At 35.5% G+C, this 72,089-nt stretch overlaps 1 protein-coding gene across 1 annotated transcript; it reads left to right on the top strand.

The window, feature by feature from the left end:
* The first annotated feature begins 23,679 nt into the window (after positions 1 to 23,679).
* On the top strand, positions 23,680 to 67,501 carry Txlnb (taxilin beta). Its single transcript, XM_015501791.2, has 10 exons — positions 23,680 to 23,837; positions 26,003 to 26,452; positions 34,819 to 34,910; positions 38,941 to 39,111; positions 46,786 to 46,980; positions 49,095 to 49,214; positions 51,228 to 51,302; positions 58,461 to 58,553; positions 63,190 to 63,285; positions 64,525 to 67,501. The coding sequence occupies exons 2-10, from the start codon at positions 26,017 to 26,019 to the stop codon at positions 65,311 to 65,313; spliced, it is 2,067 nt and encodes a 688-aa protein (XP_015357277.1). The 5' UTR covers positions 23,680 to 23,837; positions 26,003 to 26,016; the 3' UTR covers positions 65,314 to 67,501.
* The last annotated feature ends 4,588 nt before the right edge of the window (positions 67,502 to 72,089 follow it).

Here is a 72,089-nt window from a genome sequence, read left to right as displayed (position 1 = left end):
ATTCAGCATCTGGTAAGAGCCTATTTCCTGATTCACACATCATCCTTCTGGCTTACCTTCACCTGGTAGATGGTGCTAGGCTGCTTTCTGGGCTTCTTTTATATGGGCACTAATCTCATTCATGAGGATGCTACCCCTCAACACCCAATCACTTCTCAAAAGGCACCAGCTAATACCATCACTTTGGGAATGAGGATTTCAGTATGAATTTGTTTTAGGAGAAAGGGTTCACAAACATGCAGATTATAGCATGAGCCAATGACTAAACCCTAAGACATTCCCACACTGAAAGGCTGTGTGTTCTTTAGGATAGAATCCATTGAATATGGTAGAAAATCCCAGTTTCAGTGTCTGAGATCACATAAGTCTGGAGGTAGCAGGCAGGTCCATGATGTCAACAAGGAACTAGTTTCCTTTTACTTTTCATCTCTGCCATTCCAGGCCTACAACTCCCATCTTTACAATTACCTCAGAGATATAATATGACAGCTTTCACTCTAAATAATGTGTCTGTTTCAGGAAAGAAGAAAAAGTAGAAGAGTTTTCTTGTGACTCTGCTTATACAGCATGGAGGGAAGAAGAGATAGAGGTTATGAACCAAGTTACTGGGGGAGGAGCATGCCTCTATCAGTTCAGAGAGGCAAGATTGTAAGCAAGATGATGAACCTGTCTCTGCCACAGACTTGTCTTCTGAAAATGACAACATTACCACTTACTTCTAGGTTGGTTTGAAAAATAAAAAATATAATATACTTAGAATATTTGCAGCCCATAGTAAATGTTTCAAAATTGGAGAGTAATAGTTACATAAACAATAATCTGAATAAACAGGAACCCATTTGATTACCAATGTGTCTTCTCCAAACCAGCCCCAAGAATTTTGAATTTTAGGAAATGGCAACATTTTAGGGAAGGAAACTAACTATGACTATGACTATGACTATGATTGTCTTTCTTCAGGACTGAAGCTGGCAGTCACAACCAGCAAGCAATGAAGGCTCATTGCATAACCATTCCTGGTGGTTTCAGAAAGTATGTAAAAGTAGAAACCTAAAAGTATAAAGGGAAGGACAAGTTAGTACTTAAAACTGATAATATTGACAAGGATATGATCTAATTTTATACTCCTAAATTGATGAATTACTCCCAAATTGATGTGTGAATTATAGAGTATTTTAGAAAACATACAAGCTTAATTGCCAGAAAAAGATGTTACTTAGGTAACTTTTATCTAAGGGGGAGAGAAGGAAGTTAGCAACCAGGCACTAATATTTATTTAATAACACAGATTTCAAAAAGTTTAATTTAAACAAGAGATTTAAAACACTACATTCAGTAAATACTACAAATTATAAAATCTCCTATATTGTGGTCATAAATAAAATATTTATAAAAGTAGTGGAAATATATTTTTGAGGAAAAATTTTTTTAAATTTTTACCCATTTAAATTTTTTGCATACTGCTAAGCCTTTCTAAATTTGTTCCATTGTTTCCTGTTATAATTGCTAGTTAAAGCTGCAATTAAACTTATTATTCACAAATTAAGGTGAAGTACTAATTTATAAAGATTTGTTTGTTCTCATGTTGCCTCTTTTGAAAAGGGAGAAAGACATCTTAATAAATTCTAGACAAAATTTTACTTTCTAAAGGTAATTTTTAAAAAATTAACTATTGCTTGTGAATTCATCATTTTAGTCTATCTATTTATGTAAATTCATATTTTGGGGCTCATCTACATCAATCAATTGTAATGTGGTTTTACTGGCAACATTTTGTCTGTCTGGGAAAAAAATGTCTTTATTTTCATTTTGAAGGATATCTTTGCAGCTTATAGAATTCTGTATTGGCATCATACTAAAAATCTCATTCCACTGTCATCCAGTTTTCATCATTTTATTTCTCTTGAGAAATTAACATTTTTTTGATTTTAAGCAATTGTATTATGATGTGTTTAGGTGTGTTGGGTTTTGTAAAGATTCCTGAATCTTTGGTTTAACATTTTATATTAGTTTTGAAAACTTCTCTGCCACTATCCTTCCAATTATTGCTTACTCCTATTCTTTCCCTCTTTTCCTTTTGGGGCTCCAGTCACACATATGCAATAACTTCTTACTATTTGTCATACATCTCCAGTTCTCTTGCATTTTTTCATTTTTCTTATGTCATATGGCCCACTTAGTAGTTCCTCTATTGTCTAATGTGCTGTTAATCTCATCAGATGAGATTTTAATTTTGATTATTTGTGTTCATCAATTATAATTTCCAATGGACTGTTTTAAAAGGTTCTGGTTCTCTGGGAAAAAAACTATATATTTAAAATTGATTTTCTTAACTCTTTTCATCACTATTATTTTAAAGCCTTAGTCTGATAACTCTAATATATAGATTATTTACCATTTTTGCATTTTAAAAATGACTTATTTATTATTATTGTTCATCTTTTCTGTCTCCTAGGATATCTGGTAGGTTTTGTTGTTGTTGTTGTTGTTGTTGTTGTTTTGTTTTGTTTTGTTTTTAATGCCAGCATTATGAATGGTCAGTTATAAGGGCTTTGGATTATATGTTTTCTCTAGAAGAATTTTTTTCCCTGAAAGAGAGAAGTTATACATTATCTTGATTCAACGAGAAACTGAGATGATTAAAAGATGTTCTTAGAAATGTATGAATTCTGTTTTTTAATCCCTCAAACATTGTGACAGTGTCTCAAGTTCTTTTTTAGCATTTTAGCCTCTTAGACTCTACTTTCTGCTTTATTGCTTAAATTTATTGCTTATATTCTCACACTGTGCTGTATAGAAATCATCCAACGCCTCTAGGGTCAAAGAGTAACAGAAGTTCAATTCCACTTCTCTACAACTCCTTCTTCTAAAGTCCTAGCTGCCCCACATCACTGAACCCCAGTTCCCTTTTCCTGCTGCTTTTCCTCTTACTTATATACCTGGTGTATTGGGAAATGGTATGAGAAGACCACCAACAAAGAATGTCAGTTTTATATCAATGCATTTGTCTTGCCTCTGAAAAACCAGCCTCTACCTCAGAGCAAAGCCTGTCCAAGGAAGGGACATCACCTTTGTCCTTGGGAAAACCCACAGAGCACTCCTAGGCACATTCCCACCCTGCTAAGTTGTTTATCTACAAATAACAGGAGAGATCTGCTGCACCAGGTGTCCCTGACTCAGTCAGGCTAGGTGGGGATCCATAGCAGCCCCCTAGCAGCCACCAATCATCATGAGACAGGGAAATACCTGGGATGCCAGATGACCCTCCCAGTAGTTTATGGTGGTTGATAACATGTTGGGAAACCATGTAGTTCAGCACGTACTCTTGGCTTAAACCAATCAGTTCAAATGAATACCCCTTTTGTACCGACCAATCACCCCTACCCAACATGTTCCCGCCAGTGAATGTGCTAATCATGTTTTAGAGTTGTTATTTGATTTTCCCGCGGCGTGTGATGATTTGCTAAGAGATGCTATGATGTATGTGAAGTCCCTGCCTTCTCCAAAGAATGTATAAAACTGCTGCAAACCCTGGGCTCGGGGCCTCTCAGCATCACCAGTTGCTGTGTGTGCATGCGGAGGACCGAGCTAGCTCGCAATAAACACCTCTTTGCTGCTTACATCCATCTTGGGTCTCTGGGGGTCTTTTGGGGGTCCTGAATTCGAGCATAACACCTCCAGGATTTTTCTCTAATTGTAAGACCCTGAGTTCTCTGATTCCTTAAAAGCTATTCTTTTAAAAATATATTTGGCTAGCTTTTTTGTTGTTGTTTTGTGTTAAAGAAAAAATGTATTCAATGATATTTGTCACAACACTATATATCAGAGCATTCAATGCCATTATGATAAGTACAGGAACACAACATCAGGTTTTGTAAAGTGCGAGATTGGGCTTAACTTCAAAGGCAGCATGGGCAAGTGGAAATTTATGGTCAAGAAACAAGGTGGTGGGGTAGGTAGAAAATTACTTGAAACATTGGGTTAGGAAATTCTGGCTAAACTCACCTAACAGGATTTTTGCTGAAGAAAGCACAAGGTGATCACACATCACCTGGGGAGGGGGTGAGGTTAAGAAACCTCATCAGCCATCCAGGGAGGTCAGATATTGGGGGTGAGGGGTTTTTGTCAAACTGACTTAGTGGGGTTCTTTACTAAAGCTAGGTTCTACAAGGAAGTATACAGATGGACCTTACTGGTAGATTAGAAGCTTAACTAAGGTTTGGTGAAGCTTAACTAAAGTTTGTCAGTGGAAGGGAGTTAGTCTGATACAAGCTACTGTGCACTAGGTAGAAATGAAAACATTCTAATAAGCCTTTGGGACCTAATTAGGCCACAGGGTGCAGTCTTCATGATGAGATTAGTTCCTTTGTAAGAATAGAGGGACTACAGCTGTCTCCCCTATGAAAATTCAGCAAGATAGCCATCTATAAATAAGGAAGAGGGCCAGTCAAGAAACTGGTAATCCTGTTCTCCTGACCCCAAACTTTCAGTCTTCAGAACTGAGAAATAAAGTTTCCTTGCTTAAGCTACTCAGTCTGATACTGAGATGGGGCAAAGGAAAAGGAAATGGGTAGATAGCATTCCCCATCACCTGGTTGCTGACAACCTCTGGGGAGGGGAAGAATCACATTTTCCAACACAAGCAATCACCCCCTGAATGATTGTCTTCCTGTCCTTTTGGTCACACAGGCAAGGTAAGAGGAGGAGGGGATATGAGAAGAAAAAAACCCTAAAATCTAGAAAAGGGCAGGTTCTCACTCCCTTGAGCCCCTCCTCTATGGAGGAGTACCTCTCTCTCACTCTCTTGTTTGCTCTCATTCTTGCTCTCCCCTATCCTATGAATAAAACTCCTTATCTGTACTTGCTTTGGTGTTTCTCCAGTATTCAGTCTTTAACACCAGAGGAACAGGAACAGATCCTGGTTTTCAAGACTGGTTTCAATAGTTTGTTACTTCATCCCAACTCAAGACAGGATACAAACAGTTCAGTCTAAATAGAGCTGAAGGGAAAAAAAAAAAAACCTGTCCCATTTTCTTGACAGTTTTTTCCTTCACGTGAGCATAGGAGCTAAAGATTCTTTCTGGATATCTGTCCTTCAGTTTTCTCCAGCTTATTAAAGCTTAGTGAACAAACTACTTAGGGCAGAACATATGAGCTTCACAAAGCCAAACATGAGGCTTCTGAGCAGTAGACTCTAAATTCATAATTTTAGACATGTGCGTGTGAATGTGCGCGCGTGAGCACACACACACACACACACACACACGAAAACAATCACACCCCAGTCTTCTTACTCAGGATTGAACCCAGGGACACTTAACCACTGAGTCACATCCATAGCCCTTCTTTTAGAGACAGGGTCTCACTGAGTTATTTAGGGCCTCACTAAATTGCTGAGGCTGGTTTGAAACTCTCAATCCTCTTGCCTCAGCCTCCCAAACTGCTGGGATCAGAGGCATGGGCCACCTCCATGGGTCCCACACCCCTGTCTTCAGGGCATGGCTTGAGTTTAAGGAAATGTTACAATTTGTATCTCCAAAAAGAACACCCTGCAACAATGTTTCACATGCAGATCTACCCACAGGGTCTTGATTTACATTTTTATAACTACATTATTCATTCAAGAAATTTTATGCAAAATAAAAGAACAGTATGGCTCAGAGATAAGCGATGTCTATTTTAGCAAGTGGAATTGCTTGCCACTTTTTGAACAATTTCTTCAGCTTCTACTGATCAAGATTTCAAATGCATTAGGATCTACTGATCAAGATTCAAACTGATCAAGATTCATCATCAACCAGCATTCCTAGTGACACAGATGCAGCATAGAGAGAGAGTAGAGGCCGGAAAACTTATGTGTTTGCCTCAGATCTCAATTAATGGATATTTAAATCATTTCACCAATTATTATATATTAGTATTTATATACCAATACAATAGAAGTTAACAACTATATGGTATTAAAATAAAGTGACATTTTAGTTTCCAGTGTAATATTGAACTTTATCCAAAGAGATACATATAGGTCCCTTTTAATAATGAAAAATCTTCTTCATCAGATAGCAGGGTACTCTGGGATTAATCTGAGGTGCCATAATTAGAAAGACAGAATGTCTATGCTTAAGCTGCTATAAATTTACTACTGATGAATTGACTCACAGGAATAGGGATTTCTATTTAAGATAGATAGTTCTTTGGAAGAGGTACCACTTTAGGGAGAACATCAAAGTCAAGAATCTAACCACTGCCCTTTAGACAGTGCTGGGCATGGCTGAAGCAATCTGGATGCAAAGTTTCAGTCTGAGAGGGTAAATGTTCTGTTTAACAATGTTAAAGATTGCTCCATACAAAGTAGTGCTTTAAAAAAAAAAAAAAAACCGAGGTGCTTAACATTGGCAACATCCCCATCCCTTTTTATTTATTTATTTTATATTTTGAGAAAGGGTCTTGCTAAGTTGCCTAGGGCCTTGCTAAATTACTGAGGCTGGCTTTGAACTTTGATCCTCTTGGCTTAGCCTGCCAAGCTGCTAGGATTATAGGCATGTGCCACCACGCCAGGCTCAAAGTGGTCCTCCTTTAATAAAGCATATCTTTAAGGAAAAATCAGTTTTTCCCATTTGACAAGCAAAAAGACAGGCCACAGAATCTGGGTAGGACAGGAAACATGTAAGGCTCTGAGCCAAGGACCAGAATGTCAGGGACACACCTGCTCACCCTCTGCTTGGATCACCCTGTCCTAACACTTCTTATGACCAATTCTAGAAAACTATTTAGGTGTTAATTCAAATGTCCCCTCCATAAGGAAAACTTACTGCATATGTTCTGCCCTGTGAATGGCAGCCTCTCAGATACCTTCTAACAGTTAAAATTTCCAAGGAATGAAAGAAACAATTTTTAAAGGCATTACTAGAGGGGTTGGGGGGTGAGGGATGGTTCATGGTTAAAAGTTTTCTCTCCTCCTTTGTGAATAGAAGTACCATTTTTTTTCATTATAGTTATTCTTAGAAATTTATGGCTTTAAGAAAAATTTAATGAAGGAATTTACAAACAGTTTATTAGATAAAAATAAACTTAATTTAATTCTTCCTACTACCTAAGCATGTAAATTTTTTAAACCAAAGAACTATATCACCAATTCTGTTTTCAGTTTGCTTGCTAGGGCCTTTTTGTATTTTTGTAAGGTGTAGAAACTTTGAGGAACTAGTGATGAATTCCATTTTACTAATTGTATAGTTTGGACAAGAGGCAATATTGATGGCTTGTTTGCATAAGGTAGCATACTAAGTATTGTTTTGGAGGGTGTGAAGAGAAATCAGTCTCTAAAAGATGTCTAATACAACTAGGAAAGAGAAGAAAAGAAGAAGAAAATCTTTGGTGTGGATCCCTGTGGTATATACTTTATATGGTGTAGTATTCAACAATCTTGCTACAGACAATATAACTTGATTTGGGCATATTTTTTAAGGGGGAATTCATAACCAGCCTACTGAATTCAAGAATCTAGAGAACTAGGTTTGGAAAATGGTGGGAAGTCAAGGACATTTAAACAGAAGAGGTTTGGCCCAAAAATATTCCAATTAACATTATGCTGTTTAAATTTTTTCTCATAGTTCTAAGGTTACTGAAAAGTCTCTCACTGTCATTCACCACCAGGAAATAATCTTGATTGGACAAGATGAGGTTATGTGGTAACTCCAATCTGTCAAAGAGGAGCTAGAATATATTCTCCCTTTATCTTTCTTAGTGGTAAGCAGAACCCTGCCCTCACGAAGACTTACCCATTATTTGAGGTTTAAATCGAAGGAAGATATGGATGCTGTGCAGCCAACCATATGGCACACAATCGCTGTTGCACAAGATCTTGACTTCCTAATGCCTATGTTCACCACCATATTGTACAATGGGACATCAGCAAACACGATGCAAGCAGAGGCTTGACATGTTAAAAATAAACATCTACATGTTAAAAATCTGCGTTCCTACTAACAAAGTGATTCATTACAAGGTGGAAATTTTACTTATCTCCCCTAAGGGATACGATGTGAAGTTTCAAGAGTTTCCACATTTCAACTCTAAGATCTCTGGGTGGAGTCATTCTTCCTCCAGTGTGAGGATACAATCCCATATTTACATATTGTAACTAAAGACCAAATTGTAAACTAAACTATTAATAATACAATCCATAATTTTGTTAGAAAGACAGCAAAAGTTTGTTGTTGTTGTTGTTTGTTTGTTTTAATGGGATTAATAAAAACTTGCAAAACAAAGAAGCACATATAGGTAGAGCCTACAGTAATCACATCTACAACTTTTCACAAGGTACTTAATACTTTCTTCAGCCACTATTTCCTTTGTCTTCAGACAGCACCTTGGTAGATCAGGGTTTGGTTTTGTAAGTAATATAAAAATGAAGAGGGACAATAAACTAATGGAAAATAGTCTTTAAATATTAGTAGATCTATTAAAATTCTACTTATGATAAAATTTTAATTTTCAGTTTTTTGTACTATCCAATAGTCAGTTTTTCTTTCAAAAAATCCTCCCATATTACATGTTAAGTAACTTTTTCAATATTTATTTTTTAGTTGTAGTTGGACACAATACCTTTATTTATTTATTTATTTATTTTTATGTGGTGCTGAGGATCCAACCCAGGTTCTCCCAAAATGCTCTACCGCTGAGCTATAACCCCAGCCCTGTTAAGTAACATTTTATAGCAGTAAAGATTCTCTATAAGCTTTAGAGCTAATTATAAGGAAATATAAATTATAAAGCGTGTTACACTAAGTCCTAAATTTGTGTTTGCTGTTAATCATTACATGAATTTCCCCCAATAAATCTCCCTTCCTGGTATCCATTCTTGGGTTGTCCTCCCCATCATTGATTCTGGATATGGCCATGTGACTGGTTTTGACCAATGGTATATTAGCAAACCTGATCAACCAGGAGCTTGAAATGAGCTTGCAGATCTTTCTCCTAACGATATTTAGCTACTGCCATGTGAAGTTCTAACTGCTCACCTTAAAGACAAAACCACATAAAAGAAGAAAACCAGCCATTCCATTTGTCTCAACTGAGCCCAGTGCCCAGACACTCCATTAATAACATGTAACCCCATGAGTAAACCCAGGTAACTCCAGGTGAACTGACTATTTTCATAAATAAATAGTCATTGTTTTAAGACTCATAAGTTTTGAATGATCACTTACACTACAAATGTTATTAATATTGAACATTGTGTTGTAGAAGAATGAATGGAAGAGAAAAAAGAAATGAATGGAAATAATAAGGTTGTACCAGAAATATCTAGAAAGGAGTAACAACTAACCCTTGGAAAAGAATATTACACCATCTTATAACATTAACCAATAGAGCACAAGCTCTCCTAAATATGGTACTATAGACAAACATGTCTATTATAGGTTCTCCTTTCAATCTGTCTTGGTTGGTATTTTTTTCAGTGATTTGGATGAAAATGTGGCAGTAGGTTTATCAAAAGTACAGAGGGCAAGTGGAATAATGAATTAAATCTATTCATCAGGTCCTTAGATTAAAATAGCAACTATACAAGTGCAGAACTGGAGAATCATATTTTCTAAACTGCATATTAAAAAACAACAACGTGAAACAAAACATAGGGGCTTAAGTTGCCTGCAAGTATGGTAAGAGTCAAGGACATGAGAAGGTTGCCTAGCAGGTGTCAGCAACTTGGCTGCAGTGGAAATGCCCAGCCCCGAAGAAGGGCATCAATGCTCTCTGCCCTGGTCAAACTATATCTACATACTATGCTCACTTCTGAGTCTTCACAATAATGCTTAGGAGAAACGGGGACAAACTAGGGGAGGAAATCCAGGGGAAGACAGGTTTGAACATTGTGCCATTTGACGAACATTGGAAGAGAACAGGAAAACTTGGATTAAAGGCTGCCTTGGATAAAAGACAACCATTGTATGGGATGACATGAAGAAGAGGTTTGAAATTTATTATCTGTGGCTCCTAATAAATGCTTAGCTAAGGTCTGAAAGGAAAATTGTCTTCGTGCTTCAGCCATGTGCTGTTCAAGCCCAGTTACTGACAGGCACATTTTGTATGGCACTTCCTTTCACAGAGAATTTCAAGAGATGTCTCTGGAGCATCCCAGATATTTGACCCTTTCCATCTGTAAGCATGCCCTGGACCCAGACATCAATAGCATCAGAGGAATCCTTCCTCTCTTTCTACCACATCCTGAAATGGCTGTAGGAGGAAGCCTTCAAAATGGAAGCATCTCAGTAGTACTGGAAAAAGATAGAATTTTCTTTGATCTCTTTGGAAGGAGATACTGATGAGAACTAATCTCACTACAACTTTAAGGATCTCATTTATTCATTCATAAATATTCACTGAAATCTGACTCTGGGCCAGGCACTATGTTGAGAATGCTGAGATAAAAGACACCATTCTTGTTCACAAGGAACTCACAGTCTCAGAGGGACATAGGCAAATAGATCACTGTAATGGAACTTGACAAAATGCTTAAATCAAGGGTATTTTCTTAGATAGAGCTTATAGTTTCCCTACTTAACACAAATAACAATAAATTGCTTGTGATTCTTGTAAATTTTTCTGTACTTAATTTCAAATCTTCTGGGGATGAAAAGATGAATATTTATTAAGGAAGATGCATGCCTTCCTAATAAATTAGGATTATTTACTACCAGAGACAGATGGAAGATCTGGATCCTTTCCCAAGACTGATAATACATGGGAAACTTTACTTATAGTTATTATGTTAACAATCTACAATTCTGATAGAAGTTATTGCTCATTCTACTTCCTTGGATTTATATTATACACAATACCTAATTATTCCATCTTCTGCAAAAATCTACTGCTCCTATCCAGGATGATTTGTTCAATGTGTTTGGGATTTTTATGACATGACTCAAATGACTTATAAACATATAACATTATAAAATATTTAGATGTCTTTGCATTTAATTGTTTTTCAAAATTGAAACTTTGTTCCATGTTCAGTTTACAGATGATATTCAGCTCTTTATAAACAATTTTTAATATAAATACCAGAAATTTAAAAATGCATGTAGAAATAATCCCTCATAATTTTTCCAATGATTTTCTTAAATTTGTGAGCAAATTGTTCTTAATAGATTATTGTAAATACAAACATTTTAAAATATTGATAAACTGTTAGATCCCATTTGTCATATATACATATCACATGCTCATAATTTTTCAATCTTGTATAACACATTAATAACATAATTTAAAAAAAACCCAAAACTGGAATTCCACTACCAAAGTTATCACCATTGTAATGGGAGATCTAGGAACAAGGGGCAGACTTTGGGGGACAACCATTCTACTTAAAACTGAGTGAAAAGGACAAGTAATTTAAAATACTTAAGTCATATTGAATACAGGATTATGACTTCAAATTGCTACTTCAAATTGCAGGCTACTAAAACTGCCCTTCTGTAGCTGGTGGGATGTTGAGTTACCATACAAGACAGTCATTTCACTTCTTTAAAAAATAAAATAATTAATTAATTAAAAAATATATATATATAGCATTTCCACACAAGAAAAGCATCTGCTTAAGCTTTTTGTTTGTTTTTTTAATAAAATTAAGTACAACCTTTCTTCTTTAATCTTTTCTCCTAGAGCTACCAAAAACTTGCCTTTATTAAAGAGTAAATACAAATATCTCTGGATTAACAAGAGGAGACATATGAGGACCACTGATGAGACTTGTTATATGAAACTAATTGGACTTGGCTTCTTTCCCACTTGCTTCATCAGAGGCTGAACTCCCTGCATTATTAGTTTCTCTGGTTACTGCAGAGTCCTCTTCTTAGTTTCTTGGTTAGTCATCCTCCCTGGTTTTCTTTTGTTTTCCTTTTCTCTTTTGTCTGCATGTTTTTTTGTTTTTTGTTTTTGTCTCAGATTTGTCCTGTCCTGCTGCCTTTTGTGGCTTTGTTTCCATTTTCAGGAGCATGCTCGGCTGACAACCTCACTCAGCACCCCTTGAACTCTTCTTGCTCTTTCAGTTGAACTGACCTTCTTCTGTGTATCCTGGTAGTATCTGCCTTTTCCACTTACCTTTAAAGGTATCTGGACATAATACATTCTTTCCCATTCTTTGCATCATTTAAAAACTGATACAATTGAATTTTCCATGCTTCCCATGGCTTTTGTCTGACTTGTAGTCACAAGCTTTTCTACTGAAGTTCCCACCTGATTTTAGAAAATGTCTTCTGTTATTTAGCACTAGCTATTTATGTATTATTTATAGGTATATTAAATGAGCCAATAATGTCAAATAAATGACAAGGTTCAGTAGTAATAAATCCTTAGTTCCTTCAACTTGCCTCCAAATACTTTATTTTTTTTTCTTTTTGTTCATCCTTAGGAAATCACAACCTTGTAATAGGTTGGTTTCAGCTGAAGAGAATTTATTATAAATTTTAATGTCACAACTTTGTCTAGTGATAGCTTCTTTTAGGTAGGTTCCTATGTCTTTTAGGATTTTGTAAATCTCTGAAAGCTTTCTTGCTTTCTGACACAAGATGATTTATGCTATCCTGCACATTTCTGAGCTAGGCATTGACTGTGATATTTCTCCATGGATATTTAGCTTCTTTTAGTGAAAAAAAGAGAGACCAGGAACAGAGTAATAATAGTGTGGCATGGGAAAACATTGTCAAAACCACAAAATTTTAAAGTTTATACTGATACTCTAATGCTGTTCACAATGTCCCTACTTAACTTGAGGAATTCTGTAATTGTAGACTTTTTTTTTTCTTATTTAAGTAAGAACATTTACGTATTTCCTTTTTTTGACTAAGTGTTTCAAGATTCCAACACCAATAAACTGAAACAAAACTACAATAAACAGTAAAGTATGGAATGAAGTTCAGCGTGTCATGCATAGACATTCTTGTTTTTAGATCCTAGAAAGGATATTCATTCCAACCACCTGGTTCTAGTTTCATTCTTCAACCTTCATTCTCCAAGTCTATGGAAGTGCTAATATGGTTTGTTTCACTTATTTCCATTTGTTGTGACTTTGAGGTCATTGTCATCCTCCCTGCCACAAGTTTTTCCGATCTCATTAAGTGGCAATGTTGGGCTGCTACTACTCCTTCCTAGTGTTAATGGAAGAGAGTCTAAGGGTTTGGCTATTATACTTCCAGAAAATAGAAAGTTTGTTTGTAGCCCACAAAGACTAACTGCACAATTTAAACTATAAATTCACTGAGATACATTGATGCTAGGCAAATTGATTTCTCCTATTCCTTTTTAATTTCTAGTAATTTCTGCTTCACATATTCAATTATATTTTAGCTCTTCTAAATTTTGCTCTTATGTTAAAAATTTTTAATGTGTCTTGCAGTGTTTCCTGAGCCAAACAACATTTCCTCATTCCATTAGCAACCTAATATATCATGGAATGTTTTACTTGTATATTTATATTTATAAACTTAAGTAATTCACACAGTATTATATCTATCCCTATTCAAAATGTCTAATTTTCTTTAGGAAGATCAAATAAAGATTTAGAATGCAAATAACATATAAAAACAAGCTTTTGAGCTTTAGATAGAAAGTCTTTCTTTTGACCCATGATCCAAATTCACATATTTTGAATACATCATCTGATTCATTTTTATTTACCTGAAACACATTGTTAATTTAATTACAGAACTTCAATTTCTCAGAGGTCTTTGGATAAATAAAAATATCCATTATTTTAATAATTTCTGAATTTAAATTTCCAAAAACTACTTTAAAATATCTGAAAATAAATGCTAATATACAAAGATAATACAGTTTAAGAGAAATATTATCCATATTTACATAATGTAATTGTGTATTTCCATATCAGTTTTTATGCAGAAATCTAAATTCATTCATTTTTCTAGAAAAATGCAGTCACATTAAATTTTGTAGTTTTATTATCCAAAATAGATGTGGCTACCTTTTGAAATTTAATAGGGTTTTAATATTAAATCACCCAATTTTGGTATAAATATTGTAGAAAATCCATTAGTTTTTTTTTTTTTTTTTTTTTTTTTTTTTGCTATTGTGCAACCCCTGTCTTACCAGAACTGGGGCTTTTGCTAGAACAGATATAAAATAGCCACTTTTTTACCCCTCTCAGACCTTTACTTGGGCCCAAGATTCTTATCTCTTACCCTTATTTTTTTCTTCTCACTAACACAAAGGTAAGTTTCTTCTTTTGACCTTAAAGTTCTGACATTTAAAAAAAAATTAGTTTAAAACAGCTTAATTCATATAATTTTTAACTTTGCATATACACATGTATATTACACATGTTTGTCCCTCAAAAGCTCATATGCAAGAAGCTTAAACCCCAATGTGACAATGTTGAGAAGTGTGTGCCCTTTAAGAGTTGGGACCTAGTGTGAGATGATAAGTTCTTTAAGGAGGATTAATGATTTCCTTAGGGGAGTTGTTTCTCATCCTCCTGGAGGTCACCCAAGAGCAGGTTGTTATAAGATAACTTGGTACTTCAGGGGAAGGTAAATTTGGAGCTCAGAGCAACAATGGATGTTGCAGAGGCTTACTCAGGTACTCATGTCCCCAGAAGCAGATATCATTAACTTTTAATAATAGCTGTATTACCCACTCCCAACAGGGGCCTCTGAGGCCTTGTCTTTTATACTAGGTAGCTCTGTACAGACACCTGAGAGGATTCCCCTACTATTCATCCTTTATATTTTTAATGATTTCTCTCTTTGGTGTCTGTGAGGAAGGCAATTAGGAATTTGTCTTTCTCACAGATACCATGATTCTATCTGCCCACAGTTCCTGGTATCAAGGTCCCAGGTTGAATCTAGGACTACCATGTTGCACAAACCCACAACTATTTTCTTTAAATGGTTACCCATAGAGTTAGGTATTAAGACAGCTCAGCCAGGATCCAATTATAGTTTGGGTTCATAACTGGTACAATTCCAAATTTACATAGAGTGGATAACATAGAATGGTTTAAAGGTGAATAGACGTGGTGCTTTCTAGTACTTGAGATTGAATTCAGTCCCATCTAGCCTAGGGATGAACCAGTCACATATGAGATTTTTAGAGAAGGAAAGGCTCTCCAAGTTTGGACAAGCAGATAGACAGGCTCACTAATGGTCTGTTTCTAAAACAACAGAGCCTATCAATGGGCAGAGTTAGCCTAGGCATTCTTTCACATGGAGAAAAAAGGTAAAGAAGATTTACAATGAGGAAGATAAAGAGGTATGGTATTCATCTATAAGCACTCACTCAGTTCCCATCCTACTGACCACCTATGTCATTCTCAGGGTCTGTGTTATTCTAGCTCCTATCAAAACCATACCAAATTATTATAGAGTAAAAAGCAGTTGGGGATTTTTAAATAAATTCACATTCTTTGATAAGACTGCATTGCAATAAGGAAGGAGAAGAGTACTCACCAGTTCATAACCAGGTGACAATCATACCCATGTTTTTTAACAATCAAATGATAGACTTTTCTTTACACACCAATTTTACTTTAGACCCCTTCTAAGAATTATTTTGTGACCAGCAGTAGAGGAAGGGTCTCATGACACTCAAGTAGAAGAGAAAAGAACTTATGACCCTCAGGAAGGAAATTAAAAGAAGTTACGATTCTAAACAGAGAAAGAAAGATAAACTTAGTAGTCATTAGTTAGAAATCTCAAATAGGTTACTTGAAAGGGAACCCTTTATCAAACCTTTGAAAGGAGTGAAAGTTCCTGAATGTCAAAACATCATGGATCTATCATTTAAGGAGACTTTTATTGCTGTATTTAACTATTGCAAGCAGTGCTGCCTTATTAAGGAAGGATGATCATTTTCATCAAATATTATCTACCTAAAGTTGAATCATGGTGACTTTGGACAAGACCCTGTGGTTATGTTAAGAGTATTCAAACACCAGCAGATCTTTCCTTCCCATCTGCAGTAACAGGCACATCTCCTCCCAAAAGAGCAAGCTAGAACATTCCTGGGCAAGCCACTGATGACATATATTTTCAGGACCAAGAGGAGAAATGTCTTCATACTTCAGTCATATGGTCTTTGAGCCTTCTTGCTGGCATTCAGGAGTTGGAATAGTGGAGTCTCTTCTAGGGGAATGTCATTGCTATAGTACATAGCAGCCATTAAAATCCAGCTTTACTCTCTGGATGGTAAATTCACACACAGTCTCATGCCCTTGAATCTTTATCACATCCAGCAATGGTTTGAGGAGTATTCCTCAAAAATGGAGAGGTCCAATATTACTGCAGTATGACAGACTTTATTATTCTAATCCTTCCTGGGAGAAAATACTAATATGAGCCAACCCTCCATTGTAGAATGCATGCAGCAGAATCTTAATTCAGATTAAATACAGAATCAATATAAAGCTTAGCCTAAAATTTACTTGCATTATTTATAAGATGTCCATGTTAAATTGTCACCATGAAAAATTTAAGCATAGTTTAATAAGGTTATTTAAGAAGTGGAGTTTCTAAATACATAAAAGTATAGTACAAAATATTTATGCAAATTTTAAACTATTTATTTTATTCATGAAAGCGAATCTATTTTACCTTTTACTAGAAACAATCTTTGCTTAATTCTAGCTTTGGAGTAACAAGAACAAATTTTTTTCATGGGATATGAATCATGCTTTTCACATCTGGAGATCAAATGCACACAACTAAAAGTTGTCACCATAGGAATTGAATATTAGAACTCAATGCATGATTTTGTATTTAACTAACAAAAATAATCTCAGCTTAGCCACAAGGCCACATTTCCCTCCACTTTAGAAAAACAGACATGATGCCTGCCAACAGAGTTTTCAAAGTTTCTATTCCAAGCCATCTAACTCAGGTCAATAAATAAATAAATAAATAAACACACACACACACACACACACACACACACACACCAAAAGACATGACACAATAGATTCTCAGACTTCAGTTTGGTTCCAAGCGATAACAGTTTAAAAATATCATTAGTATAGAAATATTAATTTCCATCCACAGGCTTAATGTGTTTTATTTTTATGATTCATAACATTTGTACATCTCTATGGATACATTATGGTAATTCAATACATGGATAAAATATTTAATAATCAAGTAATAAGCATATCCATTCTTTCCAACATTAATCCTTTTTATATGTCAGGAATTTCATACTCTTCTATTCATTTAGAAATATATCATAATTTTTTTAACCAATAGTTACCCTAACTGTGCTAAAGAAGAATCAGAAGTAATTCCTTTACTCTGTTTTGGTGCCCCTTATTGAACTTTTTTCCAATCCACCCCTATCCCAGCTCCTTCCCTTCTCAGGCTCTTAACTACTGTTCCATTCTGTTTTTCTATGAGAACGACTTATTGGTTTCTACAAATGAGTAAGAACATGTGGTATTTATCTTTCTGTGTCTGGATTATTTCACTCAACATAATGACCTTCAGTCCCATCCATGTTGCTGCAAATGATAGCATTTTATTCTTTTTTATGGATAAATAATATTCTATTGTGGATATATGCCTCATTTTCTTTATCCAAACATCCACTGAAAAACATCTGGGTTGATTCCATATTATTATTGATTCCATATTATTATTATTGTAAATAATAATAAAATATGGAATCAATAATTTACATATATTATTTATTTACAATTTAGCAATTGTAAATAGTGTTGCAATAAACATGGGAGTGTAAGATTCTTTTTGATATAATGATTTTACCTCCTTTGAATATATACTCAGTAGTGGAATTGCTGGATCATAAGATAGTTCTAGTTTTAGTATTTTGAGGAATCTCCAAATTATTCTCCATAATGGCTGTTCCATTCCCACCAACATATATACAAGTTCCACTTTTTCCACATCCTCACCAGCATTTATCTATTGATTCACTGTCTTTTTGTTGAAAGTCATTCTAACATTGTGAATTTTATCTGCATTTCCCTGATGATCAGTAAAACTGAAAACCATTCACATACTTAATGGTTTTATGTCTTCTTTTGAGAAGTGTCTATTTAGTTACTTCCTTAGCCCATTTTTAAATTGAGTTATTTATTTTTGTGGGTTTTTTTGTTTTTGTTGGTTGATTGGTTGGTGTTCCTTTTGAACTTGTTGGCTCCTTGTACAATCTGGATATCAACCCCTTGTTGGATGAATAGTTTGCAAATATTTGCTCCTGTTTTGTAAGCTGCCACTTAATTCTGTTGATTACTTCTTTTGTTGTATAGAAACTTCTTAGTTTGATATAATCCCATTTGTATATTTTTACTTTTGTTGCCTCACAAGCTTAAACACATAATTATTAAATTAGTTAACATAGATAATATATTCATATTAGATCACATTTTCTGTGTTAGTCTTAAGCATATAAAATAGGTGGTCCCCACTTTGTTGCATAAAATTAAAGCTGAAGAAACTATAATACAGTTCAAGTACAGATATGAAATTCACATGAAGGCAATTATTTTATAATTTATAACCCATTAATATATGATTTCTACTTACATTCAGCATGTAGTAGAAAAGTACAGAACTCATAAACTTGTATTTGAAAGAGATATTAGGTGAGTCATTTAATTAATTCTCTACCCCCTACCCCTGCTCCATGCAGAAGTTTCATCTTTTGCATTCCTGAAACAAAGAATAACCAGGATCTGTTGGATAATTCCACTACTAATGTTTCTTATTCAGGGGGATACTTTTTTTTTTTTCTTGACCACTATGATGGTTAAACTAATCTTCCTGACTTCAAAATGGCAGGATAAAGATGTTTCTAGCCTTTTTCTGCTAAAATTTACAAGCAAACAGCACAAAACACAAGAAGCAGAAAAAGAAACTCTAACACAGGGGAACCAGAATTGAATCCACAAACCCCAAACCACAATGCATAAGAACTAGAACAAAAGATATAATGGTAAATGATTCAACAGAAAAATAGTAGGCTTCACAGAGAAGGAGTTGAGTGGAATTTGAGGTTGACACTCAGCAAGTGGAGACACAGTTGAAAGATACTGTGCCTGGGTGAATGACTTGATGTCTATTGGGATGTTTGTTTTAATTAGGGTAAGGAACATTGGGAATTAGGAATGAAGGGTCCCAGATCCCAAGTCACAAAAACAAATCCCTTTCACAATAGTTGGGGATAGTTCTCTGAGAAGCTTAACTAAATATGTTCTGGACTTTGGGATATGAGGCCTGGAGCAGGATTAGGAACAATGACAACAGGAGATGGTGATTAAAAAAATGAAAGAAATGAGACTCCAGATTAAAAACCCATTAGGTGTCTGAACTGGGATTATAGCTCAGTGGCAGAGTGCTTACTTCACACATGAAGCACTGGGTCCGATCCTCAGCACCACATAAAAACAAGTAAGCAAGGGCTGGGGTTGTGGCTCAGTGGTAGAGCGCTTGCCTAGCATGTATGAGGCACTGGGTTAGATTCTCAGCACCACATAAAAATAAATAAAATATAGGTCCATTGACAACTAAGAAATATTTTTTAAAAAAGTAAACAAAATAAAGATATTATGTCCATCAGTAACTAAAAATTTTTAAAAATATATTTTTAAAAACCCATTAGGTGTCCAACATAATAAATGAAAAAAAGATTCACATCAAATTTTATCATTGTAAAACTTCAGAACATTAGGGATGGAGATCCTAAAAGGTTCCAGAGGGCAAAAAAGAAATAGATCATATGCAAAGGATCAACCATCAGATTGACCTTGTATTTTTAAGAAAAAAATTGAAAATGAAAGACATTACTTATACTCTGACCATAATTATTTTTGTAGAAATTATTTTCAACCTAAAACTTTATATTCAGCCAACTTATCAATTAAGAATAAGTAGCAAAGAATAAGTGGCAAAAGCATTTCAGACAAAGACTCACATATATGCTTTCTCAGAAAGCTGCCAGAGGATATATTCTAGCAAATGAGGAAGTAAGCTAAGAAGGAGAAAGAATGGGAACCAGGAAACGGGGCAGGGTTAAAGGGAATTCCCAGGATGTCATCAGGGGAAGCACCAGGCACCCAATTGTACCACAGGCCTTGAAGGCTACTAGATCAGACTGCAGGAAGAGAGCAAGGCTCTGAGACTATTTGTATAAGGGGATGAAATTGCCAAGAAAATATCAGAATGTATAAATTATCTGACAGATTTGGTCTTGGGGAAAACTATAGAGAGAAATTTTACAGGGTTCTTATGCAGTTTAGAAAAACAGAGTAATCTCGTTACTAAGCAAATGAAAGAAAATTAATGATTAACTCCAGGAAAAATGAAGTTGCACAAGAATGGAACTATAATCACAGTGTTCTGCTTAGTTTAGCAGTGAACACTATGTCAATAATGAAAACATAGAATACAATTTACAATTTGAGATGTAATTGTATTGGGAAAAGGGAGTTTAAATAACAAAATCTTCATCTATTATCATGGCAAGACAATTGATAATGTCAAAAATAGATGAGCTGACAGCAATATAGTTAGCCTTCCACATCTACCTATTCTAAATCCACAATTCAATATGTTTCATATTAGAAAAAAACATTTAAATAAATCTGAGAGCTTGGGGTATAGCTCAGAGGTAGAGCACTTGCCTATCATGCATGAGGCCCTGGGTTTGATCCCCAGCACTTAAAAAAAAAAATCTCCTTTGAATATCTACAGTTTTTCTTTTATCCTTTTTCCCTAAATAATACAGTATAACAACTATTTTCATAGCATTTATATTATATTAGGTATTAAAAGTAACCTAAGATGATTTAAAGTACATAGGACAATATGTGCAAGGTATACAAATACTACACCACTTTATATAAGGGACTTGAGAATCAACAGATTTTGGTTAAGGGAGGGTGTCCTGGAATTTTCCAAGGATACCAAAGGATACCATATGAACATTATTAACAAATGAGAAAGTAAGTTCCAGAATAAATATCCACAACAGTTTAATATTACTACCTCTGGAGAGCACAACAAGGTTGGAAGAAGGTGGTGGGATGAGCTTGTTATTTTTTTTCTTATGACAAGCTTTTTAGCATCATTGATTCTTTAAAGGTATTATCCTATAATATTTGCATTAAAATTAAAATGTTATTTTCAAAAAAATTAATTTATTCCTTACCATATCTAAAAGGCTTAGAAGTATAATTTGTGCTCTTTTAAGGTTGACTTCACAATACAACTCTGAGCTTTATTAATTTGTCTTCTGTATCAGCCTTCTCCAGTTTTGGGGTTCCTATCAGGCCACAGATGTATTCTTAAGAGCTACAATTTTGTACATTTGTATTTATTGGAATTATAATTTAAAATTTATGAGCTTATTCTACATCATCTGAGTAGCTGCCATTTTGGTCGTACTCTGTTCAGGTTACTATAACAAAAATACCATGAGCAGGATGATTTATGAGCAATGGAAAATTATTTCTCATAGTTCTAGAATCTGGGAAGTCCAAGGTCAAGGTGCAGGCAATATAGTGTCTGGTGGGGGCCCACTTCCTCATAGATAGCCATCTTCTCACTGCAATCTCAGATGGGAGAAGAAGTGAGGGTTTTCTCTCTGACGTTTTTTGTTTGTTTGTTTTGTTTTTAGTTCTCTGACTTTTTTTTTATAAAAGCACTGATCCCTGTCATGAGGGCTTCAGTGAATTAGCCTTTGACCACCTCCCAAAGGACTCACCTCCTAATAGCATGACCTTGGGGAGACAAAAACATTCAGATGATAACTAGTAGTAATTATATATTAGTGTCAATGAAGTCCAAATGATGATGACAAGTCATATGAATAAAACTTATGTAATCATTCAAATGGACTGGAAGTTGAGGAAACTGAATCATTTTCTATGTCACATTGTAGAAAAATAACATGAGCTCCAAAGGACTAGCAGTCATTACCATATTCACATTCGAAGTAGCAATTTGGGTTTAACAAAACATTATCTGTCATTTTAAAGTAATTATGTCCATTTGAATCATAGTTTTGGTTTCATAGGGTTTTTAAACAATATGCATTTAAAAATACATATCATATAATAACTATAAGCACAAGAAGGGTATACCTGTTTTCATATTAGTACATATAATAATAATTTAATTCAATCATAGACATTAATTCTTTAAATTAATTTCAATATTATTTGTTATTTTGCTAAAATAATCTGTACATTACTTAAATTTGAGAAGCACTGGCTTATTATTTGTGTTTGTGTAGAGATCTGATTGGGTCAGTTGCCACAATTCCCTATGGAATGCCTCCACTTTGTGGTGCTCACAAGTACTCATTAACTTAGAAGGAAGTACTTTCTCCTTTCATCAATTTTAATTTACCAGTTTTATTATCAAATAATGAAGTAAGCAGCCTTGTTGTCATCACCTTTGCAATTTCTTTATCTTAACCTCTGTTTATTAGGTTCATTCATCCATATAAAAAACTTGTGTCTCCCCTCATCTCAAGAGAAGAAATAGAAAAAGTTTGAGAGTAGGGTTTTTAAAATTCCTTTTATTGCTATGACAATTTGCCAGAAATTTAGTGGCTTTAAAGCAAAAAAAAATTGTTATTTTATAGTTCTAGAGGTCCAAAATCTAAACAACTTCTGTCAGCAGGATTGCACACCTCTGGAGAGTCTAGGAGAGAATGCATTCCCTTGCCTTTTCCCACATTTGATTCTGACCCTCCTTAACTTATGAGGATATTGTGATTATAGTGGGCTTACCCAGACAACTCTGGATAATACTCTCATCTCAAGATCATTAATCACATCTGCAGAGGCCTTTTGCCATGTATTGTAACAATCACAGGTTGCAGAGATTAGGACATAGACGTTTCTGTGGTGGCATTATTCTGCCCTACCACAAGGGGCATTACTGTACCCACACTATCCCCAGAGCATAAACTCTTGATGGAGGCTTTGGAAAAGAGTGGAAACACATTTTCCAGAAACAGAAAGCAAAGCAGGGTAGACACAAATTAAGAGAAAGCCATTGTATGTTGGTGGGGAGGACAATCATTTTCTGAGGAAGCATAAGTAACATTGATGGCTTGAAAAGTGTGGAAAATCTGCTATAGAGGGTGAAAGCAATCCACCATCAAGGAGCACATGGTGGAGTGCTTCTCTTAGAATTCATCTGAGATGGGAACACAGTCACCAGAGGAAGATCTGAGATCGTTCCAATTTCCATGCACATCAAAGTTACACAAAACTCGGGGCCAAAACAGCCATCTAAATTTTTATTTCAAACTCTGCAAATATACCACTGACACCAGAATTCAGGTGGCTCCGACACTTTCTTTTTATTATGCCACTGTTTTTCTTTCTCCATGATTCTGTAAGAAACCTGACACTAATTAGGCTAGCCCCAGAAGGAAAAAAAAAAATGATGACTCATAAACCACACTGGAGATAAACCAAGAAATAAGAAAAATTGATCTCTATCCAAAAGAATGACAATGGTGAAAAACTGCACTCATTAGGGGGCTAAGCAGGATTTAATTTTTTAAAAAAACAAAACATGGAGAGCCTGATAAGTTCTACCAGCTGCTCGTATTCTCTCTTACTATGTCATATGATGTTCATGTTCCCTGCCCCACCCCCTCCTGCTGCCTCCTTGTGCTTGTGGGCTGTGTGTGTTTATATGTGTGTGAGTGTGTGTGTGTGTGTGTGTGTGGTTTCTCTCAGCCCTGTAAGAATGCCACCCGCCTGCCTGCTCCTGCTGTTGCTGCGGCTCTGACTTGCTTTTTAGCTCCCTCTTTCCTCTCTCTTCTCTTCCTGCTTAGCTCCTTGCCTTCTGGTAAGTGTGACAAACACTCCCCCAGGCCCTGTGAGAAGATAGATGAAGGGTGCGGTTTGTGGTGTTCCAAACTTGCAGCTTTGAGACTGCCAGTGAACTGTTGAAGAACTTTCCATTGTTGTATTTGAATAATTAAAATGTGTGGCTCAGGAAGGCATGATGTGTGGGATAGTTTGCTGGGACTGCCTGTACAAGTGAAAAATTCTCAGAGGAGGGTGGGAGCCCATAAAGTTTATAGAAGATAAAATTTAGAAATAATTTCTTTGTTGTAAAATACGTTACTATAAAAAGGATCATTTAAAAGTAACAAAATTTTTTGACTGTGTTTTCACAAAGGCCTCTTTAGGGATTAAGTTGTCTTGTGGCTTACAATGACTCAAGTATTCTGTTTTAAAATACATATGGAAAAGGAGTTTAAAGTTAAATATCCACAGAACTAAGTATTAAAAACCTCAATGACTATGGTATCTGGTAAATGAATAAATCAAATACAAACAAAACACTTGCATGTAGTCTAATCACAGTAAAATTATATGGACAGAGTTTTAAAGTAATTGCCTTAAACTTTGATTTGGTTTATTTTAGATTTATCTCATCCTAGAATAATCTTCCCAACACTTGAAATGCCACATATGGCTTTAAACTAGCAAATGTTTACTATTTCAATTGATTTAAAAATTATTTTCTTGGGTTTCAAGGATGACTTGCTAAATGCCACGATTCATTTTTAGAAGAACTTAAAATAGCTCTGGCTGGACAGCAGGTGCTATGTGTATCTCTCCAAGATTAGGAGGCACAAGTTATATATAGATTAATGTGCATCTAAGTGGAGGTCAGGATAAAAAAAAATCCAGTGACAAGACAATGAAGCTGTTGGCTGCATAATTTGATAATCAAGTTGATGAATTAAATTGGTGAACTTGCTTCCTTCTAAGTTAATGGGTATTTGGTGAGAGCCATAGGTGGGTGGTAATGTCTGTGCATTGAAATTTCCCCTCCCATTGTCATCCAAGCATTTGATGTCTACTCACCTGAGAATAGGAGAAGGAAGCTGTGCTGTTTAGAGAATAGTATGTTTTTGTTTTTATTTTCTTGCCAACAGAATAGCAAAACTTGTGAATTGTGAGAATCTTGCCATAGTTTTATACTGCTAATTATCATCTTCATTATTAAATATTATTTACAAATAAAATGCACCACAGCTTAAAGGACTAAGTGAAATTTATTGCAACCCTAAAAATAATAGTGGCCAGAATCAGCCCATTCTTTCATGCCTGTTCCCGAACAGCCCATATTATATCTGAATTATTTTTCTAGTTCATCTCTTCCCTGTTTATCATGCACTGCTATTTCTTTAAAAATATTACATTTTCCTAGAGCTTTATTACTTAGTAAATAAAGTTGTAATTTATTTTCTTTTTAAAAAAAAGTCAAATTTTTAGAGTGGAATAAGAGGATATTGCAGAAATGTAAGAAATTAACAATATAGGCATCATTATGTTTCCATATTATTTGGTTTAGGTATACCTTCCCTCATTCCCTGTCTTATTCCAATAGCAATGCTAGTTTGATCTTCCAAAAGTGTTTTGTTGATTGATAACTGCATGCTGCTCATCTGGGAAAAAGCATATACTAGAAAACCAAGAAATATCTCCTATAGTAGCATAGTGACGCATTCACATCAAAGCATACTAATCAAATCTTGACTTACAAATCAAAATAGAGTTTAGGGATGTTATTATTATGAACGATTTTAATAAGAACAATGGCTCTTGACAATTTTAACTTTGAAGGAAAACATATATATCCTGTATCTTCAACGATTGTAACTCTATACAGAATTATATAAGAAAATCATGATACAAATTGGCCTAAGCAAAATGTCAAATAATACAAAAATCAACAGCACAAATTAATCAGTTAATATCAATAATAAGAGATGCTACAGAAAATTGTAGATCAAACAAAAAATATGTGGGTAATGTGACTTGATTTGAAAAAGGGCTTCCCGTTGTTTCTACTTTACTAATTGTGATATCAATAGTTTATTAAAGTACAGTCTTTATATCTTAGAAAACATATTAGTTGGTACCTATTTGGGAAGTATCCTGCCCATTAATATGTAACTGGATTAATAAGTAAAACCTAACTGTCCTTACCACTAGTCACTACTTCCAGTATGGAGACTAATCACTCTGAACAGCTCTCAACTGAAGAGTCAACTCTGCCAGGAGACAGTTCATCATCACCTAATCAAAATGGCCTGGGGAAGCAAAACGGTCAGGATTCCTCAACCTCACTCCAAGAACCAGAGCAGGCAACAAGTGTGCACCCTGTAAAGGGAGCTCAAGATATCTCCGAAGAGTTGAATCGACAACTGGAAGACATCATTAACTTGTATGGATCTGCTGCCAGTACAATAGGAAAAGAAGGCTCTGCCAAAACACAGGAGCAGCCTGAAAATGCAGAGGCACCTGACAATGAGGATGGGGACTGTGAGGAAACCAATGAAGAGGCTGAAAGAGAACCCCTTGCTTCTGAAGAACCATCCATAGTCAAAGAACCTGTTGGCAATAAAGAGCAAAAATTGGAAAAGAAAATCCTAAAAGGATTAGGCAAGTAATTATTTTCTAATACATGACTTCTATTTATTCCTAAAACAGGATACTTCCTTCAACCTTTATTAAAAGCCACATCTCATATTTGGATTACCAGAATACCTTCCATCAGAGTTTCCTAAAATTTCTAGTCACTTCCCTTCAATAGAGCACAAGTAAATTTTTCAACACATTGCATATCTACTCTCTGTCTCAATGGCTTCCTATTGCTTTCAGGGAGAAAACCAAAATTTATAACAGATTTTTTTGAGGCCCTAATTATCTAACCCCAAGCAGTCCCAGCTTTACCTCACATCCCTCTGCTCCTCTTCAGCATCCTCTACCTGAATATTATGACCCTGTTACCACTCTCCCTGCAATCATTCTGATCTTCTCTTTCAATTCTTTGAACATGCCATGTTTTATTCCCCAAGGGACTGTACATATCCCAATTTTATTTACCTAAAAATCTCTACACATTCCTCACTGCCACCCCAATTCAGCCATTTGGGCACTTGACTCGTACTCATCATTCAATTCACCACTAAAATGGCATTTCCTTAGCCCAACACTAGATAAATTCTTAACTGTTTTGGGTCTTTACAGTACTATGTATCTTTCCATCATAGCTTTCATCGGTATTTGAAATGATTTTTTAAATTATCTGCTTAATGTATTTCCTCCTTACTAGATCTTTGTCTCAAAAGCAGTGTCTCAAGAGGGTGTATGTGTATTTGATGTCACTGGATGCATATTCCATAGAACAGAGGATGACACATTTTAAGTTCAATAGATATTTGTTATAAGAATGAATGAATGAATGAATGAGAGAGAAATTGTTTAAAGCAAAACTAGTGGAGTCTAGATATAAGCAAAACATTACAATATAGATAGGTTTGTATATAAAATGAGTGTCAATTAGATCACTTAGTAGTATGTGTTCCATTATTATATAAAATATTTCTCACTGCATAGAATTCACCAGAAATGTTATCAATTGCATTTGTCAACAACTGCAGAAAATATATACTTGAACTCTTATTAATTCTTTTGTTCAATGAATATTTATTTCTTAATGCCTGGTCTTTATGAGGCACAGTGAGAGGTACACAAAAATATATAAGCCATGGCCTTTTGGTCAAGGATATTTAGGTATAGAGAGGAAAGCAGACATGTAGACTAATTGTTACATAGGATAAGTGCAAAATCAGGGAAAAGAAATATTTTTTGAAGAGCATGAAGGATTGATAGTACCTAAGATAGCTGTGAAAGAAGAATAAGAGTGCTAATTTTATAGCTATGTACTGAAAGAATGTTAGTTACTGCACATGGAAAGTCCCTCTTCCTGTCTTCCCTGGTGATTTTCACTGGAACACTTCCTACAAATGCCACCTCTTATGCCGTGCCCAGGTAGAGTTAGCCTCACTTTCCTTAATTTGCCACTAAATTTTCTGCATTTTTAGAAATGGGTTCAAACTCCAATAACAAATTATTATCTGCAAACTTAAAAGTAAATCTCCTTTGCAGAAGGATCTCCTTGATGATTGAACTCATTGTTGCAAAGCTTTCAAGAAGTGCTAAAAGATACATTCTAATGACAGACTTGATCCACTCACCATAAAGATGAAAAGTATCCAGAAAAATATCTTTAAAATAAAATAGCTTCAAGTTCCAAAGTATAAGGTGGAAAGAATTCCAGTGTCTTTAGAAAATAGGGAAATATAATAAAATTACACTGTGGTATAGAGCAGTTTTTTCTTTCTCTAATCAGAACATCTTAGACATGTCCCTTTGCATTAGTCATTGTTAAAGTTTCCATAAAACCGTATCCAAAATCTCATCCCAGAGTTGAACAATTTCAAGTGTTCCTAAACAGAATAGTTCTTAACCATTTGTTTTATCATCCTAAAACTTACATAGGAATCCATGTGTGTGTGTTGTATTGATGGAAAAACATGAATAGGGATAAAATTCAAGGTATCCAATTTTGGCTTCTTCTTTCTATTCCATGAGTTATTTCATAATTTGTTTTAATCTTACAATTACCAAATAATCAGAATGCTTTTGTTTTTTATTTTTAGTATAAGAAAAATTCTGTTTCTCTAGTACTGCACTGTCTACAAGTTACCAAGTTCCAAATGAATGTGTTTGACTAGAATCAATGTTTGTGACTCAGAGACACACTCTAATCACCCTTGTGGGGCTAAGCACTTTTCTGTGCCATCCCATTCAACATCATTTGCATGTTTTGTCAAACACAGTACTATTTTTGTTAGTAAATTAAGACACTTTTAGGCAAACCTATACTAAAAATAACCACTTTAAACTTATTTCAGTTATTTATTTTAGGAGATTTCTTGACTGCTTATCAATTAAATGACGCTGCACTTTTTCTACATCAATGGTTTTTCAAACTTAACTTTGCATTAGAACCAAATGCAGAATTGGTCAAAATTCTGAGATTTAGAACTGGAAGGTCCAATGTGGGGGCCAAGGCACCATGACAATTTTGACACAAGTAGATGTAGAAGCAATGTTGCTATGGCTCCAGAAAGGGATTCCTCTACCCTAATGGAGAAAACAAAGTTCTGGCTGTAGTCTTCTTCTAGAACCTTTTTATTAAAAGTTCTTTAAAAAAATATTTTTATTAGTTATAGATGGACACATGTCTTTATTTTATTTATTTTTTATATGGTACTGAGAATCGAACCCAGTGCCTCACACATGCTAGGCAAGTGCTCTACCATGGAGCCACAACCCCAGCCCTATTAAAACTTCTTTTTAATAAGTCATTCAATGCATACTTAAAGATCTACCCTTAAACTTTTCTTTCATTCTTAATTAAAGTCTTTAACTATAGTATTGTAAGGGTAAAAGAAATTGAAGTTAAAGCGTAAAAGTTAAAGGGTAAAAGACCGGGTGTTGTAAAGTTTCTAAGCTGCAAGGTCTGAGTTAAATTTCTGTAGCTGTTAAGACAATGCTTGGAACTGCCCAGTAATAAGGGCTCTGTGTGGTCCCACATAGGCATTGCAGGGCCTGGACCAATCAGTTTAAATGTAACCCCCTCCTTAGGAATGACCTATCACTCCAGCCTGACCTGTTCCCGCCAATGAATGAACCAATCATGTTTAGGAGTTGTTATTCAATTTTCCCGCGCCTAATGATGATTTGTTCTGATGTATACAAAGCCCTCCGCCCTCCCCAAAAAGTGTACTTAAGCAGTGCTCAGCCCCTGCTCGGGGCTCTGGGCTGCTTTCCCTTCTTGAGTGGGCACGGAGCCCCAGCATGCTGGTTCAATAAATCCCTCCTTCTGCCAATTGCATGAGTGGTCACTTGGTGGTCTCTTTCTCCAACATTTCGCGGGATCCTTACAGTATTATCAGATATTAGTTGCTTTATTGGTAGTTTTGACACACTGAAATGTCCTGACTCCATAATTCAAAATTTTCCAAAGTATATTATTGAAGATATATGATTTTTCAGACAAAATTAAACAGTTTCCTCAATGCCAGAATTTTCTGATCTCCGATATACACATACACAATGAAAATCCCAAATAGTGATGGGCACAGATTCCATCATTTCCTAAACTTATTAAACCAGCAAGACCTTTTTACCCCAGGACACCCTGAGTAAGTTGGAAATGTGTCTAAAGCCAAACACAAAGGACTTGCTTTTCCCATAGAGGATGCTTATTTTCCACAGTCAATGCACCCACACTAAAGCAGTTGGGGAGCATTTAAAATTCCTTTAGCTGGTAGAATTTCTTTCCCTTGGGCATCCAAAGAAAAACAAACAAAAAGATTCCCCATTATATGATACTATGTTAAAGTTTCTACAAGTGTCTTGTTAACATCTAAAGTATCCCCCATGCTTCCCCACCCCACCCTTCAGGGTCATAGTGATTTAGTAATCATTTCTTTGACAACCTTACATGGACTGCAAAAGTACCACAAAATAATAAGATTAAGACAATCATAATATATAATATACCTTCTAATACTTTGGTTATAGCTGACTGACTAGGAAGTCATAGGTTTTAAGTATAAACCTGGGAGAAAAACAAAGCTGATACACAGGTCCATTCTGAGCTCAGAATCCATCTAGTCAACTAATTTTATACACAGGGAAATTAAAATGCAGAGAGTTTAAGAGTCTGACAAAAAAAGGGGGGTTACTCTAGGACTAAACTCAGAATCCATTGAGTTAACCCACTAATCTTATAAACAAGAAAATTGAGGGTGTAAAAAATGCAAAGAAAGGTTGCTCAACAATGACAGAGTCAGTTTTAGAACTCATGTCTCCTCTTTTTAGTCCGGTGTGAATTTAACTACATTATCCTTCCTATTCTCTAGATATATGAAGCTTATTTCCTTGAAAAGATATGCATAGATGCTCAGTAATTATTTGTCTTACATATGTTATTTTTAAAATTATATTATTAGGGACAATTAATATTGAAATGTCAATTTGGGTCTAACATTGAAAGAATGTTTATAATATTACTGTTGTAAGTTTTGATCACAACATATGGAAACCAGGAAGAGGATACAAAGGCACACAAATATGTATTCAAGACAAAATTTTGGTCCCAAAGATCAAAAAAATAATTTTGGAAAAGACAAAACATAGTTTTGGAAGTTTGAACACATCAAATCTACATAAGTTGTCCACTATATTTAGTATAAACAATCATTACTATGCTAGAAGTTCAGGAAAAATTCTGGCCCACATTGCTACAGCTGGTTCAGTTGTCTTAATTTAAGATTTTTAATTTCTTTGATGTGAAAATAATACCTTCATATTCCAGTATAATTGTGCCAGTGACCACAGCCACATGTGACACTCTAGCTGCACAGGTGGTTCAACTTTCATGTAGACTTCTATCCAACCTAGCATTTTCTTTGTTATGATTTTCCTGCTCTTTAATTTTAATTTTTATGTTTCCTATTGGTGCATATTAATTACATAGAATAGTGGGTTTTATTGTGGCAAAACAGAGCCTTTTGCAGTGTGGTAGCCATATGCCTTCCCCAGCTGTAATGGGGAAGAAGTAAAGCTTGCTGTGGAATGACACATCAAAGAGGAGGCAGGTGATCCCCCTCCTGATATGATGTTTCACAGTCAAGTCAGTTGTTTTTGCTCTGTATCTAACTGTGTCAGCAAATGACCCTGTTTCCATGGGAATGTAATTATAGCTTTTCTTAGAGGATAAGCAATTCTCTAGCTATTCCCCTCTTCCTCTGTTATGCACACAATATCCTAGTCAGACAAAAACAATTCAAGTTTAAAACCTAAGGTCTCTGATGTCACAAATTTATAAATTGGGCACATACTCTATCTCAAATTTGTTGAATTTTTTGTTTTTGTTAAAGGAAAGAATAATTTTCAAAGGTGTATTGATATATTTGAATGTTAACCTTCTATACAAAATAATGACTTTTAGAGCAGAAAGGGCCTTAATGAATACAAAGGTTAAATAAACAATAGCAACAATAGACTGTCTGTACAGCTACTGAAAACAAAACCTAAGGAGAGAGATTCTTTTTTTTTTTACTGTGTATGCTAAATTATTATTTTTTTTATTGGTTGTTCAAAACATTACAAAGCTCTTGACATATAATATTTCATACATTTGATTCAGGTGGGTTTTGAACTCCCAATTTTACCCCAAATACAGATTGCAGAATCACGTCGGTTACACATCTACATTTTTACATAATGCCCTATTAGTAACTGTTGTATTCTGCTACCTTTCCTATCCTCTACTCTCTCCCCTCCCCTCCCCTCCCATCTTCTCTCTCTACCCCATCTACTGTAATTCATTTCTCTCCTTGTTTATTTTCCCATTCCCCTCACAACCTCTTATATGTAATTTTGTATAACAATGAGGATCTCCCTCCATTACCTCCAGGCGATGAATTTCCCTCTTAAAACTGCTTTCATTGTGTCCCATAGATTCCGATATGTTGTGTCTGTATTTTCATTTATCTCTAAGAATTTTTTGGTTTCCTCCTTTATGTCTTCTGTAACCCATTGATCATTCAGTAACATATTGTTCATTTTCCATGTGATGTAGGATTTTTCCTTCCTTCTTTTATCATTGATTTCCAGTTTCATTCCATTATGATCAGATAAAATACATGGGATTATCTCCACCCCTGTANTTTAATCCATGTTACCAGTCTATGTCGCTTTATTGGAGAGTTTAAGCCATTAACATTTAGAGTTACTATTGAGAGAGATTCTTAATGGGGAGACAGAACCACTGGACTCACTCAATTGTTTCTAACTCCACCAAATAAAGCAAGTAATGATTTCATTTGTCAGTACTCAAAATGAGAGGTGTCCCAGCATACACTGAAAGTCACAGGTGAGAATAAGACCTGTCTTTCCTCTAGTTGTAGTATTCACATGATACCAGTGTGAGATAGTTGGCTTTGTTTTATCCTATTATTATCAATGTTTACTGAGCACTTGCCATTGGCCAAACACTGCTAGGCCTGATCTACTGTAATCACTTGCCTTTAATGAGTAACAATAACCCGGAGAGTAGTTGTTCAATTTCCTGGTCTAAAGTCAACGGTGCAGATCATCCCAGATGCTAGAGGAGTAACTGAAATCATGCATCCAGTAAGGGTGGGGCAGCAGTGACTATCAATTGCAAAGGAAAGCATCATGCCACAGGCTATAAATGAGGAGATGAGAGGCCCCACTCTCGCACACCTTCTCCCTTGTCTTAGGCTGTGTCTCTAATCTGAATTAATTCACTGGGCAAAGACAGATAAAAACTAATGGCTGGGAATGAGGTCATTTTTCTTTATTTCAAAAGAATTTTCTTTTATTTCTCTGGGTTTCCCTAGAATCCAAATTCCCCATTGGAGTACAGTGATTTAGAACAAGAAGAGTAACCTTGGATTCAAGCCTTGGTCATGCCAGCACTAATTATATAACTTTGGTTTTTTTCTGAGTCTTAGATACTTTATCAATAAAAGTAAACCAGTTAGTCTGGATACTCTTTGAAGTTTCTTCTAGACCTAAAATTCTTAAATTGCATGTAAGGTTGCCAGATTAAGTAAATAAAAATAAAATATGCCCAGTAAACTTTGAATTTCAGGTTAACAGTTAATAATTTTTTAGTACATATTCCATGCCCATAGTTCCTCTTGGCAACCCTAATTCCATCACACATTTGCCTGTCCGGTATGGAAGCAGATAGTCTAGCCAAGATGAAATGTCGGTTCTTGAGGAATAGGTTGTCAAAATTGGTTAACATTCTAGTGTGAATTTGTGTCAGAAAACATGGGCTCTATTGGTTGGTTTGACCACCCCACTTTGAAAACCCTGAGAATCCCTGTTAAATAATCATGGACAGATTAGTTTTAAAATGTAGCACCAAGTCCAATTGTGAGCAGAAAATGAAACTGCCATCAGAGATTAATAAGGCCTGGGTGGGGCAAAGGAAAGCCTGAGAAGCCCAAGTCCAGAATCATGGAGACAAAAAAAGAACTGTGGAAAAGTTCTTCCATGTTTCAAATGTTTTCCTTCTATATTGATCTTATTCTGTTTGGTGGGATATATGATTAGAGTTTACATTACATACGATAGGATATATGATCATAGAACAGGTTTGTGAGCAAATAGAGGAGAAAGGGATACTAAAAGAATATGGACGGGGGTCAGTAAATGAGCACACTACACTGTCAAGTTTCTCTGCTTTTAATTGTAATTTTAGCAATTCCATGTGTTGATACTGGCCTTTTCATGCTAACCAGGAATTTTGATTTGTTGTTTTGCTTCTTTCTTATGAAAGTAGGAAAATAGGTGATTTATTCTTTCATAAGTCAGTATTTTGATACATAATGTGTCTTTTGAATATTAAGAATACAAGGCAGAAAGTAACAAGAATGAATTCTTAAGATGAAAATTTGGGCATTATTCTTATAGCAAACATTGAGAGTTTACCATGACATGAACTTGTAGCATGCATTTTTCATAAACTTCTCAGCTAATCATAATCCTCACTCTATGAGGTAGGCGTCATCCTTTTGTATAGGAAAAGGAGGCTGAGGCAGGAGGATCATGAGTTCAAGCCAGCCTCAGCAATAGTGGGCACTAAGCAACTCAGTGACACCCTCTGTCTAAATAAAACCCAAAATAGGGCTGGGGATGTAGCTCAGTAGTCTGGTGCCCTTGAGTTCAATCCCCAATATCTCCCTCCCAAAAAAAGAAAGAAAATTGTATCTGAGGTTTAGAAAGGTTAGTAACTTGGTCAATGTTGGTAGTAACTTGCAAGTAACCAATCTGAGATACCAGTCCACATCAACTGACTACAAACTCAACACTTATTTTTTAAGTAACACTCCTCTATGCCCTTTTTTAAGGCAAAGAAGCCAACTTGCTAATGCAAAATCTGAACAAGCTACAGACACCTGAAGAAAAGCTTGATTTTTTACTCAGGAAGTATGCTGAATTGGTAAGATCTTTGATTGGCTCTTTTTTTTTTTTTGATCAGCAATATCAAAACTAAAATTCATAAAAGAAGAATTTTTTAAGGAAAAGAAAAATTGATAAATAACAGTAAAAGAAAGAAAAAGGATAGAATCAGAATCTACCTTCACCTATGTGCATAATTTTGGGAATGAGAGAAAAGTACAGATAATTGAAAATCATGGATATTTTTAAGTTCTTTTAAACTTTAGAATAAAGCAGAAATATACTCAACATAAGGATAAATAAATCTTAAACTATTATTCAGTCATATCTCCAAGGAACAAAGGAAGGAAGGCAGAGAGTTGAATTAATGCTACCCCTCAGTTTATGGCACACTCTTGTCTGGTATGGCTCATTTCTCTATTTCTCCTTCTTCTCTCCTCCCCTACAATAGCAAAGTAGTCGTTCCATAAGAATTGTTCTGTGCCTACTTCCAGGTCCTCCCCTGGCAGCCTTCCTCTCAACAGGGCCCCAGAATCAAGGGAAGCCAAACCAAGTTATGCAAGAGTTGTTGAATGGCATCTTCTTCTCAGGCTTTAGAACTGGCCAATAAGAGAAAAGAGGAGGGCTCAGTGAGGGCAATATCTCTAGTTTCAATAAGAAACTAGAAAGAAATAGATCCCGGCTGCCCCTTCAACTTACCTACTCATACCAAGGCCATTCTTGTTTGGTTTCTAGAGCCCCGTTCTGTACTTGGCTTTACTGGGTTGCATTCTGAATCAGCACAGGATGTCACTTACAGTGCTGCATTACCACAGTAGTGTATTGGAGAAGAATCACTTCTCCAGCCTGACCAAGATTCCTCCACGAGTCAGGGTTGTTCACCTTGGCCCCAAGGACCACCTGAACCCACTCATCTTCCTAGTCAAGCAGTCATCTCCACAGAGGTTATTTGCTAGGAAATCTAACTCAATTCAAACCTTAATTACTATACTTTGGCATTTGTTTATTCTCCTATAACAAACTTTAAAACTCCAAATATCATTCCCAGAAAAAGTGAGTAAGGAAAAAATTTGCTCTCCAAAATTCATTACATTTCTTTTTCAGGATTGAAAAAACATGAAGAGTTTTAATTTTTTACTTGGAGAAGAAAGCCTATTTCCTTGCTCATTAATTTGGATATTAATGTAGAAAACATCTGAAACATCATTGTTAACATGGAATAAATCATAAATTTCAAAGCTCTGAATCAAACTGATACTTTAGTTCACTCATCCTTATAGCCTGAATCCTGTAATATTATCCACCATTGTATTCATTAATAAATAAGGGTAAGTTCATTAATAAATAAGGACACATGACTAAATTAAGAAATGGCCTAAGAAAAACAGTTTCTGCAAGTTTTTTTTTTTTTTAACTTTTAGGTAGTTAAAACAACATCATTAAAGCAATTCTAATTTAGCATTTGGTATTAATTTTACTTTTTTAAAAGAGAGAGAGATTGCAGATAAAATCCTATATGCCTGTTACGATTGTACAGAAAAACCATGCTTAGGTGCATTGTTAAATCACAAAACCCAGCATTTAGCTAAGGTTGACTTAGTTGCAATATGTTTACTTTCATTTATTAAGAAGTTCCATGCATTCATATGCATTCACATAAATCTGAATTATTTCAATAAAATTATCCACATACTAAATTTTTTAAAAAAGATCAGAAAGAGATTTTATATTAAAAAGAAGTTTCACTTAGATCAAAGTAAAATATATTTAAATTTTAGATTTGTATGATCTTGCAGTATAACTAAAATGGTAAATAGTCAATGAGTGAGCACAAATCATCTCTTTTCCAGCTTAAAAAATACATGCAGGGTACCTTCCTTCTGACACTCACATAAAGCCACATTAGGACAGTGTTCTCCAAATGGAAAGTTTTGTCCATCAAGGGACAACAGGCATCTGTCCGAATATAGACTTGAAAGTCAAAGTGGGATAGAATTATTAGCATATAATGCACAGGGGCCAAGGATGGTACTAAACCACCAACAATGGACAAGATATTGCCCAATAAAAAATTATGTGGATCATTGTGTCAATAGTGATGAAGCTGAGAAGCCCTGTAATATGATTTAACCTTTAAAAGGTAGTCTAAATCATAATGGTGATGACAATAATAACAATATATAAATTTAAAGGAAGAATATGTCATTTAAAATTTAAATATAAGCATGGGAAATTTCACCACTGTCTAATAACAATGGTGTGACCTGAAAGAACAACTTAGAAGTTTAGCATGAGAAACATCATAGAAGATCACTGCCTTTCCAAGGCGGCAATCAGTATTTTTAGTAGCATGGCTCTTGTGTTTTTCCAATGCTAATTCCCACTACTAAGTAGAAATTGCACATGAGTATGAAGGTAGAACATCAAATACACATATCTTTGGCTTAACTGAGGGTTTATAAATGGTTATTTCAATGTAGGAGGAGAAAGGGAGGAAAAATCAAAATGTAAACGGAAGAAATTGTGATAGAGTGCTGTTCATGTACCTCAGAAAACACAAATGTCTTTTTAAAAGAGGGAAACTGAGGCACAGATCATGGCTTGTGTGAAATTTGTACCCATTTGTGTCAAGCTCTTTGAGACACCAGGAATAGCTGGGGTCTAGAAGCACCAAGGGCTCTCCAGGGCTTTTCCTTTCTGCTAGCCAACAAGGTCATTATTAGGACTAGTACCTTCCTAACTTAAACTCTATTCAGACCCTAAGAGAACTGAGTCTAACTAAGCAATGATCTTTAGAAAAAGGGATGCTGCTTCAACATGACTACACCAATGGTCAGTTTCAGATTGACATTCCTAGAATCCTCCTAGAATCTGCTAGTCTCTCTCTCTCTCTCTCTCTCTCTCTCTCTCTCTCTCTCTCTCTCTCTCGTGCTGGGGATTGAACCCAGGGCCTTGTGCTTGTGAGACAAGCCCTCAACCAATTGAGCTAGTCTCTCTCTGGTAGCTTGTAGAGTTTGGTCCCCATACTCCTCCACTGAGATAGGATTCCAAAATAATGCTTCCAGATTTTGCAAGTAAAAATTCAGTACACACAGTTAAATTTACATTTCATTTGTAACATTTTTTTTTTTTTGGCAAAAGTGTATCCCACCAGTATTTGGGATATATTTATACTAAAAACTTATTCCTTATTCATCTGAAATGTAAATGTAACTGAGTGTCCTGTATTTCACTTGTCAACCCTATCTAAAATTTTACCATTCCAAGATGAAAAGAACAGGGGTAAACTGGTTTCATTTCACAAGCCACTCCTGGTAGTTTAGTTGTAGTTTCTAGAGGGGCGTGAGAAGAGCTTACCTGGGTTCGCAAATAACATGCACCATGATGTGTTTTCAGTAGGCATGGAGTGGGTGAGCAGGGATGGGTGGGGAGCAGGGTAAATTACAGCAACTTGCCTTTCATGCTGTTTAGCTGTGCACTGGCTATTCCCAATGCTATGGTGGAAAACTGTCAGTCCTTAGGTAGTTGAGGGATACTTTCTATTCTCCTTCCTACACTCAAAGTCCAAAGTTATAAAGAAGACAACTTTATCTTCTACTTACCAGAAGACTGCTTTTCTCTTTCCTATTTTAAAAATAGCACTGGAAGTTTGTTTTGTGAAAAATGAAATATAATCCAAGCAGACAAACTGTTGACCATTGTATGAATACAGGTTTTGCTATGAATTCTGCCAGTTTCCAGATTCTGAGATATGTCTTTCTATCTTGTCTCTGGCATCACTAAATAAACTCAAGAAAAATATTTTTAGACTACCAAAAAAATTCAAAGTAAAAAGATACTACTAATTGTAATGTAAAACATAAATATGCTCTAAAAACTATATCTACAAATATCACAAAGGCAACATTTGTGAAATTCATGTGTTTCCAGAGGGACAGATAATAGCAAAAAAAAAAAAAGTTTCTGAACAACCACAGAATGGTCTCTAGATTTTATCCTTTTCTATCAACTGCAAAGCATTCCTACCCAGTTTCTGTTATTTTCTTTCTCATGCGTATCCCCATGCCTAGCTGGATGAACATCGCACAGAGCAAAAGAAGTTAAAGGTCCTACAAAAGAAACAGATGCAAATCCAGAAAGAAAAGGACCAATTACAAAGCGAACACAGCAGAGCTATCCTGGCTCGAAGCAAACTGGAGAGTCTGTGCCGAGAGTTGCAGAGACACAATAAGACACTGAAGGTATGTGTCACACTGGCTTAGGAAAAAAAAAAAGAAAAAAGAATGACACACTTTCTTGCAGGCTACATTGACATGGGCAGTTACTACTACTTGTGAAAAGAGCATGAGTCTTAGAATCAGAGCAGTATGTTCAAATACTGGCTCTGCCGTTTGATCGCTTATGACCTCCAATAAGTTATTTTACCTCCCTGTGCTTGTTTCCTCACCCATAAAATGGTGATTATCCCAGCTTCACCATGTGTTTGGGGAAAAATTAGATCCTATATGTGTGTGGTGCTCACAGACATAACACAGTGCAGACCCTCAATAAGTGCTATTTCCCTTACCTTCTTATTAGGTTGAGTATTTTTTTGTTGATATTGTTTTATTTTGTTTTGTTTTTGGGGGGTAGTCCTAGATTACTTTAAAATATTTGTAAAAATTCTTCATTTTATTTTATAATGAATTCTGCATGACATGAGATAAATAGACACAAATCTAGTTGATACAATAAGTGAGATTGAGAGCCGAAATGTCAACTGAAAAAAGAAGATACTTGGAAAAACACTGAGGCGCTCTGGATTTAATTATTCAATCTCAAAATAATAGACTGATTACTTTCCTCAAACTTCATGGGTTTCAATAATTACAGCATAAGCCCCTAGCAGTGTGATTAATTCGATTATGTGCAGACACTTCCTCCATTCAATAAACCACGATGCAGGGCTCTCTCGATGATAGTACTGTCTGTACCCACATTTCCCTTTCCAGAGGAAAATCCCAAAGCAGTTAACAAACAGTAATTAATTAGACACCAATGTTCCTGTGAGGTAGTTATTATTAAGTGTGTTTAAAAGGAGATACCTTAAGAACTAAAGACATAAAAATCCTTGTTTAGTTTGCACAATGAGTTGGGGGGTGGGGGAAGGAAAGACTAGTTGTTCTGTGTACTCCAAATTGTTTTTGATACCTGGAAATGGAAGTCCAGTGTGATGAACTCTTAACTCTCAAATGACAAGTCTGAGGAGATGAGCTTCTGGCATCTTTTCAATGATTGAACTAGGACTATCAGAAACCTAAAATAGATGGGGGCCTGGAGATGGGAACATTATCCTAGGTTTGGTCAGCTTTTTCATTGCTGTGAGTAAAACACCTGACAAAAACAATTGTAGAGGCGGGTAAACTTTATTTGGGAGCTCACAGCTTCAGAGGTCTCAGTCCATAGGAGGCTGGCTCCATTCCTCAGGGATCAAGGTAAGACAGCACCGCATGCCAGATGAATGTGGCAGCTTACATGATGATCAGGAAGCAGAGAGAGACTCCACTCACCAGACACAAAATATATCCCCCAAAGGTACACCCCCCGCCAATAACCCACTTACTCCAGCCACTCCCCACCTGCCTGCAGTTACCACTCAGTTAATCCCATCAGGGGACTAATTCACAGATTGGGTTAAGAATCTCACAATCCAATCATTCTCCTCTAAATCTTCTGTAGTTCAGATAAAGTGCCTGGGTTCAATCCCCAGTTCTAGGGAAAAAAAAAATACTGCAAAGAGATATAACTAAACCTCTTCTTGCATTGTCTCACACATGAGCTTTTGGAGGACACCTTATATCCAAACCATAACAATCTTCAAGTCAATATATGTATTCCAGTGATAGTATTCCGTGTTTACATTAATTCTTCCAATTTACAGTACAGTCATGTAATGAGGAGATACAACTAAATCAGATAAGGTGAAGAAATGTATCAAGAAAGAGATTAAAAGAGAGAATTATGTGGCTTGGACCCTCTGGGGAACATTCAAAGGCAGAATGATAGAATAACAGAAACCCCTAGAGGAATGCCTGAACACCCTCAGTCATGGCTTACAATCATGGACAATGAAATTATATACTTTTATTATGCCAGGAATTGTGCTAAGTGTTTTATGTCTGTTCTTTCATTTGATCTTCACCAATAATGCTGTGAAAGTTAATATCTCCACTGATGAAGAAACTGAGACTTAACAATCCAAATCAGTTGTCCAAGGTCATGAATATTTTCAGTGCCAAAATCAGGATGCAGATTCAAAATATTTTCTAACTTCCCTTCTGATTTTTTTCTTTAACCTGTAGGTTACTTACAAGTATTGTTTAATTTATATAGCCCATCATTCTGTCTATACTGATGAACATACTATGAGTACTGAATGTTAATGTAGCACTCCATAGGTAACCATTAAGTTTAGGTCATTTATGTCTTTTCTGAATTTTTGTCCCATTGCTGAGCAATAGTTGTCAAAAATCTACTCTGTGGAATTGTCTTCTACTTTTAACTTTATTAATTCTTTCTTCATGTGTCTCAAAGAATTATATTAGATATATACACATTTATGAATATTTTGTCTCCTTGATGAATTGACCACTTTAACATTAGAAAATGTCCTTTGGTAATAATCTTCATCTTGATATTTATATTATCTGATATCAATATAGCCACTCTAGTGTTCTTTTATTGTTTTCCAGGGATATCTCTTTTCATTCCTGTATTTTCAACTTGGGTCTATAAGTTAAAGTACATGTCTTATAGATATACTTTGTAGTTGTAGGTACCATGCTTCTTTTCATTCATTACTTTAATTAAAGTAATGGCCCATTAACATATAATGTAAATACTGATGTGGCTGGATAAAATTGTAGACACCATTATATTATTTGTTTAGTACTTGCCACCTGTCTTCTGTTCCTCTGATCTTTCTCTACCTTCCTTTGGATGATTTGAATATTCTTGAAAACATTTTCATTTATCTCTTGTGTTTTTTAATTATACCTTTTTGCAGTTTTTTTTTTTTTTTTTTTTGTTCCTAGAACTGGGGATTGAACCCAGGCACTTTACCTGAATTACACGCCTTTTAATTTTTTTATTTTGAGATAGAGTTTCACTAAGTTGTCCAGACTGGCCTTGAACTTGTAATCTTCCTCACCTCAGTTTCCAGAGTAGGTATGATTACAGGCATGCAACACTGTGCCCGGTTTCTTTGCACTTATCTTCAGTACTTGCTCTGTAATTACAATCTATACTTTTAACTTTTTATAGTCTGCCTGAATAATATGTAGAAACACTGCAACTAAATATGTCCATTTACTTTCACTATGTTAAGCTATGATATCTATCTATCTATCTATCTATCTATATATATATATATATATATATATATACACATACACACACACACATTATATACATTTATAAAGCCCATGAGACAATGTTATAATTTTATTTTAACCATCGTATATATTCCTTTAAAAGTTAAAGGCAAAAACTGTCTTTTTTCTTTACTTAGACATTTACCATTCTTTTTTTTTTAATATTTTTATTTTTTAGTTTTCAGCGGACACAACATCTTTGTTTGTATGTGGTGCTGAGGATCGAACCCCGGGCGGCACACATGCCAGGCGAGTGTGCTACCACTTGAGCCACATCCCCAGCCCACATTTACCATTCTTGTCTTTCTATTATCACTTTCTTTCAGCCTGAAGAACTCCTTCACTACTCATTATAGTATAATCTTATTGGCAATCAATTCTCTTAGTCTTTTATGTTTAAAAATGTTTTGTTATTGTTGTTGTCATTATTTTTATCATTGAAGACAGTGTTCATTGGATATAGAATTCAGTGTTGATAGGATTTGTTCATGTTTTTTAAAAAATTTCATCCTTACTTAACTGTTCTACTGTACTCTAACCTCCATTAATTTCTGATGGAAATCAATAATAATTTGGGTTGTTGTTCCCTTACATGTGATATGTCACTTTTATCAGGCTACTTTCACAGTCTTTCTGTTGCTATTTGGTTTTAAGAACTTTAACCACTTTATGTCTGGGAGTGGTTTTCCTCATATATATCGGGTGTGATATTTGCTGAGTTTTTTTGTATATATTTTTCCTCACAAAATTTGGGGATTTTTCAGTCACTATCTCTTCTAATATTTTTGCTACTCCATTCTCTCTCTTTCACTCTCTCCCCCTTCTATTCTCTCCTGTCTTCTTCTTCCTCCTCCTGCCCCTCCTCTGTCTCCCTCCCTTTTGAGATCAGTTTCATGGGTGTTAGAGCACTTGATATTGTCCCACAGGTCTTTGAGTCTCTTTTCTCTTTTATCTTCAGATTACATGTTTCTAGTGATCTATCTTCATATTCACTGATTCTTTCCTTTGTCCATCTCTATTCTATAAATCCATCCAGTTACTTTTAAATTTCAGATTTAATAATTTTTAATTTCAGAATTTATGCTTGGTTCTTTTTATAAATTATTGTTCTCAACTGAGATTTTCCATTTTTTTTAAATTCACTGTGATAGTGTTATGTCATTAAGCATAGTCTTAATACTTGCTTTAAAATTCTCCCCTGCTCATTCTCTATCAAAGTCATTATAGAACAGGCCTACTCTGATTGTTGTTTCTTTTGAGAATGAGTCACTTTTTTCTTGGTTTTTCATGTAAGTCATTGTCAATTGTATCCTGGATATTGTGACTAATATTGTAGAGAGTCTGGATTCTACTATACTCCTATGAAGAATGTAAATTATTTTTTTAACTAATTAATTTGGTCAGAATCAAAACATACTTTTGCCTCTTGGACAGCAACTAAAATTTAATTTTAGTTCTTTTGTCCTTAGCTAGATTGCTTTGATTCTATCCTGCACATGTACACTTCAGGGTCATTCAGAGATTTGGGCAGTGTTTATTTACAGAATTTAGGGTTGTCCCTCTCTATTCCCTGGGAATCTCCTTCTCACCTTTCAGTGGCTATAGTTGCCCAGAACTCTTCAGTCCTACAGACCTGAAAGATGGTATGTTGGCTTTCTCTGGAAGTTTTTCCTATCTCATTTTGTTGTCAACTACAGTCTTCCCTCAAGCTTACAGTTATAATAACTATGAAACTAAAATTATATATAAATTTTTACCCTCCAGTTCCTTTAAGTAGTTGTTTCTTGCATTTTTCCCAGAGTTTATAGTTGGTATCTGTAGAAGATTCAACTTGGTTTGAGTTTCCTTGACCATAATAATGAGACAGCCTCAGTACTTGAGTCTAAATTTTATGTAGTAGAAGCTTGGGAAGACATAGAAAGAGAATGTATAACCAGGTCTTTCTACCACTATAAATTTGAACTTTTACTATTTTTTATTAAAATTGTTTCTCTGCCATATGTGGTTGTGCCTGCCTATAACCCCCGTTACTTGGGAGGCTAAGGCAGGAAGATCACAAGTTTGAGGCCAGCCTGAGCAACTTACTGAGACCCTGTCTCAAAAAAAAGTAAAATAAAAAGGGATAGGAATGTAGCTCAGTAGTAGAGTGCTTGCCTAGCATGAGCGAGGACCTGGGTTCAATCCCCGCACTAAAAAAAAAATCCTTCTTCAGTGAATTAAACACACACATAAAATCTCACAATTTAGAATAATTTTGAAAAGACCAGTAAAACTCTTGTTTCCATAAAATACTACCTAAGTTTAAAGCAGTAAATCTAAGTCTCAAACTATATTGAAAACTTCTTAGTAAGAGATGAATGTTTTAAGGAACATGATTTAGGTAAAGAAATAAGTAGCACTTGTTGTCAGCATTTTGCAGAATTTTAATATGAAAAGAACTATAGGAATCAACTAGTCAAAGCTACTCAGATGTCTGTACATAAATTAATCATTTACTGATTCATTAAATAAACATTTATGGCATATCTATGGATTATGTACCAGGCATGGCACTAGTTCTAAGATACACAATGAGGCCTACAAAGTTTGTTTCAGGCTTTGTCCCTCAAACTTATTTGTACCATTGATTTTCACTTCAAAAAATGTGCTTAATAAAGAAAGAAAATTTTATCTCAGTCACTGTTCAAATGACTGAAAATTATTAATCAATGAAAAACTCAAATTTTAAAAGATTTCCTAGATTTACTTTTGTCTCATTGAAGAACAATATAATACAAAAATGCAAGATGCCATTTGTGGAGTGCTATGATGATCTGACATGTGTTTAATGCACTTTCTTTCAGTAGCCATCTTCTGGGAAAAACTCAAGAATTCTGGGGTAGCCTGGGATGGTTCTTTCATTTACTTATTCATTTGTGGAATGAATATGGCTGGGATATTTATAAATGCAAATGAATTCTGATCATAGTCTTTAGTTCTATAATTCAAAGCTTATTGACTTGTAAATATATAAGGAGCAATGAGGTGACAATCACTATTATATGTATATTCAACTGCTCTTAACTGACAGTCATAATCATTTTCAGTAAAATACATATAGTAAACATTAGTATATAAAACTCAGGAAAGTCAATCTCAGATGATTAATTTCTTCAGATTAGGAAGTACAAATATATTCTACAATATCCCTGAGAAGTTTTTGCTTGATACAGGTTTATGATGTGGATAAATTATTATTCAGATGGCTATATTAGAGTTAGGAAATGTGTTAATATTGTAAAAGAAAGATGAAATGAACTGCATATATTTTTAGGATCAGTATTTATTTTGACCACATTATTCTATCAAAATACAGATTCATGCAATTACATCTGCTAAAATAATTATTTCTTTTTAAAATTCCTATTATATAATTTGAACTTGGTAGATAACTGCCGTGTAATTTTACTTGCCAACAATGAAGCAAGCTTTCATATTAACAATTAATCAGAATTGAATGGAATCCTAAAATGTCTGTATCATTTGTCAGCAGTGTGTCTCTATCTTTGGTATGATGTAGCAAGATCAAACCCTTTTATTCTAAAAGAATGAGAGAAACAATCACAAAGCAAATAATTCTCAATACAGATATAGAGAGAATTTGGGCACACTGTTAGTGGTTAGAAATAAACAGAAAGTTCTGATTTAGGACAAAAGAACAGAAATAATATAAAATTTAATTTCGAATTCTTCAATGTTAACAAAGAGTAAAGGGAAATTATAGGTTTAATTTTAGAATTAAAGAGATTTTAAACTTAATATTACTTTCAGATTCAAAATTTACATTGAGCATTTAAATTACCCCATGTGACACATGGAATGATTGATCTTCCAGAAATAAAATATCTAGTATATTTGGAAAGATTTCCTTTTATATTTTTAAATGGCCTCTACTGACCTATATTCATCTTAATTTATTTTTAAGCATTCTGATGAAAGGCTTCTTAAGAAAAAGTTCATATTGTGATCACTTATAAAACTGGAGTAATGAGATATGTGGTTAATTTGCCATGTTTTTTATAGACAAATGTTAAATCTACTGCTCTTCTTCCTGTACCAAACTAAAGTAACCCATGACCTGTCCCATCAATCAGTAAATCCAAGGGGTCTTTTTTCCAGGCCACAACCAAGAAATCAAAACCATGTGGCTGTGTGTTTGTCAGAAATCCCTGCCGTTCATTTACTCGGCAAGAGACCCATCAACTTTAAAACAAGTCTATTCATCACCAAGATCAAATTCAATTCAAGTTCCTCACAACACCTGTTCTGAAGACTGTGTACTCACAGCTGAAACCTGTGCTCATACATTTATTTTAGGACTAAGCAACTTTAGCTGTAGAGAACTGAGAAAAAAATATCCCACTTACTCTGCACACTAGTCTCCTTTTGCTGACCTTGTCCTGAGTTCTTTAAACCTTTAGGGCTTTAAATCACCATAATAAAATATTTTTATTTTTTCCATAGGAGGAAACCCTCCAGCGGGCACGTGAGGAAGAAGAGAAAAGGAAGGAGATCACAAGTCATTTTCAAACTACCCTGACAGATATCCAGGCACAGATAGAGCAGCAGAGTGAGCGAAATATGAAGCTCTGTCAGGAGAACACAGAGCTTGCAGAAAAACTGAAAAGCATCATTGATCAGTATGAGCTCAGAGAGGAGGTAAGAACTACATTAAACAGCTTAGAAGAACTGTATATATGTGTGTATATATATTCTGATCTGGGATGTAAGGTGGGGAACTTGGTTAATAAGAACGTTATGGTCAACTCAATTGATTAATAGTTAGAATTAAATTTCTTTTGCTAGCCAAAATAAAGACAGATGATACAACAAAATACTTGGCTGAAAGTCATATAGGATTTCATCAAAACTGTAATTACTACAAAGTTTAGGCAGTAAATAGAAAGTGGTAAGCTTGGGCCCAGTCATCCATCGAAACAGTATTTATCAACCCTTTAAAAATCCTCTCAAGGGAGAAAAAATATATATACACTCTCTTTTAAGAATCACCATGTCATGTACATTGAGGGTCTACAGTTTACATATCACACAAGCCAAAAATAATATTAATAATTTAATAATTATAATATTCATTTGGTGCTTAGTTTATATCAGGAAGTATACTAAGTACTATACTTTGAACATGTCATTTAATTATCTCAACTTTCTTATGCACTAGAAAATAATATATTTTCTATATTTTATGTATGGAAAACAGATTAAATTCCTTCTTGTCACAAAAGCCAAGACTTTGACTTTTAGTAATTTACATTAGAAAGGCAGTAAGAATCTTTTGTTAACCCAAAATTATATTTTAATGTTTAATATGTTTTTAAGACTCAGATTTCCTCTCAGGAGTATGATAATATTCCTTTCCCCACTCCAACCAAATTTTATATCTCTGCCTTAAAATGTAACATAACATAGTCAAAATGGCTCTCTGTTAACCACATGCTAAGATTTTTTTCAAGGAAAAATACAGCCAGTAGCATATGGTTGCAGCAGTTAGGTAATCAGGAAATTCCTCAATAAGCCAAAATGCCATGCTACCATTTTATCTTATCACAAAGATTAATTCTGCTCCATAATAGAGGTTCAGGCTGAAGAAGAAGGAAAAGAATGAAGGGGAAATATCCATACTCTTCATAGAGACCACAGATAGGAATGGTCTGGTATAATCTATATAATCCTGGGATTGGGTCTATGTAAAATCCAAGGCCAGAATTTCTCATCTCACTGAGATAGAATTGAAAGCTTCTCTTTATCTAGCAAGTCCAGAAATCAAAAGGTATGGAGAGCAGTGAACATCTACATATCAATTCATCTGTGACCCTTGGCCTTGCCATCCCCACCTGTGTTAGTTAGTTTTCTATTACTATAACAAATGCCTGAGATAATTATCTTATAAAGAGAAAAGTTTATAGTTTTAGAGGTTCCAGTCAATAATCAAATGACCCCATTGCTTCTGGGCCTGTGGAGAGGTAGCACATCATCATGGTGAGGAGTGTACAGTGGAACAAAGCCGCTCACTTCATGGTTTGCCAGGAAGCAAAAGAGAGAGAAAGCAGAAGGGATGAGGTCTCACTACCCCTTCAAGAAGATGCCCCCAATGACTGGAAGACCTCCCATTAGACCCCACTTTAATTTTCTACAACTTCTCAACAGCACCAAGCTAGGCACTATAACTTTAACACATGGGTTTTTGGGGGACACTTCAGGTCCAAACTATAACACCACCAGCAACAGAGCAGAATTCAGGAGGCCTGAGCCTCAGTCCCAGACCTAGGACCACATGTTGGTGTCCCACCACATTTTTACAACCCTTGAGACAAGAATGCAAGAATGTGGAGAATTCGCCATGATAAACTGCACTATTATGGTGTGGTTAAAGATTTTATATTCATAGAAAGAGTCAAAATTCCAACTAATATGCTGTAGCCTTTGTAGTACAGATCATTATCTTTGCCGCCTAGCATAATAAATATCATGTCAATTAGTTACCAAATTCAGAAAAATAATATTGAGAACTTCAGTCATTAACACTGCTGAACTCTGACCCCTTTACTTTTGCAGCTTCCTTTGTATAGTGCCAAATGTTGGGGGCCTTCACCACTTAACATATAAAGTTCTAAGTGATGCTAGTGATTTATTCCCCTTTTTAAAAACAGTATAATCTAAAGAATAAGTATTCATGTGAATTATTTTTTTCTATTTTCCATTTTTAAGCACCAATAATAAACCAAGCTTTCTTTGTGTACTTTATTTTTGCTCAGCATCTGGACAAAATATTTAAACACAGAGAACTGCAGCAGAAGCTGGTGGATGCAAAACTTGAGCAGGCACAAGAAATGATGAAGGAAGCAGAGGAGCAACATAAACGAGAAAAGGAATATGTACTTATCCTTTTAGTCGGTGTGCATATCTGGTCTACCTTGATGTCTGAGACTTTCTAGGAAAGTTGTTTTGATAATGGTCAAAGAGCTCTAGACTGATGAAGAGCCTGGGCTTCGATGGAGAATTAAATGGGTTAGCCCAATAAGAGGCACCATAACTGCATTATTATTCACATGAACTAGTCACTCAACAAATACTCAGCAAATATTTTTCAAGTGCCTATTATCTGCTGAGCATAATATTAGGTGCTGAGATATAGCTGTGAACAAGACAGACAAGGGCCATCTCCCATCATGCAGATTAGAGTCTGACTGGGATAAGACATGCAGTAAACAAGCAAATGAACAAGGAAGGGTAATTTCAGATAATAGTAAGTACTATTAGGAAAATAAGGAGGAAAGGAGAGGGGTGAAAAGAGGGGGCCTACTTTAGACTGGGTTATCAGGAAGAGGCACCAGATGCTTGAGTCAAGCCCAGCCTGGTAGAAGCCACCACGTGGAATAATCTCCAGCAACAGTGTCTGCAGCATTAACAAGACCCTACTGCTGGAACCAGCCTAGCATACCCCAGAAATAGGAAAAGGTCAGGGAAGCAAGAGAATGTTGAATAAGTGGAAGAAAGGTTGGAAATGAAGTTGCAGAGATAAACAAGGGTCAAATTGTGTAGTTTTGTACAGCTTGGAAAATATATAATGGGCCAGTACATGGTGGTTTTAGCAAAGGAAGTGACATGGTCTGCTTTGCATCTGTAAATAATTAATTTGGCTCCTGGGTAGAAAATGAACTAGAGAGGAGTAAGAAAGCATCTAAATGAGATACATGATGACTTAGATTAGGGAGGAAGCAGCCAAGAGGAAGAATGGAAATGGATAAAAGTTGTTTCAATGAAAAATAAACAGTCAATGCTGCTGACCTGAAGATCATGACAATGAGAAATGGGGAGAGTCAAAGATAACTCCATAATTTGAAGTTGAAAAACTGAATGGTGGTGTTTACTGATCTTAGTAACCCCAAGTATTCCCCAAAAGCTGTAAGATCATTCTACAGATGAGAGAATTGAATCTCAAAGAGAATATGCAACTTGTTAAGGGCACATGCTGCTAAGTGACAAAGATATGTTTCAAATTAACCTGCAGCTGTCCCAAAAAGCCCAAGTCTCTGTAACAGTGTATCATAGTCAGAGATGTTTCAAATGTATGAATTAAAGCATGTATCATTGTGGGGGAAAGAAGGAAGTTTAAGATAATTCATTTTGTTAGAATGGTAATTTTTAAATAACTTCAATTATCAAACATGACCAAAAATGATAAATTTTGAAGAACATAACCTTGTGGTCATTGGATAATTCAAATCAGAAATCCATATTCTCTTAAGAGTGATAAGGCTTCTGATCATGTAAACCCCCAGAAGGCAGGATTTAGAACAACAGCTCCAACTTCTGTTTCTTAAAATGTAATCCATGGACTACCAATATCCAAACCATGTTGGGTATTTGCTGTAGTACAGATTAGAGCCACAGACTCATATTCTTTGAGAAAGAATACCCCTTTCACATGTTCTCTAGGACATTTGGATGCATGTTACAAGCTCTCCAGGGACAAAGACCAAGTATATATTTCATACTGGATCATGCATGCTGTAGTGGGATACAGGGTCCAGGAAAATTACTCTCAGTTTATACAAAGGAACAGTTACTGGCAACAATGCCCAGGTGGGGCGGTTCTGGAGATTCTCAAGCAGAGATTAGTAATGGTTGGAAAGGATTGTTAGAAAAGCTTCCAGAATTTGAGGGGAGGCTGAATTTTTTTGTGATTCATGTTTGAGTTAGACCCACCCTTTTTTTTATTAAAACCACTAGTTTTTAATTGAAAAACAATCTCTCTAGCATGTTCTTTTAGCTTTCTTAGATTTTTTACAAAGTTCCAAAAACATGAAAGAGTTAATAAGACAGAAATTAAATTTTATATACAAATTACAGTTAAAGGATAATTTTAAAATTCTTTATTCTCACAGTTACTGAACCAGGCAGCAGAGTGGAAACTTCAGGCCAAAGTGCTGAAGGAACAAGAGACAGTGCTACAGGCTCAGGTGAAGTACATGCATTGGGTGTCCTCTCCTTGCTGGTCCCAAGAGACTGGGACCAAAGGTAGTCTGCAGAACACTTCACAAATACAGGAGACTGAGGGACAAGAGTTGGAAATGAATACCCTCTTCACATTTATTGTTTTTAGTAAAAATAAAAGTATAGGATTATGTTTATGAAAAAGAAATTCTCTGTACCAATAATGTCCAGATAAAACATTTACACAGACAAAGGATGATGGTCAAATGTTCACTCAAAGGAAGCTGATGCCCAAGTTCCCACCCATAAGTGCACATTTCTTCTCTCTTTCCTTCCCTATTATCCAAAAAAAGGTAAAAAGAAAATGTGAACTTTTCAGATGCACCATTCATAACTGTTAATTCTTAAAATGTTCTCATCTTTTGATGTTATTTATAATACAAGGAAAATGAGATAAATAGAGTGGGCACTCAAGTTTCTGTACTATCAGGGATGGCTTTGTCAGTGGTGAATGACAAGCAGTGACAAGCAAGTTAGGAGCCATTTGGATTTGCCTCATGGTGCCATTCGTGTTTTGATTAGACCACTGGAATTCCTATTTCAGGCTCAAAAATAAAGCCTCCCATCACAGCTGCCTCTGGAGGAAAGCCAGGCCTGTCCATCTTCCCTGTTACCTTTGGGGTTCTGCCCCTCCTGGAAATATTTCCTGTCAGGTTCCAGAACCATCCTGCTATTAGGCACAGAAGGGCTTCAGCTCTGCTGCTGGGAGAAATGCCCGATGCTAAAAGGACTATGAGATCACAGAACAAATTCAGAGGGTGAGAAAATCAGAAGCCTTACATGTTAAGCAGTATTAATTTAAGATTCGTACATGTTTATGTGCTGACTATAAAATGCTCATTCATTATAAAAAGAAAACTTATTCATTGCATGAATAAACAAGTCTGATGAATACTTTGTCACTGTGAAAGAAAAAGAAACTTAAAATAACAAATTATTACCACTTCGTAGACAAAAATACAATAATATTTTCATATCTAGTCTTTCTAAAGTGTCTTCTACATATATATCTATGTACAGAGAAGACAATAAGGAATTGTTTTACCCAGTATGATCTATTCTCTGAAATACATAAGAATGGTTTAAAATATTAATTACATACAAGTTGGGAACATCATGTTTCTGACTTTAATAGAATCCAAGGGCCCGGTATTACAAACTTAAGATCATCCTTGAGGCAATGACAGAACCTATAAGATCACATGGTGTAGAGAGATGGCAGCAGTGGCAGGTCTCTAACCAGGAGGAAGGAAGTATGACCTTAATGTCTAGTGATGGGGAATCCCAGAGAATAGAATCAGTACTTCTTCTCTATCACTGCCTCATTCACAGCACAGAGTATAAGAGGAACAGTGAACAATATTTGAAGCTATATATTGTACACATCACCTACTACATGTAATCCCTACTCTTCTCTGCTAAATGAATATAAGGAGCTTTAGAAGAGTAGATTAAATTCTGGATTCTGGGTTAGAGAATGATTCATTCAACTGGCACCAGTAGTTAGATTTTCAATGAGTGCAGTAAAAATAGATAGGTGCAATCCAAGTTTCCTAACCACACAACCACAAACTTGAAAAAGCATCCATCAGAGGTTCTAGATTTGCCATTGTCCCTCAGTCCTGGACTGAGTCCAGGCACCACAGTCAGAGTCCTGGCTCTTCTACAGAGAAGCTGCGTGACACTATGCAACTCACCTAAACCTCTCTGGATCTAAATTTTCTTCTATGTAACATAAAGATACCATAATGAGTATGTGATCTGTAACTGAAGTCCTCTGACCTCTGAGAGCTCATTACTTTTTAGTATTTCCAAAATAATAGCACATGAAACAGCAGCTATAGACTAAAATGTAATTGGTTTAGACATCATATCAGCTCTTGCTCTGTAACTGTGGATGGCAATAATTCATATATTTAAGTTTTTAACAGAAAAACAAATTAGTAGATATACAGATATAAGTACTTAGTAGATATAAGCAGCTTGTTATCAAATTATGTATACAAAACAGTTCAGTCACTGGTCCATAATAAGCATGATTAATTCAACTAATATTTATTAAGCATCTCTAAATGCTGATCATGGTTCTAGGTGTTGGTAACATAGTTTGTGATCAATAAGACAGATGAAAATCTCTGCCTAACCAAACTCATAATCTAGTGATAATAATGCTAATAAAATGCTAATTTTTGATTAGCACATGAGCCAGTATGTTTTATCAGAGGTAGGAGTATATGTATATGGAAATATATAAGACATAAGGAGTCTTCAGTTAAAAAAAAAAAAAGAAAAAAAAAGAACCACTCAACTGATCTCAAGACCCTGTTCAGCTCCAGTTCATGAATGTAAAGAACTTCCAGAAATGAAGAAGTATGGCCCTAGGTAAAGTTAACCCTGCCTTCTATGATGCCCAGATTCCCACAGTGCAGGCAGCCTTGTTTGTTACAAGGACTCTCTTCTGTCTTTCTCTTTTGTCTCCAAAGCATATTCAAACTTTCAATAATTACCTAAACACCAAGAAGAAAATAAAGGCACCTAAATCACTGTGTATAATAATGTTTAAACAAGTCATCAAGAAGTATCAACATTATCATTTTAAAAATTTTTGGTGGGTGCAGTTGTACAACTGTACAGCTGTAGTCTCAACTACTCAGGAAGCTGACAGGAGAATCACTTGGACTGAGGCAAGAGGATCATTTGTGGCCAGCCTGTTGGATATAGAAAGATCCCATCTCAAAATAAATAAATCTTTTTTTAAAATTATAGTTGTATATGGACAGCATACCTTTATTTTATTTGCTTATTTTTGTATGCGGTACTGAGGATTGAACCCAGTGCCTCACATGTGCTAGGCAAGTGCTGTGCCACTGAGCCACAGCTCAGCCCCTCAAAATAAATAAATCTTTAAAAACAAACTCTACCACAAATGATTCTGCATAGCACTCAAGCACTTCCTTTGGTTTTATACTCTCCTTAGAGGTGTGAGAGTACAAGAGGCCAAGGCCTTCATCCCCATTTCTAACATCTGAGCAAGAGAAATAACAAGGATGGATTATGTTGTTTTCCTAGACTAAAGTCACTTTTCAGTCATGAGACAACAGCTGGCCAGCGGGGAGCATGATTCTCACTTAGGGAAGAGATTTCTGGCTTTCACTTACACAAACCAAAGCAACAGAGAAACTGTCAGAGATGATCAATGGGATACAATTGTCACTATAAATGAAGTGTTCATTAGATCAATAAAGACAAAGGCAGAGAGTAAGTTGGCAATATCTGGCAGAACAGACACAAAATATCACCTGAGGGGGAAAGATTAGTGAGTAAATTGTTAAAAATGTATAATCATAATCTTTAAAATTCCCTTATCTATATAGAATAAGAAAAGGGCTGGGCTGGGGTTGTAGCTCAGCAACAGAGTGCTTGCCTAGCATGTGTGAGGCACTGGGTTCGATCCTCAGCACCACCTAAATATAAAACAAATAAAATAAAAGCATTCTGTCCATCTACAACTACAAAAAAAAAAAAAAAAAAAAAAAAAAAAAAAAAAAAAAAAAAAAAAANTTTATATTGGAAAGAAGAAAGATAATAAAATTGTCAAAATGTATTGAGGAAAAAAAAAGAAAGAAAAGAAACAGAAAAAAGAAAAAAAGGAAAAAAAAAAAAGAGGGCACTCTGAAATTCCTCTTGTAATAGGCCTTCCTCACATAGAAGATCTCACAGGTTTGGTAAGGCCATTCCTGGGTACAGTTCTATTTCCTACACTATAAGAATGTTTGTAATTACAATTCAGTGCTCAGTTAAAAGAATGTGTGAGTCCCCTGGCCCATTTAAAAGTGAAATATTGAGGCAATTATTGTTACTTCTAACTGTAGAGCAGTTTGTTTTTATTTTCTCTGGCAGGAAAAGTACTGCATATGACCTCTGGACGTCCTTTCCATGTTTTTCTGAAATCCCAGAGTGAGAGCAGGAACACCATAAATCAAACTAAACATACATCATGTCAGTATAATAGTCAGAGGGAAAATGTATCAGATAAGTATCTATTAAGGAAATAGAAAGTACAAATTTTTAGTTAGTATATAAGAAGATAATGCTAAAGCTCTTCACCTGAGAAATATATAATCCACAAAGGTTTTGCTACCTGTAACAAAGAGGTCAAATAGGAAAAAAAAGTACCGTATTATAAAGACTGGTCACTGGAAGGAGGAAATGAAGAGTTATTCAATGAGTATGAGATTTCTATTTTGAAAAAAGAAGTTCTGGAGACGGGTTGTACAACAATGAGAACGTACTTAACACCACTGAACTATACATTTAAAAATGGTTAGGATGGTAAATTTTATGTTACATGTTATTTTTTTTTTACCATAAATTATTTTTAAGAAAAAACAAAACAAAAACCATAACTAGGAGAAGCTCAGAAAGTGGTGATAAGTAAGATACTCTTCTTGGCACTCTGGGTATGTCCATCTTCATGTCACAAGCCAACACTAAGAAAACACAAGATAAGGAAGGAGCATCTGCCCAATTAACACATCAAAAAGAACATTCTGGATGGTTGGTTGGTTGATTTGTTTTCCCTTAGAACCTTTACTTTGAGACTATGGATGGAAAAAAAGTCTTACAAGTACACATGGAAAAAGTAAAGCATGATTATAGTTAAGTGAAGACAGTCTAACCAAAACTTTAATACCTGTCAGCTAATGTTAAGGGTGATGTTCTGGGTGTGTTATTTTTGACAATTGTGTCAAGGTTGTATGTAGCAGTTGGACCATGATATGCTCACTCCTGCCCTTGCCTGTCTGTAGCCTGCAATTACAGCAAGACCTGCTCAGAGTTCTCAACCATAGTTTCAGAGACTCCCATGTAGTAATATGCTGGAAAAAGAGTAGAGGAAAGTAAGAAAAATACGTTAATAGGAGGGTATTGTCCAATAATGCAAATGAACAGACTTTGTAATAAAAGATAACCAGGATCCACTAGAATACATTGTTCTCACTATATACCACGGGATAAAGTGCATTGTAGGTAGCCAGACCCACAAGAGTTTACCCTAGGGTATAGTGTTTCAAACTAAGAACCTGTCTGACCATTCTGGGCCTTCAAATCAATTCAGTGGATACCAGCCAGTATTTTGAAAAAATGAAACACAACTAAAGAGAATATGTCAGAGTATACTGCATGTTATAAGAGTAAATATCTTATGCAAGGCATCTTCTTGGCCATAAATTCCTTTTATTTCATGGCTCTTCACTCAGTCTTCTATAATGTATAAGCCAAGGAATCAAAATAAACAAATTTTAGTCCTGTCATAGATTCATAGGGCTAATGGATGATTTCAGAATAATGGTTGCTTGACTTATTTTTTTTTAATTTGTATCCTGTGGAAAGGATTTATTAACATTTTGTTGTTGTTTACTGCACTGAAACCTATATTACTCAGAATTATTTGTGAATAACGCATCTTAGATAAGCAATTTTCTGGACTCTCGGGGTTGTTTGACTCACACACACACACACACTCCACCCAACACCACCTTCAAGACAGAATTCTCCAGTCTGCTGCCTTTGGATGTGTGTGCTCTTCCCCACTTTAAATGAAAATCTCACAGATACCACCAGCTGGTCACCTGGTGCCTTTCTTTTGGTCAACAACCTTGCCATTCTGGCCATCAAGTGCAGCCCAAGACACTTGGTGCCATTTGAGAAACTGGGGATGTTCTGGACACTCAAGAGTACCAAATTTGAAAATAAAGGCTTTGCTAACTTGAATCATCCATACTAAATCTCTCTTCACTCAAAGCATGCTATCTTAATATTGTTTTCAAAAGCAACATTTTTAGTATTTCATTATTATCACTAACAACCAAGTATTTACACTCTTCTTCCCTGTGCTGCCCCATTCCCATCCCAAATGTAGGTCTTGAAATTAAGGGTGTAAAGATATAATAGCTCTCCTCACTATCCCTACTGTGGATCACACACTCAGGAATGCTACATGATGCTTTTGGGCAAATTAAGGGGAAAAAAATCCCTTCTTTAAGATGCATTACTTCTATTGTAGAAAAGTGGCATATAAACTTATTTGGATGGAAAGGGACATTTTTAACTGCTATTGGCTAGACATCATAGTTTTGTATATTCAGAAATATGCAAATACATAAGGACTACTGCCATTATGCAGGTTGTGGATAACTGTTAAGAAACTGCCATTTGTATAAAATATATATTTATTTATGTGTGTGTGAGTATGTGTGTGTATATATGTGTGTATATATTTATTTATTTATTTACTTATGTAAATAAAATATTATTTTATTTACATAAGTAAATATAAATAAATATATCTGAATATACAAAACTATGATGTCTAAAACAGAAATGGCAGTTTCTTTTTTTTTAAAGAGAGAGAATTTTTTTAATATTTATTTTATAGTTTTTTGGGTTTTTTTTGGCAAATACAACATCTTTATTTGTACGTGGTGCTGAGGATCGAACCCAGGGCCGCTTGCATGCCAGGGGAGCACGCTACTGCTTGAGCCACATCCCCAGCCCAGAAATGGCAGTTTCTTAACAGTTATCCACAACCTACATAATGGCAGTAGTCCTTGTTCATGTCCCACCATATTTCCTTTTTCTCTTATTTTCATTTGTCTACATTCTCCCTGCTTTAAGATCACCATCTCCACAAACACATGGCTTACAAGATAACCTGCCACAAATCTCTGATCACCTACTGACTCGACAGTTAGTCAAGCTATCTTTAAGAATGAATTTCCTTTAGGAGTACATATGCCTCAAAAGCAGAATCTACATGTTAAACACTTCTGTACATATGATCCATGCATATGTTTGGGGCTCAATATATGTTTGGTAGTAAAAGTTACGATATCATGAAATAGTGACAACATATTTTATTTCATTTTTCTTTAAAGAAACTCTTCAGTCATGCTCACTGACCTAGATTGATTTTGTAGTAAATAACTGAACATATGACTAATGCTGAATTGAGAATTCCTTTAAGTCATTTTTCTTCTCAAATAATGAACAACGACATGTTTTTTTATACTGCAAACATTTAAAAAGCAGCCCTGAAATAGATGCACTCTTTTCCTTGTTTACAGCTTACTCTCTACTCTGGAAGGTTTGAAGAGTTCCAGAGCACACTTACAAAAAGCAATGAAGTGTTCGCCACTTTTAAGCAGGAAATGGATAAAGTGAGTATTATTTATCATCCATGAAATATTGACAGTTTCTATTTTGACAGGCAATTCTTCTTTGGGTTCATTTTTCTCCTGCTAAGATATTTCAGTGCATTTCATGAAGTAATGAAATGTTTATATAAGTAGGAATGAAGTTTGGGCTTTTTTGTGTGTGTTTGTGTAGTAATATCTGGGGAATTAATCTTTGTAAGAGTCCAAAAATGCTAAGATACATTTATTCTGAGGAACAATATTTCTTTTTCTTTAGTATTAGCTTAAAACAAAACAAAAGCATAACAACACAACAAAAAAGACAATCTCCAACACTATGTTGTGTGTGTGTGTGTATTAGAATGTTAGAGCAGAAAATACTATTTATTGATATTCTTAGAAGGAGAGATATGTACTATGATAGAGGAAGAGCCATGAATGAGAAGACAGAAACCTGAATTAAAATTCTAGGTCTGTTAAATTTCCTGAATTTCATTTTTCTTATAAATTGAGATGTTATATTCATTACCAACATCACGATATTGTGATGTTCAAATACATTAATGTATTTTAAAAAGTGTTTAAACTTTTTGAGAGTCTATTACAAATATAAGGTATGGTTTTAGTCAGCTTTTTCCACTGCTATGACCAAAAGACATGACAAGAACAATTTTAGGGAAGGAAACATTGATTTGGTGCTCACAATTTAGAGATCTCAATCCATAGATGGCCAACTTCATTCTTTGGGGTCTGAAGTAAGTCAGAGTATCATGGCAGAAGAGTATATTGGAAGAAAGAAACTCCGGACATGGAACCAAGAAGCAGAGAGAGTGTTTCACTCACCAAGAACAAAATATACAACACAAAGGCAATCCCCTAATAACCTACCTCCTCTAACTACACCATAGCTGCCCATAGTTACAACCCAGTTAATTCCTAACAAGTGCTTAATTCACTGATTAGGTTAAGACACTTATAATCCAATAAATGTACCTCAAACTTTCTTGCATTGTCTCACACATGAACTTTTGGAGGATACCTCACAGTTAAACCATAACAGTTACTAATATTATTATTGGATATAATGTTTAAATCTTGGTCAAGTCAGTATTTTCCCAATATAAAATCAGTATCAGAAATGTATTTCTGACCAGGTATTGGTATTAACCATTTTTTAAGTGTAGAAAATATCCTCTTAGAAATATTTTCATGAAAATCCTTAATAAAATATTAGCACATAGTATTCAACAACATATTAAGAAGATTGGACATACATAATGACCAAGTTGGTTTTATCCCATGGTTGTAACAATGGCTTACCATACACAAATCAATAAATATAATTCACCACATAAAAAGAACTAAGGATAAAAATCACATAGTCATATCAATAGATGCAGATAAAATTCAATACTCATTTATGATAAAACCTGAAGAAACTAGGGATAGAAGGAACCAACCTCAACATCATAAAGATTATAAACAATAAATCCAAAAGTAATGTCATAGTGAATGGGAGAAAACACAAAATATTTCCTTTAAAATACAGAACAAGAGAACTATGTCCACTCTCATCACTTCTATTCAATATAGTACTAGAAATTCTAGCCAGAGCAATTCAGGCAAGAGATCCCCATCAAAATACCTATGACAATCTTCACAGAACTAGAAAAACAGTCCTAAAATTAATTTGGAAAAATAAGTGACCCAAAATAGCCAAAACAATTATAAGCCAAAAATGCAATGTTAAAGGCATCACAATATCTGATGTCAAATTATACTACAGATCAATAGCAACAAAATCTGCATGATAATAAAAACTGATTACACCAATGAATAGAATACAAGACAGAGACAAAACCACACATATAGTCAGCTGATCCTTGACAAAGGTGCCAGAAACATACATTGGAAAAAAGATAGCCTTTTAAACAAACAGTTCTAGGAAAACTGGTTATTTTTTCTAGATATTTATCTCTCACCCTGCACAAAAGTCAACCCAAAATGTATCTAAGACCTAGGAGTTAGATCTGAAACTGCAACTCCTATAAGAAAACATAGGGTCAACACTCCAACATACAGGCAAGGAGTTTCTCAAGAGGACCCCTAAAATTCAGGAAACAGTGCCAAGAGTTAATTAATGGAATGGCATTAAATTAAAAGGCTTCTGCACAGCAAATGAAACAAATGAGAATGAGAAGAAAGAACCACAGAAATGGGAGAAAATCTTTGCTAGCTACTCTTCTGACAGAGAATGAATATCCAGAATATATAAAAAACTAAAAAAATGTAACACCAAAAAATCAAATGACCCAATTAATAAATGGGCAAATATACTAAACAGATATTCCTCAAAATAAGAAATCTAAATGGTCAACAAATATATGAAAATATGTTTGATATCATTAGCTATTAAAGAAATGCAAATCAAAACTACACTGAGATTTCATCTTACTCTAGTTAGAATGGCATTTATCAAGAATACAAACAATAATAAATGCTGGAGAGAATATGGTGGAGAAGGAACTCTTTTATACTGTTGATGGGACTATAAATTAGTACAACCACAAGTATGGATATTCCCCAAAAGATTAGGGATGGAACCACCATACAACCCAACTGTATCACTCCTCAGTATTTACCCTAAAGAAATAAAGTTGTCATACTACAGCAATACATGTGTACTCATGTTTAGAGTAGCACAATTCACAAGAGCCAAACTATGGAACCAGCATAGGTGTCTATTAATGGATGAATGGATAAAGAAAAACGTGATACATATACACACAATGGAGTTTTATTCACCCATAAAGAAGAATGAAATTATGTCATCTGAAGGAAAATAGATGGAACTTGAGAACATTATGTTAAGCAAAATAAGTCCAGCTCAGAAAGTCAAGAGTCATAATGTTTTCTTTCATATATGAAAGTCAGAGAGGAAAAAGGGAAAGAGAAGTGGGAGAGAGATCTCATGAAAAATGAAGGGAGAGCAGTAGAGAAAAGTGATCAGGGGGAAGGAGGAGAGGAGGAAATATGAAAATAGTGGGAATGATATTGGCCAAATTATATTGTTATATTATGTGCATTTATGAATATGTAACAATGAATCCCACTTTATGTCAAATTATAATGCACAAAAAATATAGAAATATTTTCATGAAATAATTATCATAAATTTCAGTTAAGTAAGCAAACTTAAGAAGGTTAATACTTGTTGTAAGTTACAAATTTCCAAATTCAGGGTTGATCTATAAATCAAATTTTTTAAATTCTAGAGTTATAAGATTCTAATAAATATTAGAACAGGAGAAACTATTTTACTTCAAAATTATATATTTTAAAATTGGACTGAATATTAAATCAAGAGTTCTAAGAGTTTTATGGACTTTAGTGGTTGGCCAGAGAATTCACTGGAAATAAACAAACAAACAAAAAAAACCCCACATTGATGTATATATTTGCATTTCTCCATAGTCCCATATATTTCATCAAATTCTTAAATTGGTGGGGCTGGGGTTGTGGCTGGGGTGGAGCCCTCGCCTCGCACATGAGAGACCCTGAGTTCGATCCTCAGCACCACATCAAAATGAATAGACAAAATAAAGATATTGTGTCCATGTATAACTGAAAAAAATTTTTTAAAATATTTTTAAAATTCTTAAATTGGTTAATAACCTTAAAAGTTTAAAAACTACTAACTTGGTTAATATGAAATCAAAATTAAAAAAAAAAAAAAACTTTCAAAGCTCACCTAGTTTCTCTTGGAGCCCAGACCGACAATCTGGCCCTCTGACTACCACCAATACCCAACTTTGGGCATCTTGGTCCCAAGCAGCGAGTCTTACTTATCATTAATCCAGGATATTCATGCCTGATTACAAGTCTTGTACTTCATTTTATCCCCAGAGATCCTACAATAAGAAACAGGGAATACTCTCAGGTTCAAAAAGGACAGGTTACATTTTATTCACTCCTGTATCTACCATACCCATCCCATGGCTTGGTGACCAACAGACACTTTTGGAAAGGAAAGGAAGATCTCCAGATCCACCCTTCTGTTAACTCACATGAATATTACACCACTCCTTTGAGTTTCAGTTTCCCCATTTATAAAGTAAGTTTGAAATTAGAACCTTCCTCATGAGACTGTTTCAAGGATAAAATGAATAACATGCAATTACATTTTGTGAATCCTTCCTCATCCTACCAACATAACTATGGAGAAAATGGAAAGGAGTTTTTCTGTGTGGCAACTTCTCAAATGTGCCTATTTATTATCAATATTTTGATAGCTAAAAGTAATGCCAACTTTCTCACTATGATAGTCTTCTAGTCATTAAAGTAAGTGATCTAAATTGCAAGCTATTTCAGGGATCTCAGTAAAGATATTTTTATTTCAAATGAAAGAAAAAGCAACAACAAAACAATGTGCCCTAAGTAGTTTCCTTTTTTCCTGAATTGGTTCTGGTGCTCACTACTGACCTAAAGCACTCAGAAATAAATCATGACTCTTCCACAATCTTCATTCTTGACATCAAACATTTGTTTGCTTCAGCAGCTGGTATCAAAAGAGCTGCTCCTAATGTAACATATGGAACTATTAGCTTCCTTATACATTAACTCTTCAGGATTTGACACTAAAACACTCTAATTTCTGTAGACAACCAAGAAAATGAAAAAGTTGGAAAAGGACACAGCCACGTGGAAAGCCCGATTTGAGAACTGTAACAAAGCCCTATTGGACATGATTGAAGAGGTGAGCAGGTTTTTCTCTTAGCCTTTATCACCTCCAACTTCGAAGATATTCATCTTAGAATATAATTATAGCATAACAATACAAATTATTATGTTTTAATAAAGAGCTAAATTTTGGGGGGATGTAACATGTAAAATTGTAATAAAAATAATAAAGGCAAAGGTCATTTAGGAGCCAGTCCTGACTCAAAAAAAAAAAAAAAAAAAAGTTTATACCTTAAGTCACACATTTATTGATTCAAAAGATTTCCCCAGAACAGCATCATGCCTGCTAGACTATGAGTAACTTAAAGTGGGATGTGTCTTATTTGCTTTTGTATTTCCCCAGTACCTGCACATAACAAGTATAGATGAATTAATTGATTTGAGAAGACAGTGGGGCTCAAGCACCCTGAATGTGCCATTTTAAACAGATATGGAGAAGTATTTTTTTAATTCCTACAACAGGCATTTAAATCCTGATATTATGCCAGGATCTGAGCAGGTTTTTCAACTTTAAAGGTAAAAGATATATGGGCCCAGACCTGACAAGCAGAGCTTACAGGTGAAACTTTCTCCATGTTAACAATTTAAAAACCATCTTCAAGAAACAGAGTAGCTCAAAGCCAGGAGTAAGGAGTTAGTTGATTAGGAACATGTTCCTACAAACATGCCACCATTTCTAGAGAAAGGAAAAACTGAATAGTTTAAGCAGTCAGCATCATGAATTAGTGTGTGGTGAGTTTCTATGGTTATATTACTGTTCTAACAATTCATCACAAATTGCAACCAATTCCAAAGATTTATGTTTACTATTCATCAACATAAATCGAATGGTTGCCAGGATTAGACTATAGCAGTTTATCTATAGAATAGATAAGACACCCCTGAGGGCGAAATCCCAATTGATCTCATTCATTTCACCACAGGCTTTGGCTTACACTTTCTAAGTCTCAAAAGCAGAAAATTCATCTATTTTAAGATCGGAGAGGCTCTAGCCTCAGTAGAAACAAGGCTTGCCATCTTTCTTTCCCAAAAAAACAGTCCATCGTGGTTAAAATTCTACCAGTGTCTAGCTCATAATGCAAAAAATAGTGAAGACCCCGAACCAGTGTCTGTTCAGCCATCACTCTATGGCCAGGCCCCAAGGCCTAGTGGATACTAATTCCAGGACAAATGGGTTTGTTGTTTCCGGAGAGCCTGTGGAAATTTTGCTTTTCATGTCGTATTGTGTGCTTGTGTGTGTGTTTTCAAATCACAGAAAGCACTGAGAGCTAAGGAATATGAGTGTTTCGTGATGAAAATCGGGAGGCTGGAGAATCTCTGTCGCGCTTTACAAGAAGAGAGAAACGAACTCTATAAAAAAATCAGAGAAGCCAAAGTGTCTGAACAGGAGGACCAAAGTCAGCATAGTTCCAACGAAGAGCCAGAGGCAAATGTCTCTGTGGACAGAGAGATAGATGCAGAGGAGGCCAACAGTGTTCAAAACGCTGTGGCAAACCTGGCTGCAGCCTTCCAGGTAATTAAGCGTCCGGAGTCCAGCCTCCAGCAGTCGGAGGCATTGCCCCCAGCACTGGGCGGGCCTCGGGGCAGCGGTGGCTCCGCCCCCAGGGAGCTGGAAGCGCTCCCTCCGCTCCTTCTCGGGGGTTCAACTGACCCGCGGCCTCCTCCAGTCCCTCAGGCTGAGGCCCTAGGAGGTGAGGAGGCAAAGCCTGCCTCTGAGGTCAGTAATCCCTTGACCCAGGCGGGAGCAGAGCCCCGAGCTCAGAGTCTCTCCGAGGAGCCTCAGGCTGCTGAGCTGCCCCGGAAATCAGAGGTCGGAGTTTCCGGTCAGGCCTCACAGGCCACATCCGAGGCCTCCCCTTGCGGGGTGGAAGCAGAGGGTTCCGCTCCACCACCTCCAGCCAAGGTGCAAGCTCCAGCAGGGCCGCCTGGGTGTGAACCCAGCGAGCAGCCCCTGCCAGGAGCCTCAAAGGAGCTGGGCCCCGGGGCCCCGGCCCAACTCCAGCTGCCCATGGTGGCCGACACCAACCTGGAACCAGTAGACTGAGCCTCTTCGGCCCTTTCTTTCCGACCTTACATCTTCACCATATCCCACTGTCTCTGAAAGAGGCATTAAGGGTTAGAGATGGCAAACGGAGCAGTTAGGATCAAGACATTTTAATATGCAGAACACATTCAGCCTTTGCTGTTTGTTCTCAATTTATTACTGATGTGGAGCTTTTCTATTTAATACTGAGTGTTAATTTTTCCCAAATGGCAGCAAAACATACCATTAGTAAATTTATATTGTTTCCCTATTAAGATGTTACATAATTCAATTTTTTTAGTGAACAGGAAGATTTGGTGTTTAAAGACTCCCACTACAAGATCTAAATATTGGCAATATGAGGTTATATTTATTGCTACGTATAGTGCAAATTCCTTAGTAATTAGTGGATGTCCAGGTTCCATTTAAACTATGTGTACATAAATTCATATATAAATGTGTGACTATATACATATGTGTTCATATATACACATCTATATATTTTATATAAATGTATATGTTACACATGTATTTCACCCCTTAAGGATTTCCCCCTATGCAAATTATGTAGATGCTAATCAAAAAATTCTCTTATTTGCACTTGGGACTACAGTAGATTCAGAACATAGATATTTAGGTCATCATTACTGTTGGTCAAAAACAACTAATCCTATGTTAGATCCATAAGTTCAACCAACTGATCAAATGACAGAATAGTGGTTGTGCAGAGTGCATTGACTCAAAGATGATCACAAGAGACCCCAACAGCAAAGGGAAAGAATCACAACTGTGGGTGGTTCATCTCTCCCAGCTGCTTCTCCTAGAATCCTCAGCCAGCTGCCTCACCCTCCTGCAACACACACACCAGGTGGGGAGGCAACCCTCTCCTGACTAACTGCAAGAAAAGGGTTGGAAGTAGGAAAAGGAGCTAGGAATGAGGGGTGATGTTATCTCAGACTGAGGAGAGACTGTGCCCTGGTCCTTTTCCCCACTACTGTTTCAAGACAGAATATTCCCTTCTTGGCTGTCTCAGACCCATTGTATATTTTCAAAGCATCTGTTCCTTCCTTCTAATTCCCTCTATTGTAGCAGAAAATTCTGCCTAGCCTTCATCTCAACCAATGCTAAATGAAACTATTATTTTTCTAAGACAAAAATCCACACAGGATTTATAAATATGAGTGATGAGGCTTAAGAGCCAATGCATTTTCTGCTTTGAAGGGTTTTCAGCAACAATGAAGTAAGAAAGAGAAAGGAAGGGAGGAAGAAGGAAGAGAAGGAAAGGGGGAGACTTCAGGGAGGAAAGAAAGATGTCTAACCCATTCCTACCTTCAGAGTTAAACTCAAGAGGAAAAATGGATAAAAACAGGATTCTCTACTACTCATCCAGGAACTCATTCTTCACTATCACATATGGCTGTTTGCCAAAGCCCACAAAGAGCTTGTAAGCTGCAGCCATATGTTACAAGAATTGTAAACTGCATAAAAAATTGTTTGAAGTAGACAGTGAGGGTAATAACAGAAATGCTAGTCAGGGATAGAAAAATCAGGAGAAAAGCATGTTGCTATTTGAGAACCCATGTGCTTTTAAAGGCTTAGAATATTAAAACCACAGGGGTATCCAGCCAAATTCAACATTTTACTAGAAATTAAACATGCGTTTAATTCAGAGCCAAATATTCACCATAACAATCCAGGAGGGTCTTTCCTTTCCATCTGCTTACAGAGACTGAACTTCCAAGAACAGAGTAAGATCAGATAGTTACAGAAAAATCTCAGTCTGAATGTTTAGCAAAAGAAATAGACAGATGTGCCAAAATCATCAAATATTCTAAAACATCCAAAGTTCATTATTTTCATCCAAAAGGTTTTCATAGTAACATATTACTCACTATTGTGTATATATCAAGCAGAGTTTCAAATATAATAACTTGCTGGAAATATGTAATGCTTAATATAGGCTTTGGGAGAATTATTTTAATATTCAAAGAATGTCTTATTATAGATCTTTGTGTTAGAATGTGGTCTTACTAATCATAACAATAATTCATAAGATATGAAAGCAGAATAAATTCCTATTCTTTATTAACTTAATGTAACTATTTTTAGAGATGTGCATCTACTTTCTAGAAATGCAAGAGTCATTGGTGTTTTCCAAATCAAATTGCATAATTTATATGTGTATTAAAAATGTATTTCTCTTCCCAAATTTTCTAGTGGTGTTTTTTTTTAATTTTCATTGTTTTTTTTTCCTTTTTGTTATTTCTATGTTTTGATAAAACCTCACAAAAATTATGCTTTTAACTTATTCTTGGTTGAGTTTGGGGTCTCTGAGTAAAATTCCTGAAACATTTTACTTTGAAAACATAGGGAGGAGAAAGTGACATACACACACATGTTGAGAGAGAGAGTCAAATAAACCTCTATACTTTATAAAATTATTAAGTCTCAGGTGTTTTGTTATAGAAACATAAAACTAACTAAAACACCAGTGTTAATGAGAGAACAAAAACCAGATTCCTTTGACTGGTCAGCCAGCTGATGGGGGACAATTTTCAAGTGGCCAATGTGTTTTTCTTCAGAACCATTCTTCCCATGAGACCATGTTTCCACAGTTTCTCTGCCATGTGTCCTCTCAGAAATACTCTTGAAAAAAAAAGGGAGAGAGTAAGATGTTGACTCTTTTTTTCCTCTCTCTGATTCTCCTGACTGCTCAAAAAATTTTTTTTCTAACAAGACCAAAAGAGACCCAGATGTTCTGCCTTTTGATTACTTTCTTCCTCTCAGCCCATATTGATCTGGAATGGACTTGCTGAGCCCAGAATTTCCTGACTGCTTTGAGGATTGGTTAGCAAGAACAAGGGTGAAGTTGAACTAGTTCTTATAGATACACATTTTTTAATAGCCCCCTGTTTTATGTGTTTATTGCAAAACTACTTTTCAGTAAGACTAACAAGGAAAAGAAGAGAGATTGCTTCAGGAAAATCTCCTCAGCCCTTTCCTTTGTAACCAGTAGTTAATCATAGTATTTAGGGAAAACAAAATAAAGTATAAAAAATTTTGTGAAGGAAGATCCAAAATAAGAATTATGCCTCTGGCCTTTAAAGTTTGTTCCCATAATAAAATGGCAAGGTGTAGCGAGCCATCTATGGGCTGTGTGTGTGAGCATTTCAGCGGTATGGGGGGACTGGCTTAACGTTGCTGCCTGATTGGGCTATTCAATGTATGTGTGCCTTTTCTCTTACTCTGCCTGTGTTCCCACACAGCACCTGAGATGGGTGTGGCTTTCCAAGATGTCAAGCAACCTGCTGACCACAGGACATCACCAAGCAAGACTCCACCCTTCGAAACCTAATCCCTTGCCTTATTTGGGTGGAATATTCTAGTGATGACTTTTCCCTAGTAAATATGGGGGTTTTCAGGTGTGCTCTCTCTCTTGCCTCTTGCTTGCCTCTCTTGCTCCCCTTGTCCTCTTTCTAGCGTGGGAGCTGATCTTTGAGGTCTCAGAGCCGTCCTGACCCCCACAATTGAGAAACAGGTATTTTTGTGTTTGTGTGGTTTCTTTGCCATTTTCATAGTTATAGATACAGCCAAGTCCTTTGAACCCTGCTCATCTCGTCAGTCTGGCCAGCTGGCAACAGCAAGGAAGGTCTAGGAGGCAAGATGGAAGGGTTATATTTTCATAAGGTTTAAATAATTTCTATTTCAATACTTTTGAACCTAAAAATTAAGGTTATCATTAGATCAACTGTGAGGAAACTCCATTAAAATAGAAGCTTTCATGTGCTGGTAATGAAGATTTTTCTTAACTGTATTAAGTTAGGCATCTTATTTAATACCTAAAGTTAATTCTTGTTGGTGGTGTCCTATGATAGAAATTTTACAAGTGCTACTTGCTGTTGTATGTGCATGTGAATGTACATACATATGCACACACGTACAAATATACATGTTTAAAATTTGACCTAGGTATACCTGTGTTTCTGTATTTTGAAAATATCATGGTATTATCTTTCCTGCCAAAGACAAATGACAAATACAATAATTTCCTGTATGACTAAGGATATTTGTCAGAAACATTTAACTAGCAAAATAAATCTGGAAATTCATCGATCCATAGCACATAAATTACTCACAAAAGCTGTTTCTCTTTACCAGAAAATAAAAGGGATAATCACTTCAACAGCACAATCAAGCTGGGCTAAATCTAAAAGCAGTCCCTCTTCATGCTGAGTGTCAGAGCCCAAGATTTCTGTTAATGCCAACATTATCCCACTTTAATTTTGAAGTATTTTAAAGTCGTATAATATTGAATCATTTCATGTCATAAATAAAACATACCTACATATAAAACTCATTATCTCAGAACTAATAGTCAGTTGATAACATTTTATGTCAAATAACACAAAACCTGGCTGAGGTTGTGGCTCAGTGGTAGAGCAGTTGCCTAGCACATGTGAGGCATTGAGTTCGATCCTCAGCACTGCCTAAAAATAAATAAATAAAATAAAGGCATTGTGTCCAACTATAACTAAAAAATATTAAAAAAAAAAAACACAAAACCACCATAGAAGCAAGCAAGAAGACAGAATGTTAAGGAAAGAAAGAGGAGGAGAGACAGGAGTGGGGGAGGAGACTTTTGATCTGGTAAGAAACAATTAAAAGATAAAACCTTAAGACTATTAAGAACAATAAAAGGAAGAGGCACACACATGGGTGGACCCTTTTGTGAAAGCAGACTGGCACTAAAGAGCAAGAGCTGTAATAACATCAACACGCTTCAGCATCCTATCTCCCTAGCTGGGGGATTGTTACAAACACATTTGTTCAGTGTTGCTGCTTTATTGATTTCTTCTTGTTTGCCTTTTTAAAAAATAATCAATGCATTCTTTTCAGTATAAAAATAAAATGACATTATAAAACAGTAAGAGAGAAAAGAGAAAAATTACCCACAATTTCATCACCCCATTTTAACCACTGTTAGTATTTACTATATCATAATGTATTTTAAATTATTTAAATGTCTTTTTTACTTTAACATCATGTTTGCCTTTTAGGCAGGGCATGGTAGTTCAAGTGAGAGTAATAGCTATTAATCGTTACCAGATTTGAGTGTTTAAACTGTCTATTCAAATTTCATACCCTTTGCCACATACACAGAGCATATTACATTATTTATAGAAAACATATGACTATGTAAATAAATGCACAGCATTCATATACATTATTTGAAAATGGCATGTCATACACTGCCCTTAAATATTGCACATAAACAGGTTTCCATGTGAACCTAACAGACATGGGATAGAGGGAAATGTCTAAATTCAACACAGCTCAAAAAATAAAAATTAAGGAGCTGAGATTGGGGCTCAGAGCACTGGCCTAGCATGTGTGAGGCACTGGGTTCAAGCCTCAGCACCACATAAAGATAAATAAATAAAGGTATTGTCCATCTACAACTAAAAAATCTTTTTAAAAAATAAAGATACTTTTTAAAAAATAAAAATTAAAAAGTCAACTCTAGAAAAATACAAATTCAATAAATAAGAAAACAATAAGACAAAAAACCAAACTCCTGTTTATGAAATGACAAGAAGGATCACACCATAAGACTGCATTAGCTAAATAAAGATCAAAGTTCTAAAACAAATCTAAGCTCTTAAAATTAATGAGATAGTTTGTGGTTCTGTTGCTCTAGGGAAGTGATGTCACTGGCATTATGGACATTATGTCTGTTAACTAAAGCAAGGCTAAAAACCATTGTTAACATGAGATTTCTCTGATGTATCTACCAGGTAGATTTAACAAGCCCTAGAATTTCAGAGATCCCATACACTAAGAAAATTTTAAATTCAGAGTTTAAATGTATAGAAATAATAGAAAAGAGATTTTCTATGACACCTAAAGTCATTAGACTAAATGCGTATTAGCTGGAAATGCATTTGGTGTGATATTATAAACTGGATTATTACAACTATGGTAATTACTCTATTCAAATCAGTACAATTCCTAATGATCAAACTATTGTAAAGTTCTAAGAACCCATGTTCAATTCATTTTCTTAACATTTTTATCAAAGAATTATTCCTGTAATAAAATTATCCAAATCTAATCCAAGATAGAACCAGTCCAGGAATCAGACTATTGAATCCCTAGTTGTTGGCCCACTGCCAACTAGCAAGGTGAATTTGGAGAAATTACTAACATTTCTGGGCCTCAGTCCATTTATCTAAAAAAATGAAGACCTTAAACTAGATGATATCTGAGGATTTGGGTGTCTCTGATTAAATCCTCAAGAGTATGAATTTATGTAGGGTTTTCTACTCTTCAGGGAGGGTTTTATTCTCAGAGAACTTGGGCACTTCTATTACAAGTCAGGCAAATGAGAGGAGAAAAAGAAATTACCCAAATAAAAGGATGGATGAAATATTTATTCCACATATATTGAGCTCCTCCTATGTGTGAGGTGCAGTCCTGGGGATGACGGTGATAAGTAATAAGGCTAACAGTTTTAGGACCACCCAGGCCTCAAACTCTAGCTGCACCTTTTTATATGACTCAGGCTTGAGGACTTCCACCACCTGCACTGGGAATTTGCTTCCAAGGAAAGGGGCTGGAAGATACTGCACTGTCCCACTTAACCCTTCAGTTAAGCAACTGATAAACAGGAAAAAGACCTCTAGGTCATTTTTAGTACAAATACTCAGATTTCCAAGTGGGATAGTTTTGAAGCTTTATGGAAAATAAGCATTCTATGAAATATGTGTGTTTATTTCTGTGAGACTATATGTGTGAGT

Source organism: Marmota marmota, unplaced genomic scaffold (assembly GCF_001458135.2).
Source record: "Marmota marmota marmota unplaced genomic scaffold, marMar, whole genome shotgun sequence".
NCBI classification, from domain to species: domain Eukaryota; kingdom Metazoa; phylum Chordata; class Mammalia; order Rodentia; family Sciuridae; genus Marmota; species Marmota marmota.
The sequence above is the reverse complement of the archived record's forward strand: the minus strand, read 5'-3'. Positions and strand labels throughout refer to the sequence as shown.

What these genes read in the sequence shown, in the direction of transcription:
- Txlnb (XM_015501791.2), top strand. Translation starts at nt 26,017, where the DNA reads ATGGAGACTAATCACTCTGAACAGCTCTCAACTGAAGAGTCAACTCTG. An exon ending in GACACAATAAGACACTGAAG is followed by an intron (nt 39,112 to 46,785) that starts GTATGTGTCACA and finishes TTTTTTCCATAG; the next exon opens with GAGGAAACCCTCCAGCGGGC. An exon ending in AGACAGTGCTACAGGCTCAG is followed by an intron (nt 51,303 to 58,460) that starts GTGAAGTACATG and finishes CCTTGTTTACAG; the next exon opens with CTTACTCTCTACTCTGGAAG.